The sequence below is a fragment of the Dipteris shenzhenensis genome, chromosome 22, assembly GCF_047967505.1.
Source record: "Dipteris shenzhenensis isolate YYH24624 ecotype China chromosome 22, Dip_SZ_1.0, whole genome shotgun sequence".
Lineage (NCBI taxonomy): Eukaryota > Viridiplantae > Streptophyta > Polypodiopsida > Gleicheniales > Dipteridaceae > Dipteris > Dipteris shenzhenensis.
Genome location: NC_141617.1, coordinates 43600962 through 43673050, shown reverse-complemented (window position 1 = coordinate 43673050; position 72089 = coordinate 43600962). Strand labels below are relative to the sequence as shown.

At 40.5% G+C, this 72089-nt stretch overlaps 1 protein-coding gene and 1 long non-coding RNA gene across 5 annotated transcripts; both read right to left on the bottom strand.

Moving 5' to 3' along the window:
• Positions 1-43388: 43388 nt before the first annotated feature.
• LOC147888145 (uncharacterized) lies at positions 43389-53301 on the bottom strand. Its single transcript, XR_015543160.1, has 4 exons — positions 52829-53301; positions 52662-52695; positions 52313-52389; positions 43389-44180 (listed from the first exon to the last, which is right to left on the bottom strand). It is a non-coding gene; the product is annotated as an uncharacterized LOC147888145 (long non-coding RNA).
• Positions 53302-53442: 141 nt separating this feature from the next.
• LOC147888144 (glycine-rich RNA-binding protein RZ1A-like) lies at positions 53443-60464 on the bottom strand. 4 transcript variants are annotated; one of them, XM_087393905.1, is made up of 3 exons: positions 60317-60464; positions 59619-59751; positions 53443-54184 (listed from the first exon to the last, which is right to left on the bottom strand). In XM_087393905.1, exons 2-3 carry the CDS (start codon positions 59727-59729, stop codon positions 53552-53554), a joined length of 744 nt encoding a protein of 247 aa, XP_087250031.1. In that variant the 5' UTR covers positions 59730-59751; positions 60317-60464; the 3' UTR covers positions 53443-53551. The 4 variants fall into 4 exon arrangements, with proteins under 4 accessions (XP_087250031.1, XP_087250030.1, XP_087250033.1 ...); XM_087393904.1 differs by having other exon boundaries at positions 59619-59745; positions 60317-60463; XM_087393907.1 differs by having other exon boundaries at positions 60327-60441.
• Positions 60465-72089: the final 11625 nt, after the last annotated feature.

Genomic DNA, 72089 nt, shown 5'->3' with positions numbered 1-72089 from the left:
AGGTGCTCAACACGTAGAGCGCGAGATGGCGATCATTTTTTCTTTTTGGATCACCTCCAAATTCCCCCTAGATCAAAAGTTATCGCTCTCGAAAGGATGGCCAAAGTTTGATTGAGCATGGATGTTTGGAGCTGCTTGAGCTCGTTGAAGCAGCTTTTGTGGAGTGCATGAGTAGCGGTTGGGGACCGCGTTGAGCTTCAGTTTTGAGCATGGACATTGCTGAAACATCAAGTCGTTGTAGGTCCCAAGGGAGTCTACATTGCAGCTCGAGGCATTCGTAGAAATCGAGCAGCTAGTTGTGAAGGGAAGCTGAGCGCAGTTCGTTGTAAGGTAGATGCGGCTTGCAGGAGCATAGGAAGTGGACGAATGGACGTGGAAGACGTTGATATTGCTAGCATTGGATGCAGACTATGGATCTTGGGTCATAAGCATTTGGATCTTCCAAGCTACACATGGTGCTACAGCGACGGCCTCTCTACGATAACCTCGGTCTATGTGAGGAAACCGGTTGTTCAAGAGCTGCGGTTGGAGCCTTCGTTGGAGGCTACAAGCTTGGTACTAGGAGAGCCAGTCATTGGCTTTGGAGTGGTGGTCGTAGTTGGGGTCGCTCTTCCATCAGTAGTAGAGGAAGGGTTGCTTGGAGAGGTTGTAGAGCTATGTATTTAGAGTCAGTGTTGTGAGCGTGGAGAAGGATTTGCAGAGCACTCAACTAAGAAGGATGATACCTTACACCTCATGAACTTTCTCTCCAAGGAAACTCAGAATTTCTCTCAAGAATGCAAAGAAGAAACACTAAAATGAAGATAAGTGTAGCTCCAGATATCTGAAACGAGAGCTTTCTGTCTCAAATCATAGATCAAGAAGGGCTCTATAAGATGAACTAGATGAGAGATGAAGATGCCTCATGAAGGAGGGCTTGTTTCCTCGATTGAGCAAGGGCTTGCGTGCCTTAACAGAATAAGGGCTTACACTCTCTCTAACGGAAATCTCTCTCAATGGAAGATGCCTCACGGAAGGAGGGCTTGACACTCACGAAGGGAGTGGGAGCACCTGGTGCTCGGATACCATGATAGCGAAAGTGAGAGAGCGAGAGAGTGCACACGATATAGCTACCTGTACACTAAGTGTATTGAAAATGAACATGAAGATATACATGTGAACCCCTTAGGGTTAGGGTTAGGGTTAGGGTTATAAGGTTAGGGTTTGCCCCTATGCCCTATGTGGATAGTGCAATTTACACTATCTTTAACAGCCTATTTCTAGCCGCCCACCAATGGATGCTATTTAAGGGCTACAATTGAAGTGAGTGGAAAGGCCAAGCATGAGGAGTGGCCAGTTTCTATCCGCCCACCAGTGGATGCTATGCAATGGTCACAAGTTGATGCTTCATGGAGATCGCAATCTCATGCTCAGTTTTGCTTCCAAGGATGCCTCGTGGGATCCCACACTCAAGGAGGAGAAGGCTGCACTTGCTTGCTACAGGAGGATGGCAACCTTGTATATATAACTCCAAAAGCAAGGATGAGAATCACATGGTGTGATCCAGCATTAGCAGCAGGACAAGGGGTGAGTACAAGCTAGAGTTGGAGAATGGGCATGCAGTAATCCGAGGTCCCGAGGGTAGGATTTGGGCGATGGACAAGTTGATGGATAGGACAAGCAAGAGGAGCAGCCAATTTCTAGCTACTCATGATGACATCCACGTAGACATGGAAGATGACATCCCACCGATGCAATTGCTTGTGAGCCCCAAGGAGAAGAAGGCTACACTTGTAGGGAGATGGCAACCTTGTGCTCAGTTTTGCTTCCAACGATATCCTATGGGACTCTCATACCTAGGGAGGAGAAGGTTGCACATGCTTGTTGCAAAGAATGGCAACCTAGTGGTCTACAATTCCAAAGGCAAGGAGGAGAATCATGTGGTGTGATCCAGAAACAGCAGCGGCATGAGAGATGGGTACAAGCTAGAGCTAGAGAATGCACGTGTAGTGATTTGAGGTCCCAAGGGCACGATCTAGGCAAAGGATGAGTCGGTGGAAAGGCCAAGAGCGGGGCTAGTTTTGAGCCAGCCACCAGTGGATGCTATGCAAGGGCTATAAGTTGATGATGCGGGGATGACAAACTCCTGCTATGTTCTACTTTTAAAGATGCCTCATGGGAGTCCCACACCCAGGGAGGAGAAGGCTTCAATTGTGCACTGTAGGAGGATGGTAACCTAGTGATCTATAAGTTCAAAGGTAGGGATGAGAATAACGTGGTGTGGTCTAGCAACAATAGCAACACAATATTTGTGTACAACCTAGAGCTAGATAATGGGCGTGCAATGATCCAAGCTCCCAAGGGCATGATTTGGGTGATGGATGAGTCGATGGAGAGGCCAAACAGGAGGAGCAACCAATTTCTAGCCGCCCACCAATGGATGCCATGCAAGGGGTACAAGTTAATGATTGTGACAAGATGGCAACCTTGTGCTCAGTTCTGCTTCCAACAATGTTCTATGGGAGTCTCACACCTAGGGAGGAAAAGGTTGGATGTGCTTGCTGCACAAGGATGGTAACCTACTGATCTACAATTCCAAAGGCAGGGAGGAGAATCATGTGGTGTGGTCTAGCAACAGCAGTGGCACAAAACATGGGTACAAGCTGGAGCTGGAGAATGGGTTTGCAGTGATCAGAGGTCCCGAGAGGACATGATCTGGGTGATGGATGAGTCGATGGAAAGGCCAAGTCTGAGGAGCGCCTAGTTTCTAGCCGCCCACCAGTGGATGCTATGCAAGGGCCACAAGTTGATAATGTAGGGAGATGGAAACTTGGTGCTCAGTTCTACTTCCAATGATGCCTTGTGGGAGCCCCACACCCAAGGAGGAGAAGGCTACACTTGTGTGCTACATGGGGATGGAAACTTGGTGATCTACAACTCCAAAGGCAAGGACAAGAATCACGTAGTGTGGTCCCAGCAATAGCATCAACACAAGAGCTGTGTACAAGCTGGAGATGGAGAATGGGCGTGCAATGATCGACATTTCCAACGGCACAATTTGGGTGATGGATGAGTTGGAGGACAAGCCAAGTATGAAGAACAACCAAGTTCTAGTCACCCATCAGTGGATGTTATGCAAGGGCTACAAGTTGATCATGTAGGGTGATGGCAATCTGGAGCTGAACTTTTTTCAAAGGGTTAGCCACCACGAACCTTGTGCACATCTCACACACAGGGGGGAAAGGTTGCATCTGCACGTTGCAAGACGATGGCAATCTAGTGATCTACAACAATAGGGGGAGGGACGAGAATGATGTGGCCAATTTCTAGTCGCCCACCAATGGATGCTATGCAATGGCTACAAGCTCGTGCTACAAAGTGACGAAAACCTGCTGCTCAATTTTGTTGGCTTCCTTGTGGAGGAGAGAGCCTAGTGAGAATCCAGCATGCAAGCCAGTGAAGGCTACATTTGCACTTTGCACCACAATGGCAACCTTCTCATCTTTGATTGCAATGGCCCTTTTGTGTGGCACTACAACACTGCTAGGCCATGGAGCCTCACATCTCCATTTTCCTAGTGATGGAAACTTGTCCATAAGCAATCCTCGGGGCATCTGCATTTGGAAAACCCCCGCAAAACCTTAGTCTGGTAGAGAGAATGGGGGACTTTGGTTTCACTTTGGCATGTGTGGAGGTGATCCATGTGTGGTTGTGCATAGTTGAATGCAATGGTGAAGCGAATTAAGGTAAGTACCGATCTGTATTATCATTAAATAAATATATTTTCAATAAAATCATTTAAGTTTATTATGCACCAATTCTCTCTCTCTCTCTCTCTCTCTCTCTCTCTCTCTCTCTCTCTCTCTCTCACTCTCGCTCTCTTTTCTATTTAATTTGCATTCCCTCTCTCTCCCCAACGAGCAAACCCTATCATCCAAAGGGGGGGTTAGCAACAAGATTTGGGAGGAGTTATAGTTGGAGACTTTGGGAGCCTGTGCTTGCACATGAGAACTACAACACCATAACAAGCGTATCTATAATTCCTTTAAAGACGAACACCAATGCATGTTGGTTTGAGACTTGTCTTCCTATTTAACTCCCTCCGTTGGAAACAAACAAACCTAAGAACACATTTAGACTGGCTTAGCTATAACTCCCAAGCACCTTTATCCAAGCCTACTTGCAATGTCCTCTTGGTTTCAAACCTGTCTCCTTGTCTATCTTAGCTGGAGATAAACACCTCTTAACCTCCTTCATCTAGGCCCATGCACAATGCCTTCTAACTTTGGTTGTGATTTAAAATTACACATATGCTTTCCCTTTTTGAAGGAAGAGAATAGTTCTAACTCACCTTGCTTCTTAGATGACAACTCCATCCAAGCCTATGTGTAGCACACTTTGTCTTCATTCTAGTCACTTTTTTGCAAGCTTCGTTTCTTGTTTTAGGCTTCTAATACCTAAGGCTTCAGACTTCTAATACCTAAGGCTTTAGACTTTGGCATGGGCATGATTTTTGCAAGCTATTGCTAACATGGGTGTAAAAAAACGCCCATGTATTAGGACTAAAAGTGAAAATTCAGCAAGGGAATGATCATGAGTGCCAAGTACCCTTGTTCGCTGCCACAAGCAGTCCAATATCCAAGGCACATGCACACTTTTACTTCCCACTTGAGTAGTAACGAACAGCCATGACCATGAGTGCCAAGAACCCCTGTTTGTCACAAGCAGTCCAACATTTGAGGCACATGCACACTTTTACTTTTGCACTTGAGTAGTAAATGATAGCTTTCTGCACATTATGTGCATATCTTGATTAGAACCTACTCTTTTGTGGTAGCTGCCAACTACCATCTACAAAATCCAACCATCTGGGTATGCAACTGCCCTGCACAAATGCTAGATCACGACCTTGCACCTTTAACCAAGTGCATACAAAAGATGCCTTCCTTTGTTGGCTACTCGCTCTTATTTGGATGTAGACATGTCACAATGGTTGCATATCACATTAGGGTATGGTTTGAAACTTTAGATTATGACCTTGCACCTTTAAACCAAGTGCATGCAAAAGATGCCTTGGTTTGTTGGCTACTTCCTCTAATTACTTCACCATGAACTTTGGAAACACAACTTTTTCTTATTCAAAATTTTAACAAAATAATATATAAAGATTTCGACTATCTTAACTTGTGGTACATGTAGGCTCCACATCATCACATTGAATTGTGCAGGTAATAAGTACCCACTTCTCAATATTTGTGTTAAAGAAAAAATATAATTTGAATTAATCATGATTCCCCTTTCCTATACTTCTCATAGTGTACGTTGAACATGTACGTTGAACATCTATTTGTCTTCTCCAAGCGTTGGCCCTTAGGCCTTGATGAGATTGGCATAAGGTTCTTGCGGACATGATATCTCCCACACCTTGGCACTCTTTTGATATTCCTCCCCCTTGGCATTTTTTGTCATCTCCTCCACATCCTTCATCCCACCTCTAGTGGCATCAAGGGAAAAATTAGGGGCAAACATTTGCCAATTGGAGAATATTCACAATTACAAATTTTTGGTGGGAGAAAGGTATGCTTGATGATGTTTATTTTGAATTGCCCAAAATACCTATGAACTTGTCCCTCCCCTATCGTTGCTTCACTTATAGGTTTTTTGAGCTCTCTCCATGTTCAATTGCTCCCTCATTTCTCATGAAGATGCTTACTACCACTCTTTTAGCCCTCCACTCCCTATCATGACATGCTTTACAAGTAGACAGTTTGCCCCTCCTCCCTCTATAGAAGCACGTTTTCCACAATTGATGGTTGCCTACATACATAAGGTTAATTACTAGATCCTATTGCAACGTTGAAAGGCTGCACTACTATGTCACAATGTCACTACAGGGGGCTTCGGCATTCGATGCTCTTTAGTTTGCTTTATGTACACCTCTCAAGAAAGCTTGCAAAAAATAGGAAAGGAGTCCCTACAACCTCATCAAGTGAATTTTTTGTATATCCCAATGATGTCAACATTGTATTTGTAGACCTTAGTTCTGATCGTCTTCTCCAAATCATCCTCAACTTCTCTCCACATTCTCATTTACAAGGAGTTTTTGTAAGTATTGCTTTGCCAAAGGCATTCTGAGAACATTTTCATTTCAATCCATCACCAAGCCATAGAGTTAGGTTGATTATTTCTAATGCAATGCTAGATTGAGTGCTACACAGTCTCATAGAGTAGATGGCCTTGCTACACCTTTGGCCTTTACATGATGTTGGGCACCCTTGCAACCTCAATCTACTAGAGGTCTACTTAGATCAGGAGACTATGTTGCTACCTAGACTAGTGCTTCCTAGCTTAGAAGCTCATCCCCCTTAAGCAAGACTACCAAAGGTCTACTTAGATGGGTTGATTATTTTTTAGCATGGTCTTGCTGCATCTTTGGCTTTTACACGATGTTGGACATCCTTGCAACCTCAATCTACTAGAGGTCTTCTTAGATGATAAGACTACATGGCTGCCTAGACTAGTGCTTCCTAGATTAGAAGCTCAGTCACCTTAAGCAAGATGTGTGCTTTGAGGAAGTGTGCCATGGCTTCGCAAAGAATAGGAACAGTAAGGGTGAGCAGGTAGCCTTGTTTGACAGATCTCTTGAGAGGGGGTTGATCCTCCCATCCACCAATGATGACCTTTCCGCTTGCAAATATTTAGTGGTGTGTATGCTCTATCAACTACCCTTAGTTTTGCAATAATTATTTCTATCTTTTTTGTTTTTTATTTAGGAGAGACTAAAACAAAATAGCCTAGATGAAGAGTATTGGGACTATGGTTTGATTAGCCTTCTTCCCCTGGGGGATTCAGAAGGGGAAACTTATGATATCATGTGAGTGTACAATAGGGGGGTTTTTTGAGATGAGGCATAAGCTTATACATTAGGGGCGGGCCCTTTTTAGTTTTTCTCAATCTTGAATTTAAGTTAGGGGGGGGGGCTTGACATCTATGGGGAGCAAGAGGAGGGGTGTAGGGAAATACAAGTCTTTACCCCCTAAACATAAAAAGTACACACATGTACACATTCTCTACACATTTGACTAGTGACAATTGGTCATGCACAAGTGTGCATGAACTAACCCTAACCTATGGCATAGTTTTAGGCCAAGGTAAGGAAAAAAATAATATTACCCATTGGTGAATATTTGAAGATGGTCTAATCAATATCAAATAAATTTTCTTATGGTCTAATCTAACTAATTGAGAAAGAACATAGATTTAAGGAAAGGGGGGACATAGTTCACTTATCCTTATAAGCTTAAATAGGGGTGTTTTATTATGCTACATGGACCATATATAGGGGGTTTTCTTGAAATTCATACATGCAAGTGGCGTCCCCCTTGTACTAAGAGTGAATCCCTTGGGCTTCTTCCTAAGTGCTATGTTTCATTATGGCTGAGTCTGCCCTACATCTTTGTTGGTAAAGACTTTCCTGAGGAAAGTGTCCATTAAGTGTAATCCAATGCTGGTGGTCTGACATCATTTTCAAGGATTTTCCATCCTTTACATTCTTTAAGTTGTTTAGCATGGTCCTGGAGATTGCCTTTGACTATGAAATCAAACGTCCATCTAGTTGCTCTAGTGTTGCTTGAACCTACCAGAACTTTGTGGTTCCTCTCGTGTTAGGAAAGAAAGCCTTGTCTTCTTCAAGACAACCTGAACTTTTGCTAGCAATCTCAAAGCCTTGACTCCACATCTCTACTAATCTGAGCTTTGGGAAATAAATCTAAAAGGTCCTTTTTCCTCCATGCCTTCTCCATTTCTTATTTAGAATCCTCTAACTTGGAAACTCCTCTTACTTCAAAGGATCTCATAGACTCTCTTCACATGAAGGAGGCCAAAACTATGGATGAACATGGGCTAAGTTTTAAATTCTATAGAGCCTTTTGGAGTATCATATGTAGCTCTCCATCGATGCATTATCACCACGCCACCCAATGTTAAAAGTTTTGTGAAACACATTTTGAAGATTTTGTTCAGGAATATTTTGAGAATGTGCATGGGGTTTCACATAAAAAAGATAAAATATTGTATACAATATAATTTATTATTAATACAAAAAAATCGTATGGAGATGCTCTCTCTCTCTCTCACACATGTGCACACAAGCATGCATGCATGTGCATGCGGACACACACATGCATGCATGCACGGGCATACGTGCACACAACTTTTTGTTTCGTAGGGATAACAATCTAATTAAGACATTTATTCAAGACTTTAAGAAACTTTAAAGAGATGCATTTAGCCAAATTTTAGAGCGTCACTAGCCCATTCTGTATGTAAGATAGCATTAAAAAATAAATGAGCTCTGCGGGGGGGGGGGGGGGGGGGGGTCCACACATAAACATGTAAGCATAGCACATGAGTTTAATAGAAGGAGTTTTTTAAATCCACATTCTTACACATTTTCACATACAAAAGAATACCATATAAAGGGGTTATTAATAGACTACATAGAAGAAGGGTGTTTTTAATTCATAATCAATTTCTTGATAAGGAGTTTTACAAATAGGCCTTGAACGCATGTGATATATAGGATTTATACACAGTGTCCCCCGCCCCCTTCCCCCCCTCCTCGAGTAAGTTAGCAACCTTGCTACAAAATCTTCATTTGTATAATTATTTGCCAGGATAAATACTTTGTCTTCTTATAGGCTACATGAAGGGAAGCCTTTTGATTCTATCAACATGAACTTTAATCTTAGCTATGATGAAAAAAATTAGAACTATTAATTTGTAGTCTAAAAATAATGAAGCTTGCTATTTTTATACAAACAATACACAAAAGCACACGCGTGCATGCACACACACACATGTGCACATGCGTGCACATGCACACATGCACACACACACATACACAACAAATATAGTTCACATATATAGACTGTAGTACACAGTGCACATGCCACACATATAAAAAGATGAAAAGTACATATATATACAAAAAAATACATATATATATACAAAGAAACAAAAAACTAACCCACTCACCCCAAAAAAGCAACCCATGTGTGTATATATACTGGGGACAAATTCACTCCGATATGACTGGCTTTCATCAAAGGATGGATATGGTGGTGGTTGATTGGGACATGGTTCCCTAATTGCTTCTGACATCGATGGTTGGACTGACACATGAGTTTCTGTTGGCACCCCATTCCTAGAGTAAACAGATTTAGCATGTCTATTGGTCCTCTTAGTCCAATACTATCCATAAAATTAGAAAATTTTTGCCTTGATTTAGCTATTGTAGATGCACTAAGGCTCTAACATTGGAAGGCTCTCCCATGTCTGTGTCTAGCTCATGGACACTTCTGAGTTAGACAAGTCACCTTGTGGTGGTTTGTGTAAGACGTAAGAACCGACTTTCAAGCATGTTGACAGTAAGGATGTAGAACTAAGTGCATAGGTTGACAAGAGGGTGATTTAGCCACTTTCCTCAAGATAAAGGTTAGCTCCTAAGACTCTTCCTAATCTCAAGCGCATGTGTTGGTCAGCGCGGTTAAGGCCCCAATTTTAAGTGGATTTTGCTTTGATGCGAGGTCAAGGGGCAACAACCCCTTGTGGCTTCCCTATGCCACAACAAGGCAGGGTTCAAGGTCCAAAGCATGCAAATTTCATTATTTTTGTCTAAATTTGTAGCTAACTTTTTGTCGTTGAGTTAATGCTAATGTGGCAAGTTGCTAATGCAGCGGGTCAGATATAACATCCACTTGGATAACGCACCGGATTCATAACACAGCAACTTGATTAATGCAATAACTTGATAAATGCACTGACTTGATTAAACATGATGGGTTGGGAGTCTCTACTTTAGCACTAATGTAGCAAGTTGACTTTTTTATCTAGTAACTTTCAATGCATTTAATGGCATGTGGTAGCTGCTAGGTGATCTATCAGTGGTAGATGGTGTCAGCATTTAATGCAATGGATTATTGCATTAATAACACAACAACTATTATGTTATTATAACAGCGACTCATTGCATTAAGCTTAATGTAGCAACACACAGATTCACCAACTGCTTTTTGGGAATTTCCTTGAATTTTGGAGTTTTTGATCAAGATTTTTTGTGTGTGGGGGGTGCTAATCTACCTATTCTACTACTCAATGCAAAAAACAATAAAGATTAACTTATGAAGGACAAATGGGAAGTTTTACAAAAGTGATCTTTTTTTTCTTTCAAACCACTATAAAACTCACTCCTAGCATCATTTCTTAGTGTTTTTGTTGGCATTTTCTATCACACACCTTAGCAATCACCTAATCTATCTTTTTACATACTTTAACACTAAAAAATACCAAAATGACTTCAAAATCACTCCAAATGGATTTCCACACCTCTCTGTCACTCACACCTTCCCATACTCTAGAAACCGATAGCCTTTCTCTAAATATTTAGCATTGGGCAATGGGTGGGTAACAAGAGAATCAAATGCATTGCAAACGTGCACTTGGAGCTCCCCAAAAATGGTGCCAATTTTGTGTATTCTAATGGTGACTCACGTGTTGTGGGGATGTTGCAAGAACACCAATTTAGTACTCCTCCAAGCTACTCTAGGTTGAGAGCAATGCTTGCAAATGCATCCACTAGTGTCACTCTAGCAACTCTCATATTGTTGCAATCATGAATCCATAAGGAGAATAAGAGGAAGAGGAGAAGGAATTGGAGAAGGCAAAGGAGGAAAAGAAGAAGAGAAGGGGAGAATAGAACATGGCACTCACAAAAGGCACTATGAGGAAACAAGAGACACCTCCCAAGAGGAGGAGGACAGCTTGAATGCCAACTTGTGCAACCAACAAGTGAAGATCAAATTCAACCATTTGGCCTTTTATACATGCCACCTTTTAAGGGAGGGCCAACCCTATTCTCTTTATATCACTCTCTTTGCTTTTTCTTTTACAATCATCTTGGGCCCCATCTTGGGCCCATTTAGATTTAAGGCACAATCCTAGCTCTACGGACTTGCCATCATCCCCATCAAATGACATTGCCAACGAATGTAGTTAATACTCATGTGAGAGAGATCCTCATCTATTAGTCCATTGTGATTGTGGGATTTCTGTGTATGCATCTCACCCACGGCATAATGCACCATGTTCAATTGAATAATGGTGGATACCTATGGCTGAGGCTCTGATGGATAGGAAATGGTGGGTGCATTTGGGATTTGGTAGAGGGTAGTGGCATACTAGCTCCAATGTGTTTGGGGAGGTGATTCGTGTGTGTGAAAGGAGCTCCTAACAAAAAGTCCATGCCTCTTTACAATGAGAGAGAGAGAGAGAGACAAAGAGATAGAGAGAGAATAATGTGTGTGGTATGTAAAGTCTGTAGTGTGTTGGTGATGGCAATGTGTCAGTTACTGTAGGTGAAAAGCAGGTAAAAAATGTAGGGAAGAAATGTGCTTTGGGTTAAAGCATGGATAGGTGGTTGAAAAAGTAGTGTCATTGACATTACTGTGTCAAGTGCTAACTAGTGGCAAAAGGTAGTGTCATTGACATTACTTTGTCAAGTGCTAACAAGTCATGGCAAAAGGTAAGAACTGCAAGTAAGAAAGAATGGGTAAAGGTAGTAACGTGCAAGTAAAAAGAACCAATAGTAGTTTGTCAATGGAAAGAATGAGTAGTTGTTTGTTAGAATATGGCTTTATGCTGGTGAGCCTTTATTTTTGTTTCTTTCATCCACATTGTGTCATGGGTCTCTCTCTCTCTCTCTCTCTCTCTCTCTCTCTCTCTCTCTCTCTCTCTCTCTCTCTCTCTCTCTCTCCCCCTATGCTCGTACTGCACATTGTGGTGCTAGAACATTTTTTTCGATCAACCTCTTCCATCAATTCCTCCTTGAGATTCCATGCCTCCTTCAACTTCTTCTACTCTTTCCACTCTTGTTGTAATTTCTTGTCTTCAATAGCTCCTCCCTTAAGTCACATTGTTATCTTTAAGGATGCTCCATTTTTGTCATCCCCTATCAATAACCTCTCCATTTTTGCAACCCTCTGTAGGGAGGATTTTGAAGACAAAGAACAGTTGAAGGATTCTAAAGGCAAAGAGTGGCACATGTGAAATAGAGTCTCCCAAACTTTAGAGAATACATCACCCCCGTTCTTTCGCAACTCTAATCTACTTCTTCATCTCCATCAAATGTGGCTAGCGAGGGTTGTAGTACGTCATCAGCTCTCTCTCTCTCTCTCTCTACACATACAAAAAGTGTGTTTTCCCTCCACTTATCTCCTTGCATGTTTTTTGGTTGAAGGAGCTTGTAAAGTATGGATGGTCATGCAATGGGATAAGATCAATTTTGGCACAGTGCAAAACCACAAGCAAATGGAGGCATGGTTGTTCTTGCTCAAGAAGAAACAGAGTTTATTAGGAAAATTTGGGCTTCAAAGCAGAAGGAAATTCGACAAAAAGTGAAGGAGAAGCAAAGTGCTGAAGAGAATAGGTCCATTGATGAGAAGGAAAAGAATGTAGAATCATAGCTAACTCCTAGTATGAGTAGACAAAGGGCCTTAACAAAGATATTCAGAAGCAAGTATTTCTAGAACTCCTCCTCCATACCACTTTCAAGTATGTTTGACCTGAAGAAATGGGCTACAAACAAATTGTGTTGGCCAACATTCGCAACACTTTGACATAAGTCAAAGTACCCCAATCAAAAGATGAACTTTTCTTGAAGAGGTCGTCTCTAATGACGATACTTAATGGTAATGGTTTCATTTCTATATTTCAAATGACAAGGCACATGACATCCTCTTTTTGCAACATTGCTTTCTTTTACATGACTAGTGGCTTGAAAATTAGGGTCTTGCACTAAAACATCACTACGTGTAGTCGGACGGATGTGCAACCCAGCTCAAAGTGAAGTGCTATTTCTTGCTAGGCACTTTAGCCTAAGTGGCCTAAAAATGTTATACAACTTTCTAGCCTCAAGCCATGGGAAAGGAGAAAATGATGGAGCTAGATGTCATAAAGAGAGAGCTTACACATGAGCAATTGAAACCAAATGAATGGACTTTGAAGTGTGCAGTTGATGTCATGACTTTTGTAAGGGCCAATTTTTGTGCCACTGAGGTGAACAGAGTCTTTTGGGAAATCAAAGAGGATAAAGTTCTGAGAGATAATCAATGGGAATTCAAGTGCATAGTAGGCTCACGGTCTATGCTTTTCATTAACAGATCCTCAGCTCCACAGATAAATGTGCCCGCTTTTGTGATCCATGTATAAAGGCAAAATAGAGATGATGCAAGAATAAGGCATACGTAGAAAGTTGGGAGTATTGTAATATTTTCCCCATGGGCTATGTTGAAGGATCAAATGATAAGTGTAGTGATGAAGAGGAAGTTGATACCCCCATGTATGCTAGTCACCCAGATACCTTGAGTGATGCATTGTGTCTGGGATACAACTTTGCAAAGATTTTTAACTTCTTAAAAGTAAACACTTTCTAAACCACTTTATAAAGCACATAAAGTACTTTATGAAGCTTATACATCTTAGACCACTTTGCAAAGCCCATAAAGTACTTTAAAGTAATTGGAAAGCTCCTCAAGAGTACTAAAAATACTTTACATGAAGATAAATATTTTGAAGTACTTAATAGAACATCACAATACTATAAAAGTTATGTACAAGTACTATCAAGCTTACAAAGTACTTACAGGCACACACTTTAAGTACTTCATAGCCCCGCAAGTAGTTCAAAGTACCGTTAAGTACTCAATCCACCTTTCACATTATATTGTAAAGTATTAGGAACTTCATAGCCCCACAAGTAGTTCAAAGTACCATTAAGTACTTAATCCGCCTTTCACATTATATTGTGAAGTATTAGGAAAGTACTTAACAGTACTCATTGAGAACATCAAACTATGCATGAGAGAACATGGTGACCAAGTAGCTTATACATTAAAGGACATTAATGTCAGTAACTTCTTGCATTTATCCCATCAAAATTCTCCAATTTACATTATAAAGAGGGGTCCCCCTGTTTGCATTATCAAGGCAACATATCCAAAACTGTATAGGAGGGGTACATAAATTCCACATGTTTACATTGTCAAGGCAACATATATAAAAATGTCTAAGGAGTGGTACATGAATTTCCCATATTTACATTATAAAGGCAATTTATACGACAATGTACCTCACCTTTTACCATTCATTATATAAGGTGGAATTCTTCCTCCTTGGAGCAGAGACCCTATAGAAGCAAAATAGAAGAAGTATGACCTTTTGATTTGGAATAGTATCTATACAATTATTTTACTCAAATGAATACATATTTATATACATACTTTTATTAGTAAGATAATATTTCCGATAGGCATTTTAAACCCACCTAATCTCATGCCATATTGTGCCTGGCTCTTTAACTAAGCAAAAGAGATAGTATATGCAAAATTAAAGAAGGAAAAATCTTTGGATTTCTTAAGCAATCATAAGGGTCTAAAAGAAAGAGGGATTCGTGTGTCACGGGCAAAGTCAATGCAGGTCGGCAAACATAAATCCATGCCAGTAGAAAGTGGTAGAATTCAATGTGCACCTACAGCATGACATGCATGCCTTGCAAATTTGACACATGGTGATTGGCGAATGAAGACACCCGGCGATCAACTGGAGCTTGTAGATGGTATAGGCTGACGAACATCAATCCATGCCAGCAGACATCGATAGGAGTCAATGTGTGCCTACATCACGATGTGCATGCCATGCAAATTTGACACGTGGTGGTTGGTGGATGAAAACACACGGCGATCAACCGAAGCTTGCAGATGGTGAGTATAAATGGGTGCAACATGCATCGCATAGATAGAAGACGTGGCAATCAGTGGAGGCTATGGGATAGAGGGGGAGAGAGAGAGAGAGAGAGAGAGAGAGGACACACATAAACACACACACTCACACACAAAAGAAGAAGGGGACACACACACACACACACACACACACACACACACACAGAGGATAGACACAAACACACACACACACACACACAAAAGAAGAAGGGGAGAGAGAGAGAGAGAGAGAGAGAGAATGTGAGAAAGAGAGAGACGAAAAGAGAGACAGAGACAGAGACAAAGATAGAGAGATAGAGAGGGGGTGAGGGAGAGTCACACACACACAGAGGCCAAGATTCACCCTACATCCCCAGAAGAAGTGTTTAAGAGCTAGGCACCAATGTGGGGAAAATGTGGTGGCTAGGGTTACATAGTACAAATCACACACATGAACAAAGATCAACACTTGGGTCTCAAGCATTGCATGACAGAGGGACCAGGAGAGAGAGAGAGAGAGAGAGAGAGAGAGAGAGAGAGAGAGAGAGAGAGAGAGAGAGAGAGAGAGAGCTACTACCTTGAAAGAAGTATTTAAGAGCCAATCCATTGATGTGGGCAAAACTATGGCTAGGTTACATAGCACAGTCTCAAACTACACACATGAACAAAGATCAACACCTAGGTTTCAAACATCGCATGTAATTTTTGATCTTGATATATTGCGAGTGAGTATGCTCTAAATAGAGACAAGGGCTTTCATCCCTTCTCTCTATAGAATCAAAAAGGTCTTTCATCATCACAATTGTGAACAAAAGGTAGCTACTCTATTACTCAAAGAACTCGACCCCACATCCACCAATCTTTCCATGCCGATTCCATGAGGAAAAGTAGGTTGTGGATGATGTGGTTTCAAAAACTTGAGTTCCATTAAGTTTGGGTTGTAATGTGTGATTCTAGGTGTTAATTTTGTGACATTCCTTATAAATTGTATTATGTAGCAATACTCATTGTCTTCAAGTTGATGCCAATGGAGATGGGATTGAAAATCTTCAGGCTTCTTCTATCTTTTAACAAATCTTACATGTGTCATGACTCCTATTGAAGAAACTAAAATATTCTCTTCCATCCATTTGTGTCAAAGAAATCAACATATAAGACTGATGGAAACTTAAATAATGTCATTAGAGAGGTCTTGAGGGTGTAGATCCATAGCTTGCTGATCAGCATGACGTTGCTGTAGGGGCTAAGCCATAAGAGTCTATTGAAATTTGCAAGACGAAGAAATGACACTACCTACATGAATGGCTTCTCCAAGTGTGTATTAGCAAGGTTTGCCCTCAGCCTTGATCTCTTTGATATTGTCTTCTACAAGATCCTTAACTTTGTTGATTCCAAGCCTTAAACTTGCGGCCTCAATCTTAGCCATGAATGGTCCCCTTAACGAGTATGCTATCCTTGATAGGTCTCAAGGTGATGTTCAACACCATGAATTGCCAAAGAAGTATCCAATCAGATGCATGTCAACCGAAAGGATTAGAGACAATCCTACAACTGGCAGTGCTAATTGATGTTTTTGGGCAAACTCCATCAAAGGTTGGGAACACAATATCAATGGATATCTCATATGATCCCCACTCTTGTTATAACTATGGACGCAATGGCTGCCTCCAACATGGTTGCCTTAGCTTTTGCCCATCTCATAAACATTACATAGTGATGCCCACACACATTCTCCTTACCAGCAAACGTTGTCTCTTCTTAGGCCCCCCCCTTGCACTCTTGGAATCATTTTATCATGATTTCCTTCGATGGATTATAGCTTTCTTGAACCTCAACTTGATTGTAACACATTGGGATTTCTTTATCTTGATTCCTGTGTGATTTTGACCCCAAATTGGCTTATTCATGTAGTACATGTTTGCTTTGTTGTCAATTTTCGTGGACCCTTATTTGATTTGAACAATGTAGCTTGTTATTTTGGAGTGTTAATGTGCTTCTTTGAAATTTTGTGATTCTTAAGAATTCAAGAATTGCTTTTGCACCCTAAGAATTGGAAAGGATTTGATTGTCTTGACCAGCCCTTATTGATTATTGTAGCCTTTTGAATTTTAGCCTATAAATCAAAACATTTGTTTTTTTATCGGATCTCCAACCATTGTTGCATAATTTGCATTATAGAATATTATAATGTTGAATGTGTTTCCCCAATGGTATCTTTGAATGAATTTTGGAAGCTCTATTGCAAGATTTGGAACATGTAGTAAGAATGTGTGGTTTTCTTGCATTGCAATAGTTGTGTCTTCAAGTTGATGGTCACTCGCACAGCTTAATCTTATTTTTTTTATCTTTGTCTCATTCTAAGGGACACATAATTATGTATCTCCCCTATACTAAGCAAGCTGTGTGTAAGACAGAATGCGTTCGACCAACATTCATGTTGAGGGTAGTGCCACGATGAAAATATTCTTTTAAGAGCTATAACAAGCACTCGAGAAACATTCAGGTCATGAGAATTGAATAAAGATGGAATTCAAAACGTTCCTTTTAGAAAGATAAGAAAACATGTATTCCACACCTCTATATTTATATAAATGTATCTACATACATACATATGTATGGAGTATGTATGCACATACATATGTATGTGTGTATGTATGCACATACATATATGTATTACATTTTAGAGCCTATGTATTCATCCTCATTTAGTTTTGGCTCCAAAATCGGTTCCTTCATAAGAAAAACAACAAACCTCTACTGCCTCACAAAAGGGTAAATTCAACTCCTCCTCTTTGGGTAATCTGAGCAGTTGCATGCCACTTTCTTTGGTCTCAGTAGAATGGGCATCCTCAAAGTGAAGGAATGCATTAGAGTCACCATTAATTTCAGACCACTAAGGTCTAGATCCAAATTCTCTACCAATGCACACATATGAAATCAACATTGTAAAGGCTTGATCACAATCATAAAACCTCAAACAAAATGCTTTTAACTTTCAAAGGTCAAGAAGCTTGGAGGCAAATTAATAACCCATTGATACTTTTTTGGCATTCTCAACACCATTAGATATTTGGAAAATTATAACACACATGTTCTATGGAAAAATAATGGTTTTTCCTAACATTAAGGTTTATCAACATAGATGTGATCAAATGCAAGTGCGGTAGCCTAAGAGGTTTGTCTTTTCCTAATGGATTCCATGAGACCTTTAGAAAAGGGATCAATCTGCATGGTATGTTGACAGAGGTACAATTGTTTGGAGTGAGTACAATATGCAAATCATCATATTCATTTGGTAATATGTTGAAAGATATATTAACAGGCCATGTAGGATTTGATTCGGTAAGCATGGTTAGACTCCATGACCTTTTTGAGACACTCCATTCAACACAATGCAAAGGTGTGGGAAATTGAGAGAGCAACTCTAGGATGAGGAAGTTGATGAGAGGATGTGAGACTCTAAAGGAGCAACCATAATGAGAGTGGAGGGTAAGGTGGAACAAAGTTGAGTGGCCTAAGGGAGAATGCATGAGGAAGGGGAAGGAAGAGGCAAGTGAAAGTTAGGGGGGTGAAGAGACTAGCCCATGAGGAAAGAGGATGAGGAAGCAACTCTACCATGAGAAGAGGGAATGGAGAAGGTGGAGCAAAGGTGATGGGGAGTGGAGAAAAGGTGGGAATCTGAGAGAGTAGCCACACAAGCAAGGGTAGTGAGAGGTTGAAGGAGCCAACATGACGAGATGTTGGTGAGGAAGAAGCCACGAAGGTGAGGGTCTTAAGGAGTAGCCACCACAAGGAGAGGGGAGGTGAGGGAGAAGCCATGAGGAGAGTGGAGGTGAGGGGGCTGATGGATTAAATACAAGGAGAGGGAAGGATGAGTTGGAGGAAAGATGAGGGGGCCTAGGAGAGAAGTTGTGTTGCAGGGAGGTGGTGAAGGTCATGAAGGGAGATATTCTAGAGAGAGGGTACAAGGACCATGAGGCTATAAAATTTAGAGAGATGGAGAGAGGAGGGGGTGGTTAGATAGCTAGGATAGAGGAGAGAAAAAGTAGATAGGGGGAGACGAGCAAAAGTATCATTGTATTAATGGCAAAGCAAGACATCTCAGAGGTGCTCATCATGGATAGATATCAAGATTGCATCATATTTCATGAGCTTTAAGCATCCAGGAAAGGAGACATTATGTGTTCATGAGGCCATATCTTCACTGGGTGAGAAAAGCAAAGATGATAAGAAGCATGTTCACATGTAGCTTCAGTGGGTAAGAAAATAAAAGGTGATAAAAACATTTACCCATCTAAGAACCTTAATCATCAAAGATAGGTCATGCTATGGCTTTCTTGATAATAACAAAATCTAGGCATAACAAGCCCTTCTGTCTCCTCCCCTCTCTCTCGCCTTCTCTCTTTATTACCTTTTTTTGGACTTTCCCTTTATGATTGTCTTTTGCATCATTGTATATTTCTTCACAGTTGGTCATTTGATTTGAATCATCCCCTCAATGAATTAAAAAAATTTCTTGCAAGTTGTCCTTTAATTTTAAGGAATAACATTTTAGGTTTTATGGATCTCAATGTTTGAATTCTTTTTAGGAATTGTTGAATTAGATATTAGTTAAGCCTTAGCTTACCCCCATAAATCTATGGGGTGTCAAGGCATTAGGGGCCAATGCATAATGAAGTAAAATTGACACTTAATTATTGCATGCAATACCACATGTTCATAATGCAAGAAGATAGAGAGACTGCAAATGATAAGAGCACAAAAGAAAACTATATTTCATGTACTATAATAAGAATTATATCTTGAAGGAGATAGCATAGCATCCGAATAACAATGAGCCATGTTTGAAGGTCACCCCATAGAGATTCACGATCTAAAATCACCAAAGATGATGGCAAAATCAAAGGAGAGTCAGAGCCAAATCATCTTCCACGAATTGCACCACTAATTTTCAATCATCCCTCTATCCATACAAAGTATCCCTCATGCAATATGACACGTGGACTCTAGTTTTGCTACTCCCAACACACCTCTCAAACTAAAGATGGGTATTTCCAATATCTTTTGTGTGAAAGCTTGCTACCAACAAACTTACAAAATTTTAAAGAAAAGGACCTTGTATCCAAGATGACATACAAAAACCCAAACTGATGCTACATGTCTCTCACAAAACCAAGTGAGGACTTACAAAAGTATCTTGCTCATAAGTACACACATCAAGATCAAATTGAAAGGACAAACGTTGATCGATGACACTACGCAAGACTTGGGCAAAAAACTCAACACAACAATAGACTTGAATAGCCTCGACCGTATGGGGTATTTTTGGCTTTATTACAAAGTTCTATCACACAACTCGAAGGCAAATTCATCATAGTTGCAGTCATTGACTTCACATAACCCTGCAATGTAATGGTCCTCTACTACATGAGCTTGTTCCTTCACCTTGGTTGCTTGCCGGTTGTGCTTCTCAGTGTCTTCACATTTTCCATAGCAGAACTCTTCCTAATGACCAGAATTGCCACAATATCCACACTTTATTTCATAATTATTGTCTTGTGTCTGCTAGTATTAGTGTTCAATGTGTACGCATGCTCCACACCATACTCATAATTAGATCTTCATCAAGAAGAGTGGTTGTCATCTCTGAGAGTGAAAGATCAAGCACTCAACTCCTCCGAGAACTTTTGATTTGCATAGGTGACAATTACTAGTGTCACCAATGATGGTAACATAGATAAATGCAATGTCTTTGGAAAGCCCACATTATGAGACAATAAATGTTATGAGATGGAACATTTTAGTATGTGGATAGCCCACAATATGAGCCAATAAATATTATGAGATGGTACATTTGTGTGTGTGTGCATGCATGTGTGCATGTGTGCGTGCATGCATGCACATGCACATGTGCGTGTGCATGCATGCATGCACATGCACATGCGTGTGCATGTGCGTGTGCGTGTGCGTGTGCATGTGGATGTGCGTGTGCATGTGTGTGTGCGTGTTACCCACTAAAACAGTAAAATCTATTTCTCCCTTATTACACCCTCTTGGCTCCCATGTATTAAACTAACCTTAACATCCAATGCATCCTCATTCCCATGCTACTAATGTATCCTATGGTGCAGTATATTTTTAGAGTGTTGCACCCTACATCTACTTCCATGGACATATAATATTAGATTAAGACTGTCATGTTCAAGCTCCATATCACTATATGATAGTGCAGAATTCAAACGCTGTTTTATCCCCCCATAGATTTTTCTAACCATAATTTCCAATTTGTCCAAAACAAGGTATAACAAAGAGCACCCAATATTTATGTCTAGCTTGCATAAGATCCACATTACATCAAATGGTCTGCTATCCTTGATCAAGTATTGCTTGTATGGAGCCTCCAAAAGATGTCAAAAGGTGTCAAAACCCTCTTGGGGGTAAAATAAAAGGCTTTCTTGTAATAAACATTCCCGAATTGAGGAACATTGTATATTCATCAAAGTTGCTAGTAGGTATATCACTATCCTCCCTCCTTCTTTTAACCAAAAATCTGAGTTAGGTAGCTCAACTCACATGCATCCATCCACCAAAAGGACATCTTACAACAAAATTCGTTAAGCATGCAACTGCTGGCTTTAAGGCCCAACTACGATTGTTATCCCTATCCATCTCACTGATTAATCAACAAGAAGGGGGTTGTTGCCATTAATCTAATCCTCAAGGACTTTGTAGAAGATTATTACAACCTTCCTTCCAAAAAAACTTTTGAAAATTTCCTTATTTTCCATATATGATTTTTCCAACAAGAATGACCTTCATGGAATCAGGAAGTCACTTAGGAAATGACTCATAAAATGAGTGCACCCTCTTTTTTAGAATAGTATAGCAACAGTTGGAGGATCTTTTTATTATAGAATAATACTACGCAAAAGTGGTGCAACAAATGTGTTACAATCCCATTGCAAAACATAATCCTCATGGGCATCATAAAAATGGTTAAAAATGACCCAGTGGCCAATGCATTATTCCCAGTAGAGAGATGCCAAACACCTAGTTTTTTACTACACTATGGGGAGGGTAAGAGGTTTCTCATGTATCAACAAATATCCAACTTCTATTCCCATGCATATATGAATCTATACAGAGAAGGAGGGCTTCAGGTAGTCACCAAATAGAAGGGGTAGAAGAGCCATTTTTTTAGAGGGTATAAAGGAATTAAACCAAAAATAGACTGCGAAAACTCAGACTTGTGCCTAGTAGAATGAAGTAGACCCATCAAGCTCCTCTTATGAGACTTCCATTAAGGCTTTTCTTTCCAAACTACTTTTGCAACCAAGTCCATAAGGGTTCTCAGTCAATCGAGTATCACTTTTAGCTTGGAGACATAGAGCTAAAACCACATACATGCTAAAGATCAATACCCAGGGTTAATTGGGTAGTCCCATCGCTATCCATAACGACCCCAGTAAGGCTTCTCATATATGTGATCACAAGTTTGCATCCTCTAGGGAATGAGTTTTATTTGGGAAGAGTCCCTTCAAGGGTATAGTCCGATTGCTGCGCTCACTTATAAAACCTTCAAGGTGTATAATGTCTGTGCATGTGGGTTTTCAAATGTGAAACCACTCATGTATATATGGGCAAGTAATAGTTCAATAACTATTTACATGCATCTATAAAACATGCTAGGTTAATGGTTTTTAACCTAGGATATGTCCTTGTCAATTATGTGTCCATGTATTCATGGATGCATATATATCCATATCCTTATTCACGATTGTGGGGGTTAAAGGTCACTGTGCCTTTACCTCGGTTATGTACTATACTCAAACACATATATAAATGAATGAAAAAGAAGATTAGGGTGTTCTGCACCCACCAAAAACTTGTGTGGCTCTCTGTTTCTCTCTCTCTCCCTCTTCCGTTCTTGCTTCTGTTGAGAGCACTCTCAACTGGTATCAGAGCCCGGGTGATCTAGCTGAGCGTGCGTGAATGCTTGAAGCTCAGTAGCTTTGTAGCAGGAAGGAGAAGCTCTGTGGGAAGCTTTGTGGGTGACTTTACTTGCATCCCAGTATGTAGAGACCTTGCAAGAACCTTTGGAAAAGCCACTTTGGTTTTACGAAGTGGTTTTGAGATCCTGTTAAGTGTTTTCAAAGAAAAAGTCATTTTTTGAGCTTTTCCCTGTTTCATTCGATGACAGAGACTCCATATTGACTTGTAGAGGCAACTATTGCTTGCTTTTGGTGTCCACTTCACTTCAGGAGCTTGGAAACACCTTCATTCTCGAATCTGGGATCATTTCATTGGATTTCTGACTCACTGTGTCAGTTTCTGCGTTTTTTTGCCTGGGTGTTGGAACTCAAGTTTGGAGCAACCATTTGTAGATCTGTCAGTTCTGGTGGACTCAGAAGGTCCTAAAACTTCTATGTTGCTCATCATTTGCACTCCAGTGGAGTTTACAAACAGCTCTATTTCCAAAAACGTTTTTCAGTCCGTGTGTTGGACCTAGTGATTGAGACCACGGTTTCCAAAACCGTCTATCCCATTTCGTTCCCGACGCACAAAAACCCCTACCTGTCAGTTCTTACACAATTCGGTAGAGGATTTTCAGAGTTATAGATCTCTGTGTATTCAATTTCGTCTCTCTGTTATGCATTTTTCATTCTAAGGTTTTGAAACCTTAGATTTATGCCACATGGCAGTGGATAAGTGTTGACTCCCATTTCTCTCATCGGTTGGGATTTTGGAGTTCCGACAAAAGAGAGATATTTGCTGATTTTCTTGCTGAGTCCGATTATGCAATGGCGCCCATGTTTTTGAGGCATCTCACATTCTATTTTCAGTAGCGGTCATTATCGTGGGACTATGATTTCTTGATCATACCTCATGCAAATCCCTCTGGTTGCAATTTGAGTAGTGTGCGCTCATTCGTGGTATGCATTAGGTTGTAGTGGATGATTTATAGGCCATTTGGATGCATTGCGGTCCTTATTGGATGCGCTGATAGGCCCAAATTGCCTTGTGGGGATGCTATTTTTATCGAATGCTTTGCACATGGATGCTATTTTATGCGGTGTTTATGCTTGAGTCATTTGGCACTTATTGGCATTTTGGATTGCCAGTGCAGTTGGCATTTTCTTTTGGGCCAGATTTTCTCATATGGATGCATAGAATATGCACATGAGTCAGATGCTTTGAGACATGAGTTTTGCTGATATTTCACTCTATTGTGGCATACACATTTGGGTGCACCTGGTATTTGGTGTTATTCTCTCTTGTAGGCACTAGCATTTGGGATTTTTGCTTCATTTGCATCATGGCATCCTCTTCCATGTCTGAAAAGGAGATTTTTAGCATTAAAAAGTTTGATGGGACAATTTTTTCTTTGTGCAAAGAACAAATAAGGGATGTGCTTATTCAAAAGAAGCAGATCAAACCCTTGGCAGTATTGAAGCTAAGCCTGTAAATATGTCTGAGGATGATTGGAATGAGTTGGATGCATTAGCAAAGTCTACTATTAGACTTCATCTTGCAGAGTCAGTTTATTTCACAGTAGTAAATGATCAGACTACGGAAGATTTGTGGAAGAAATCGTGTGCCACTTATGAGAAGGAAACTACCTCTAATAAAGTTTACCTCATGAAGAGGTTGTTTGAGCTGTAGATGAAGGAAGGGGTCTCCATTGCTTCTCACTTGAATGAATTCAATATTATTTTCAGCCAGCTTCACGCTCAGAAGATGAATTTTCATGCGAAGACTAAGGCAATATTTCTCTTATGTTCATTGCCATCCTCATGGGATACCTTCTGTACAGGTGTCAGTAACTCTGCACTTGGTGGAGTACTGAAATTTGATGATGTTGTGGGTAGCTTGTTGGCCGAGGAGATTAGACAGAAGTCTATGGATGGCAACAAGCAGGATGCAGCCTTAAATGTGCAAAGGGGCAGATCACAATTCAGGGGGAAGTCCCAAGAAAGATGGAAGTCTTGTAGCAAATCCAGGGCACGGAACATTGAGTGTTACCACTGTGGCAAGAAGGGCCATATGAAAAAGGATTGCTACAAGCTGAAAAGAGAGCAAAAGGATAAGAAAAAGAATGCAAATTGGGGTGCAAATCAAAAGGAAGAGAGTCCAAGGGAGGACAAAGGAAAAGTGAAGATCGAGGAGATCAATGCAGTCACACATGATAGTGACAATGACGTTCCCTTCATGTCTAGTTTATCTGCAGAGTTGCTTACCACTTCAGATGATGCATATTCCTAGGATTGGATTTTGGATTCTAGTTGCTTAATTCCATGTTACTCCCCATAAGGAATGGTTCTCCACTTATGACAGTGGAAAGACAGGTTGTGTGCATCTTGGAAATGACTATGCATGTGACATAGTGGGAGTAGGTGACATAAAGTTTTCTTTTGCAAATGGGTCTGCATTTGTTTTGAAACATTTGAGACATGTGCCTAAGTTGACCAAGAGTCTTATTTCAGTGGGTCAGCTAGATGATGCTGGTTTTCACACCACTTTTGGCTTTTAGGGTTGGAAAATTCAGAAGGGCTCTATGCTTTTGACTAGGGGTGCCAAGTGTGGGACTTTGTATCCCTTACATGTATCAGGGGTATTTGATCATGTGATTGCAATAATCGAGTAGCCAAGCACTTCTTTGTGGCATTGCAAGTTGGGGCACATGAGCCAGAATGGAATGAAACTCTTATGCCATTTGGGTTATGTACCGCATTTGAGTTTCTCTGATTTTGAATTTTGTGAGCATTGTCTCTATGGGAAGCAGACTAAATCAGCCCATAAAAGAAGGGGAAAGAAAGAGTTTGAAAAGCCAAATTTAGTGCATTCAGACGTATGTGGTCCCATGCTTACACGATCATTAGGCGGGGCTAAATACTATGTGACATTCATTGATGATGCAACTAGGAAAGTGTGGGCTTATGCTATAGCTCGGAAGAGTGATGTGTTCCACGTATTTCAGAAATGGCTGGCCTTGGTTGAGAATCAGTCAGGTAGAACGCTTAAATGCCTACAGACTAACAATGGTGGAGAGTATCTCTCTCATGACTTTTAGCATTTCTGTGATACACATGGGATTAAGAGGGAGCTCACATCCCCTCGTACTCCAGAGCCAAATCTAGTTGCAGAAAAGATGAACCATACCATTCAAGAAAGGTTGCAATGCATGCTTTCCAATGCAAGTCTTTCTGGTGGTTTTTGGGCTAAGGGAATGAAGAATGCAGTGCATGTGATCAATAAATCTCCTAGTAAGAGTTTGGATGGTGGTATTCCTGAAGAGGCATGGAGTGGCAAGAAGCCCTCTTACTCTCATTTGCGTATATTTTGGGTGTGAGGCATATACACATGTGCCAAAAGAGCTTCGAAAGAAGCTAGATCCTAAGTCTAGGAAATGCATCTTTCTCGGTTATGGTGAAAGTGGAGAGATGGGCTATTGTCTCTGGGATCCAGAAGCAAAGAAGATCATACGCAGCCATGATGTAGTCTTCAATGAGAAGAAGATGCATAAGGCACCCATGAGGGATGTGGAAATGAGGAGAATCACTTTCCAGGATGTGAATCCACCTGCATATGTTGATAGACAGCAAGTTGTCCATGCACCAAATGTGCAAGAAATGGTACCATCAACTACTCCCACAGGTATACAATCAAGGGTAGATAATGGATCATCTATTAGTGGAAATGATGAGCCAAATGTGGCTGATATGCAGGTGGGACAGCAAGCTGAAATGCCCTTGAGAAGATGATCTAGAGTGTGTAGATTGCCTGATAGGTTTGTTCCAGGGGTAGACTATGTGATGCTTACTGATTGCGGGGAGCCTTCTTACTACAGAGAGGCTATGATGCGCGAGGATCAACACAAGTGGGAGTATGCTATGCAATCAGATATGAGTTCACTTATGAAGAATAAGACTTGGGACTTGGTTTCTTTGCCAGATGGAAAGAAAGCATTGCCATGTAAATGGGTCTACAAAATGAAGGTCACAGGTGATGATGTGCCTAGGTACAAGGCCCGTTTGGTTGCTAAAGGGTTCAAGCAAGAGAAGGGTGTGGACTTTGATGAGATATTCTCTCCGGTTTTGAAGATGACCACACTTAGATGCATGCTTGGACTAGTGGCATCAGAGGATATGGAGCTTATGCAGATGAATGTTAAGACAGCATTCTTGCATGGGGATTTGCATGAGGAAATTTACATGGTGCAACCGGAAGGCTTTGAAGAAAAGGGCAAAAAGCATTTAGTTTGCAAGCTAGAGAAGAGTCTCTATGGTCTTAGGCAAGCGCCTAGAGAATGGTATCAAAAGTTTCATGCCTTCATTCGGTCCCAAGGTTTTAGAAGGAGTGAAATTGATCACTGCTTCTACACTAAAAGGGCTAAGGATAATAGCCTGATAATCCTGGCACTATAGGTGGATGATATGCTATTGGCTAGCAAGAATACTTACGAGCTAGATGCATTAAAGGCCAAGTTGCATGAGGCCTGATATGAAGGATTTGGGACTTGTAGGTCATATTCTTGGTATGCGCATCACGCATGATCGGAGTAGGAAACTCCTTTGGCTTTCACAAAAAGAGTATGTTACAAAAGATTGCAGCATTTCAATATGGAGGGGGGGAAGCAGTGAGTACTCCATTGACTCCATATGTGAAACTGAGTCACACAGATAGTCCCAAATCAGATGAGAGGGCCATGATGGCCAAGGTTCCTTATGCGTCAGTAGTTGGGAGTTTTATGTATGCTATGATAGCTACTAGACCAGACATTGCATTTGCAGTGGGAGTTGTTAGCCGGTATATGGCTAATCCAGGAAAGAGGCATTGGGAGGCAGTTAAGTGCATCATGAGGTACATGAAGGGTACCAAGGAGATGTGCATCTGCTTTGGTAGAGGAGACATGTGTGTACTTGGGTACACAGATTCAGACTATGTAGGGCATGTGGATAGTAGGAGATCCACTTGTGGTTATGTGTTCACTTTTTTAGGTGGTGCAGTGTCGTGGATGTCTCGTGCACAGAAGTGCATTGCTTTGTCTACCACAGAGGCTGAGTATGTTGCAGCCACAGAGGGTTGCAAGGAGGCTATATGGCTTGATCAGCTAGTGGGATATTTGGGGATTCATACAGGTGTACCGACATTGCATAGTGATTCCATGAGTGCTATTCAGCTAGCACGGAACCCGGTCTTTCATGCAAAGAGCAAACACATTGAGGCTAGGTACCATTTCATCAGGGAGGTACTTGAGGACAAGCGCATAGAGCTTGTCAAGGTTCATACAGATGATAACCGTGTAGATATGCTGACGAAGAGTCTACCTAGTCAGTGGTTTGAGTATTGTCATGTATTGATGGGCATTGGATAGTATGCTCACTGGTTGTTCTCCCTTAAAGGCACATTGTCCTTTAAGTGGGAGGTTGTGGGGGTTAAAGGTCACTATGCCTTTACCCTGGTTATGTACAATACTCAAACACATATATAAATGAATGAAAAAGAAGATTAGGGTGTTCTGCACCCAACAAAACTTGTGTGGCTCTCTGTTTCTCTCTCTCTCCCTCTTCCATTCTTGTTTCCGTTGAGAGCACTCTTAATGATCACTAGCTATGTCCATGCATCCATATTGGTGTTTGGCCAAAGGTTCTTCAACCTTAGAAATGTCTATTTTGGGGTCTTATGCCCATGTGGTTACGGATGCTTATTCTTCCATATCCTCATACATACATAGGAATATAATCATGTATGTGAATAATACAATGATGTTATACCTGAATTGCCATGTCTATATTTATATATAGTTCCATATACATGCACATCCTAGATGTATACCAATACCCTGTCCTTTTTCTCTCTTACTCTAGTCCATGTAATGAGGGATTTCATGTTTCATATCCTACTTGATTATATGTTCTAATTCCATAGGGTATTGTCCGTTAGGGAAAGTGACCAAATGTGTGTGCTTGTCACTACCATGTGAGTATATCCTCCTTCTGCATTTTCCTATGATTTGTGCCTTCATGTAATAAATGTCTATTAATTTGTGGAGGAGGTGGGACTAATCTTGAAAAGTTATATCCATTGTATCCATTCCTTCTTGGGGAGCCTTCTCCAAATGTGCACCATTCTTTTCAAAAGTGCACTAATCCAATGGGGTCCCCTCCTTAGGTCCTTGATCATAGGTATGTCTCTAGTCCCACTCAATGCTAGGGTGGATGTGTATCCTTGCAATGGGTCTTGTCCCTCTAGGGGCAAGCGTTTGTGTGTGTGTGATAAATCAAATGCTCATGATCAATCAAGGTATGGTACATTAAAATTCACCTCAGGGTCCACCTTTAGGGGTCCCTGGTTCCCAGCTTTTCCTATGTCAAAAGCAAATGGAGGAAAGTGTGTGTGTGCATTTCAAGACAAACATTATCCATCTTAGACTTAAGAATCAAGACAATACGTGACAAGATAATTTCTACATGGAGGGATTGAAAATATATTCAATTTGCTAAATTATAAATATTGAATGATATTGAAGGATCTCCACTCACTTGCATCCATCCACAACAAGGACAAGTCAGAACAAGAACCTTAGATTGTGGGACTGCAGGCTTCAAAGCACAACTCCACTTGTTATCGATGTCACAACACCATAAGATATTTATAATAGGAAATCTTATCGACCTTGGATGGCAGTGCATCGTGTAGCACCCCAATGATTGAGTCACAGGTATCCAAATGCTCCATGTATTTCTCTTTCCAGAACTAGCGTTATACAAATTCCCCATTATGGGGTCATGAGAAAATTCCTTTCATAATTTACAAGGTATCCTCATCAGAAGAAAAAATTGTCAATTAGTCAATACACCAATATATAAAGACTATGATCATCATAATATAGGGTTATATCCCTTCGTAGAAGCCATTGTTGCCCTTTTTAAAAAATGCTTCTTTTAACTAAGGTATTTGTTGCTTTTCCTTCTCATATAGTGAAGGTAAGAAAGAGAGACCTATGAGAGTCATTCTCATTTCCTATCACACACAGAGATTCAGAAAAACAATATACTGGGAGTAATTACATGGCCCAGGTGTTTTATAGCCAATCATATATAGGATGGAAAGATAGACAAGCCTTGGTGAAGATAGAGCCATCTCGATGAGTTGATAACCGGTGTATAAAGACACCATGCATATATATGTGACTATATAAGTAGTCATTTTTTTGTATATGCACTTCTCTTACATACAAGAGGCAGTGAGTGATGGTGCCAATCATGTTAATGAATAAAACTTATAGAGCTAAGCATACTTTCAAATATACTGATCAAGAAACGTCATGAGCCACCTCAGTAAACATCGAGCTATGTATATGGAGCCAAAAAAGAGATACGTAAAAAAGGAACTTTCATCTTAGATACCTACCATGGCTTTACGAGGTGTCGACCAGCAAGTATGTGGTCATGGAGTCTCTCAATGGCTCTTGTATGTACCAAAGATCCGTATGCTTCCGAGCTTTAGTAGTATCAACACTCTGCTCTGTAGAGGTAGGCCATCCTTTGCACAAATCATAGTCACAATCAAAAGGTAAATAATCATGGCGTGGGTATATTGAATGAGGTTTTTACCTCTTACCTCAACGTCTTTGATCAGTACAGTTGTATGCACTCTAATACTAGTCTTGGCTTGAGCCTTTTGTTTGTCTCACCATCTCTTATGAGTTAGACTAGTAGTGGAAGATTTGAGCTTGGCTGAACGTAACTTTCTAATCACAGGACTGTTTTTCTAGGCTGTCACCATCCATAAATCCCTTGAGGAGTTCTAGCCATACTTCACACATGGTCTACTGTCTTCCTTACCAATAGTAATACATCCCAACAACTAACATTCCCACCATCACATATGGGAGTGGCTATGATCAGTGTGTTTCTTACATTAAAAATCTATCATTCAGTCTAGTACCTTATCAAAGTAGGGACTGCCTACACAATGATCATCTACGGGAGGCAGCAATGGCAAGGGAGGCTTTAAATGAAGTGTGGTAGTGGCTACTTAGCTCACAAGGCCTACTTGACACTCAAGTATGGGAGGCTGCAATGGCCAAGGAGGCAGACTAACGTGCAAACAAGATGGCACTATGAGCAAGAGGCGCATTAATCTGATGAGAAGCTCCAAAGCTACGGAAGCTTTTTATAGCCATCATAGAAGCTCAGCCTACTTAGTCATTTCATTTCCCATGATATTTAGTTCCTTCGTGAGCATTTTCATGTAAATCACATATTTTTTGACTTTGCATATTTTAGACTTTGTAATTTTTGGGATGCACACAACACCTTTATATTGACATAGGATGCCATAGGCTCCATCACATATAAGCCATATAAAACTTGTCCAAACCTATATAATTCATTGGCAATGTACACCCATGTTTAGCTTGGAAGAGATTTGGAATCAATTCTCTACCAGATGTATTATCAAGGTCTAGCAAAGATAAGCTTGCCAACCAAATCAAGTATACACAGGCATAAGTGTGTGTGTGTGTGTGTGTGCACGTGCACGCGTGCGCGTGCACCTAACCATCCTCCCACATAATCAAAAACCCACACCGTACGAGGGTCACCATGTCCCTTCATAGGGAGGGGATCATGGTGCCCACCTTTAGAAATGAATGAAATTTGAACAAGCTTAACTAGATCACGAATGTTGATCAATCTTACAGAATAAACTATTTATGAGAAAGTCAATTATAATGCCCATTGTTATCAATTTTGATGAATCTTGATCCTTTTCAAAGGGAGAATTTATACAAATTTTATTAGATCCTCAGTTTTGAACAAAGCTCCAGGGAAATCACCCTTGAGAAAGTTGCACACAACCCTTTTGAGTCTCAAGCCATTGCATCCATTATCAGAACAGTTTATGGATAAAATACCTAGCATGCTTAGGGTTGTTACAATTGTAAATGATAGGCATAATTTGAGAGCATATAGCCATATAGCATAGCTTCGATGGTCTATTGCTGTCTACTTTGATGAATCTTGACACCTTAAAAGGGAGGGAATCCTTCTTATCATATTTGAGGATAATGAACATTCCATAATGTACGGATGTGATAATGATCTCTATGTTAAGAAATTTAGCACTGGTTCCAATTATGCAGCCATTCTCCAACTGGCAAAATGTTGTGGTGTCAACTATAATCTCCACAAAATCTAAAGGGTAAATACAATATTCACCATGGGAGAAAAACCTCATAGGGTTAGGTATATTGACCAAGCAAATGTCATCGATATATCTAAAGGGATATTGAAACCATTTCAGAATATCCCATCTGCCTTGTCTAGCCAAGTTAATGCAAAATTTGTACTCAAAGTAAAATAGGTATAAATTGCACCAAATGGGTGAGCACAATAGGCCCATAGGAATTCCCATCTTTAGTCTCCAAGTCAAGTTGTCTAGTTGTATGTACATGTTCAAGATAAGCCATGAATTAATTTTAGTGACAGTTTCCATATCATAGTTCACCATCTATCGTGGTCCAAATTCCATCAATGTGAGAATGGGGCATATTTCAAAAAGGGATGAATTTGAAGTTACTATCCTTGAACACCATAGTGATTATTTCCCTTATGATGTTAACTACACCATTTTCACCTTCTAGAGGAATGTTTTCATAGCACTGTGCTATGTCAGTGGAAAAAATACTTAATATTTTGTCGGGAAGATTTAGAGTGTAGTCGTAAAGGGATTCAATCCCCCACCAACAAGAACATTTATCTCCACTTCTGAGAAAGATCTCATACTGAGTTTTAGCACATTTATTTTTGAGTTGTGAGATGCATGTTTTTAGTAAGCACGTATTGATAAGTCCAATTTCATCATATGTACACCCAGTAGCATTGGTAATCCACCTAAAAGTGTTTTTATGGGCTTTGTATATTCCCATAATAAATGGTAATTTGGTGGATATAGGTGTCATAAAAAATGAATGGAATTTAGCTTCTATTTTAATTTCTAAATTTAATGTGTAACCTGTCTCCTACCATGTCCTGAGTTGCCACCACCTCTAGAACTTCTAGGTTGCCTTTCATCCATAACCCTAGCATGTTTTGGGTTGAGAGACCTAACCAAAAATTTAATCCCTTTGCCATTAAGTCCTTGAAATGGATCAATGTCTAGATCGTTTACTGTAGCTTTTACACCCTCATTGACCATCTCCAGGTAACAGGAGAAAATCATAGCTTGCTTAACAAAGAACTGAAGAAAAGATGAGCACCACTGTATGAAGGCATACATTTTGACTATAAGGGTGTTGCCATACATAAATATGTGTACATGATTCAGTATGTACCATATAGCATGATCAAACCACATTACCTTGTTTGGGCATTGTAACCCTACATTGATATAATTGCATTTTAAGTAGGGTCGCATATAATTCCAAACATCTAGTAACTTTTTTGCAGGTAGTAACATTTTATAACTGTAAAAAATCCCTTGCTTTGATGTGCAAAAAGACTCTTCCAACTCATTTAGTGCATAGAGTTCTGGTAAGATGATGTTATCAGTATGTGCCAATCTCCCCTCAATAGCCATGTTCCTATATTATTTTTTTTAATGGTATCAACATTCTCAGTGATCCCTGCCAAAACTACCCACATTTCAAATGTGATAAGTGTTGTAACGCTCAAGTCATTGAGCGACCACAACTTATGGTCAATCCGGTGTGCAAATGTTCCTTCCAGTATTCTTCTTGGGATAAGGGGATTAACTAAAATATCCTTGATATTCAGAGCCAAAGTGTCTAGTGCAGGAAAGTCCTGTGTAAGGACATTTCTCTCTTCCTTAGATAAAGTATCAAATGGAATAAGAGAGTGTAGTTTTTTGAAAAAAGGTGTAATAGTGGTGTTATGCTTTCTTCCTCCACTACTATCCAAAAGATATTTCGCATGTGGTAGCACTAAAAAGCTTTGATCACCCCATCAAATTTTCTCTTATACTCCTCGTATTGTGACTCGTCATTGGAAATTATCCTTCCAGTAACTTTTGATAGCTTTTGAATAGTGGCAAGGGCATTGTCAGAAGATTTTGCAAAAAGTTCCCAAATGCGGCACCAATCAAAAATACTTAATTGGATCAATAGTAGCTGCTGGTTTTCTAGATCCATAGAAAGTAGACCACTGTCATGCTATTGGATGAACTTATGGATTTCCTTGCTGGAAATGATGGATAAAAAACCTTGGATTCCAATGGAAGGAGCTGGAAGGGGATCAATATATCCCATTTTTAGTAGATCACCGTGCCAAGCATAGTCCTATTTCAATTGGACAAGAAAAAGATTGGATAAATGTTATGGATGGTAATAGACGAGGGTTATCCTCCCTTCTCCATCCCCCCAAGTGTGTGCGCATTTCAAGACAACACAAATCAAGTATACACAGGTGTAAGAGTGTGTGTGTGTGTGTGTGTGTGTGTGTGTGTGTGTGCACGCGTGCGTGTGTGTGTGTGTGTGTGTGTGTCCCACCAAGACATAATCCCATAGAGCGGTCCATACCTCACAATCCATGCGTGGGCAGTTGTCCACCCATCCTCATAGACTAGGTTGGACTGTTGCCCCACATAGGGTTTGAATCAATGTATATCTTATGAGGTACTAGAGGTAGAAGGTGCTTACTCATCCATTGAGTCATTGTTTGTACATTCAAGGAGTTGCCTAGGAAGTCATTTTTTAGGAATTCGAGTATCAACCCCTGGCTCCTCCTTCTATTAAACCCATTCCCTTCAAATTTCTTCATCAGCTTCTCAATCTGTACAAAGGCATTAAAATTACAACTCTCCGTGTAAAGTATAGGAATTATTTGTGATAAAATCACCTTCTCCGCAAAGGATTTTGGCATGTTCCCATCCTGCCAGGTGTATTGGCATACTTTATAATCGAGTTTGTCGAGTTTATCAAATTTGCTTGTAACTGCTATCCCATTTTTGGGGTGCACCACTGTAATGGCCATATTCAAAAAGGAAACTTTTGTCCCCCAGGGCTCATTTTGTGTATCGATGGAATATGACTTCGTTGTTTCCTTGATCTCCATGAAATCCAAAGGGTAAATCCAATATGGGTTGTTGGGTCTTTGGGTGCAGATGGATCTAGGAACCGTCTTGGGTTAGGTACATTAATCAAAAGGTTGTCATCCATGTACCTTGCTAAGTACTTAAAATTTCTCAAGGTTTCCCCCTGTCTAAGGTTCCACAGTCTTATGTGAAGTTAAATTTGAGCCAAAAAATGTAGAGATTGCACTAGAGGTTCCATAGTCTTATGGTGAAGTTGTATTCGAACCAAAAAAGGTAGAGATTGCACCAGAGGGGGGAGCATGCAAAGCCCATGGGGATGTCGGAGACCTGTCTGTAGGTCACCCCTCCCAGAGAGAGGTGCATATTGCAAAGAAGCCAAGTATTCATTTTGATCAAGATGTTGAGGGGGTATGCCATGGTCTCTTTTCTTGACACTCTGCCTCCTTCCGTTTTCGGGGAACAATGAACTCTTTTTCCAAACAAGAGAAAGCAAGTGAAATCACTTGTTCCATAATATGAATGAGGCCCATCTCCCCTTGTAGAGGGATGTTCTCAAAGCACTTGCCAATATCCGCTGTGAAGACACATGTTATCGAGTCCGGCAAGTTTATCCTTATGTCATAAAGTGACTTGACTATCCAAAAGGCTTTTGATGGGACCCCTAAGTCATCCATGATTGATTCCTGTAGTCTTCCACTAGCAATCATAAGGGGTTCCTACTATCTCCGAGAAAACACACATATGGGCATTTGTTATCCACCTAAAGTAGCTCTTATGTTCTTTGTATGTGCACATTATGCAAGGTATTGAATGCTTCTCAATAAATGGATATATATGAAAGGATAAAATGCCCTTGGCTAGTTAGTCAAGGGACTCCCCGTGTTCAACCCGAAAGAAGTCCGGGCTATGTAGTCTCTCATATGCAAGGGAGAAGGCAATCTCTATGCATATAAATGGTGGCATGGATGTTGATTTGTCCATGAAGGTAACTAGGATAGTGGATACAATCTAGTCTCTCTCCTTTTTCACCTCATAAGAGTAAGAGAAGGTTAAAGGTTCCCCTCTTGCAGGGATCTTAGAATCGATCAAGTGTTTCAAGAAGTCCCTTGCAAAAGCTTCAAAGGGTTTTGTTAACTTTCGGAGGTGGTCTCCTTCATGTTCATCTACCAAGCCTGCATTAATGTATGGAGTGTGCCCTCTAATGGCATCCCCTCCCTTGGGATATGGTTCAAACCTTTCCACACCTCATTACGAAGTTGTTCATTCTGAATTAGTGCAATATCCAATGTTACTACATGGTTCCAGGTTTTCTTAAGAAACCTAGCCATGTTGGGCTCAAGGTAGTGACAAGACACTTTCGCTTCATCCCTAAAAAATAGCCATGGTTTCATTAACTTTGCTCCCAAGTTCTCCTTGAACAACCAACTAATAGAAGCTTCCTTTATAAATGCACTTGCCATTGGTAAATTATGATCCAAACAAAATCCATAAAGCAGTTTCCTTATAGAGAAATAATCGAGAAGGGGATTATCAAAATCCAAAGTTATAAATCCTTTGCTACTATTCAAGTGATGAGTGGTTAAGGTAAACTCTCCGTGAGGGAGGTAGACAAAGCTCTTTGAGGGGAGGCGGCATACCTGCAAAATATCAATCTTTCTCGTCATAAAGAAGGTGCTTACCTGGTAGTTTTGCATTGACACCTTGCGTAAAGGACATGCCACCTCTCAGAATCTTCGAAGGCCTTACCTGAGATTCACCCGATCCAAGTGAATTGAGCTTTCTGCACTATTTTGCCATTCAATTAGCTTCAGGGTGTGTGATTGGGCTCGTTGTAAAATCCTAGTTCTCCCATATCCTACTGCACCTCGTGACTGAAATCTACCCCGCTTTGAAGAGCTTACTCCTCTATGGCTACTGCTAGTATCATGTCCTCTTACAATTCTTTCCCCATACAAACAAATCGCTAGGGATGGTTGCGGGAGCAATGGCAAAGGGGCTTTTTTCTAAATTTTGTACTGCTGTAAGCATCAATTCTCTCATGTACATGAAGGTAATGGAGGCTCTTCCAAACAATACCATATCAGGGGTCTTCATAAATAGAAGGAATAAGTTAAATGGTGCTTTCATAGGTCTCCCAAGAAAGAAGGTAACCAAATTATTAGCAATAAACCAGATGGCATGGTCAAACCAAAGCGGTTGAGCTTTACAATCCATTCTTTCCTCATTGCATTTGCTCCCCACATAAAAAAAATCATTGACATATTTCGAGGTTCTCCTTTCTAATTCATTAATCCTGCTTTTACATCTGCCGAAGACCCCCACAAGGGATGGGCGGACGCAAACATAGCCATAGGAAAGAAACTCCTGGCCAGCACATGGCTATATACAACTAGGATATCAAAATTCTGAGCTGCTTGTTCTGCTTCCAATTTCATACTCTTACTAGACTGCGTAAGATCAGTAAGAAACAACCAATTGTCAATGTGGAATAGAGCCAAGAGATTCATATCATGTAAATCCCAGACTTATTATGTGCCATAAGTTCTGCCTCCAAAACTCTGGGTGGGAAGAATAGATTCGTATAAGTGGGGCATGAGCTTTTCTAGCATTTGTCGCAGAGATCACCATCAAATCTGAGAGAAGATTTTCTCTTGGTCATTCTGAGATAATCCCTTCATATTGCAAAAACTGTGTTGGGAGGCAGAATGCAAATTTTGTGGAGGAATAAAACATTTTAAACCCGTATTTTCTGCAGAAACTGGACTGACCCAGGGGGTCAAATTGAAGTTAAGGGAAAAGTTCCTCATAGTATTTGGACATGATTCCACAAAGTCCAAGAGAGCTTTGTTGTCTTCATGAATGATCAAGTCCAATGATTCATGGAGTTACTTGATGAGAGTTACTGCCTCATGCACCTTGCCTTTGCTGAGAACCGAGACTTTGCACCCAGCCATTGAAAGATAGTTGCATTATTAGTGGTCTTCCTAAATCCGAGAGTTCTTTTAATTCTTGTGAGTCCAAACGAATTACGGTTTCATGGACTCTTTGAGGGAACATGGTCATGACTACTTGGCATACTTGAGAAGGGGCTGGTAGCGGATCCTCATAACCAACCTTGGTGAGGTCTCCAAACCAAGTAGGCGCATGGGGGAGAGAGAAACAAACCCATCAAGTTAGGATCTTTGTCATCCCGCTAAGCTTGTTACAGTGTGTGTTACCTACTAAAACAGTAAAATCTATTTCTCCCTTATTACACCCTCTTGGCTCCCATGTATTAAGCTGCCCTTAACATCCAATGCATCCTCATTCCTATGCTACTAATGAATCCTATGGTGCAGGTTGATGCTTCGATATACTTCCATGGACATACAATATTAGATTACTGTCATGTTCAAGTTGCATATCATTTATAAAGTGCAAAATTCAAACACTCTTTTTCCCCCCATAGATTTTTCTAACCATAATTTCCAGTTTGTCCAAAACAAGGTACAACAAAGAGCATCCAATATTTATGTCTTGCTTGCATAACATTCACATTGCAGTAAACAGTCCGCTATCCGATTAAATATTGCTTGTATGGAGCCTCCCAAACGACGTCAAAAGGTATCGAAACCCTCGGGGATGAAATAAAAGGCTTTCTTGTAATAAACATTCCCAAATTCAGGAACATTGTATGGTGATCAGAGTTGCCAGTAGGTATATCACTATCCTCCCTCCTTCTTTTAACCAAAAAGATGAGATAAGTAGCTGGACTCACCTGCATCCATCCCCCAAAACGACGTGTTACAACAGAATTCCTTAAGGGTGGGACTGCTGATTTTTCCAAAAAGAATGACCTTCATGGAATCAGGAAGTAACTCAGGAAATGACTCATAAAATGAATGCACCCTCTATTTTAGAATAGTATAGCAATAATTGGAGGAATTTTTTTATTATAGAATAATACTATGCAAAAGTAGTGCAACAAGTGTGTTACAATCCCATTGGAGAACATAATCCTCAAGGGCGTCATAAAAATGGTTAAAAACGACTCAGTGGTCAATGCATTATGATTCCCAGTAGAGAGATGCAAAATACCTAGTTTTCAACTGTACTATGGGGAGGGTAAGAGGTTTCTCGTGTCTCGACAAACATCCAGCTTCTATTCCCATGCATATATGAATCTATACGGAGGAGGAGGGCTTCAAGTAGTCACCACATAGAAGGGGTAGAAGAGCCATTTTTCATTATAAAATGAAAGGCATGTTGTGCAAATTAGAGGGTATAGAGGAATGAAACAAAAAGCAGACTACGAAAACTCAAACTTGTGCCCAATAGCATGAAGTAGACCCATCGAGAAGCTCTTACGACTACCATTAAGGCTTTTCTTTCCAAACTACTTTTGCGACCAAGTCCATAAGGGTTCTCAATCAATCGAGTATCAATTTCGGCTTGGGGACATAGAGCTAAAACCACGTACATGTTGAAGATCAATATCCATAAAGCGGGGCAAATTATGAAGCAACGTTACATTGTTTGTCCTAATGTCGATGTGGATGTGGGCTGCAACAAGCTAACCGACGGAAAGTGAGTAATGAGGTCTCCGCAGTTTGTCTCTCACCAACGGAAGTATCCACTCGAGGCTCTGTAAGTTCCTTTTTCGACTATCACTGTGCTCTCTATGGAGCACTCAACCATAGAGGTGGGATTGCAAGAGGCCTGGTAACAATTCGAGATATTTTTGTTTGTGTAACCTTGTCCCTACTACCTCAAAGCCCAAGGGATTCAAAGCATGTGTCCTCAAGCTCTAGGTCAAGGGGACGGCTATCGTTCTTGTTTGGCTGGGCTTCCTAGCATTGCCCATGTCACTGAACCTGCTAGAACTCCACCCCGACATGAAGCTATGGAGTTGACATTATAACAGTATGGCTATTCAAAAGGGAGCAAGTGCATGAACTCATAGACCACAGGATAGACCACGCTTACTGGGGGTGGTGAATACGTATATGCACACCAATACGAGCACGCCAATGATAGGAAAGAAGATCACTATGAATACATAGAAGGGCTTGATCAAGTGAGTGATCATGTGAGCTTTCTCCACGAAAGCGAGTATGCGAGAGCGAGATGACGCGTCTAACTACCGTAGCGTGTTTCTGTTCATGGAGATGGTCCACGCCCCTGGAAATCCCTGTGCTCTTATTGAGCACTCATCCATGCAAGTGCGCTTCATGACATTTAGCTGGGAGTTGATGTCGCGATCGAAAGGGTGAGGAATGGAAACCGTGAAGGGGGAGGATGGCATTCTCGTAATATCACTTGTGTGTTCTCCATCATGTGCGGGCTGATGCGTGTCACAGTAGCTGTGCAGAGTTTGTCATGCTTGGCTGACAAGGTGACTGTGGGTAGCTCACCAACCGCTTGTCCTCCGTCCCCTTGCCCTAGGTGATGCACAACTTCTTTTGATTCTAATCTCTTGTTTACACTGTTTTCTCGTAAGGCGGGAGGAGGAGGATGGATTGAATTGTCTATTCCCTTGTTCCGTGCTCTGGAGGGGCACCAAAGTTTGCCTTCATTACATTCAGTGTGTCTTGCAATACGCAATAGTGGGGGTTCATGTCCATGAAAGCTCTCCAACTAAAAACGAGGTTTTAGGGGCCCTTTGGCATTAAGCTAAGTTAATTGGGTAGTCCCGTCACTATCCACGACCCCCTTCTCTCTGTATACTATGCCCATATTTCGAGATAATGGATGGCATTAGGTAACGGTAATAGCAAGAATGATCATTATCTATATACCCCTACCAAATAGACCCCAGTAAGGCTTCTCATATATGTCATCACAAGGTTGCTATCCTCTAGTGAATGACTTTTATTCAGGAAGAGTTCCTTCGAGGGTATAGTCCAACTGTTGCTTGCTTTAAAAACCTTTGTGTATAATGTCCATGTGTGCAAGTATTTGAATGTGAAACCACTCATGTAAATATGGGCAAGTAGTTCAATAACTATTTCCATGCATACATAAACATGCTAGGTTAATGGTTTTTGGCTTGCCATAATAGCCTAGTGAAGAATGTGTTTTTAAGATAGGAAAAATAAAATCATTGTTATTATTTATGCTCTCTTAGGTGCTAATTTGGGTTGGTGCACTTGTAGTGTGTTTATGATTTGGGGTCCCTTTGTATGACTTTTGGGCCATTCTCATTTAGTCGTCTTTGCACACTCTTAATCTCCTTCCCTAGAGCCACCAATTTTATGCTCTCTCTTGGGCATTTTACCCATAGTATCATCCAAGGGCAAGCCTAATGAATAATACGCATATGTCATTCACCTTGTTAACCTAGGATATGTCCTTGTCGAAATAATGTGTCCACCATGTATTCATGGACGTGTATATAATTCATGGTCACTAACTATGTTCATTCATCCATATTGGTGTTTGGCCAAAGGTTTTTCAACCTTACAAATAAATGTCTCTTGGGGTCATATGTCCATTCTTAGGAATATAATCATGTATGTGAATAATACAGTGCTGGTATAGCTGAATTGCCATGTCTGTATTTATATATACATGCCCATCCCAAATGTAGACCAATACCCAAGTAAATACATCTCGACAATTGCAATGTCTTCTAACCTAAGTAAATACATCTCAACATCCCAAAACAACTTAATCCATAAATTACTCAGGGTGAGAGGCTCCCCACCATCGGTTACCTTTCCCATACAAGGAAGTTCCTCAACTTCTATTCAATTCTTGCATAAGGTTTCACTCTTCCTTGCCGACTAGAAATATCTTTGATAGGGGACATCTATCAAATTAGTTTAGAACATCTCACATCGTCAAGCTATCCTCTAAACCTTTTGGGCTTCTTTCACATTTACTACCACCTAGAACAACTCTACATCGCTACAAGAATGAACCTAGCCTCATCCTTAGAACTCTCTCCTACCTCAAGCTCCCACGTCTATGTAGCTCTTTGGTAATGAGCACTTGCACTTCTCTTCCTTAGCAAATAATTATTATCTCGATGACCCAATCATACAACACTTTGACTAGCTTTAATGAAGCACATCCAAACTGGAACGGATATCCACTCGTCCATCGCTTTTATGATGACACTTACTAAATTATAGATGCCTCCAACATTGATGCAAATCGCATCCTTGAACAACACGACCCACCGTATATGCCTAGATGAATCCAAGAACAATCCCAAACTCATCATCTAAAAACACAACATAGTGCAGATTCAATCACTCATAAAGTAAAACTGCAAACTCCATGCATAGCAAGGACTAGCTACTACTGACATCCCCTCCGATGTCATCATCGCCCAACTGTGGGTGTAGACCATAGTATAAAAATATGCTCACACAAATTCACAACCCCACACATACTTGAGCATCCACTCATACAAAATCTTCGGACTGAGTTTATGTCGGCACTCCAAAGGTGAAGGGCAGTCTCAGCCATGACAAAGCCACGAATCATCGTATGCTTAATGGCTTTAGATGCTCTAATTTAAGATGCAACTCCACATCCAAGCAAATGATGTTTATTCCACCCCACCATTTATGATTTTCTTTCAATGATAGTGTTCCTAATTTCAACGAAGGTGACTTTTATTACACTGCTATGCTCTGGATAATCTTAGACCCCCTCTACTTTACTCCTTACTATTCTTCTGCGAAGGGGGGAAGAATTTGGGGGGAAGAATTTCCCCTATCTTTGCCCTTCCTACTTTGCTCCTTGCTATTCTTTGTCTGCTGAAGGGGGGACCCCTTCTCCATGGCAATGGCCTCTTTGTTCATAGAACTCGGTTGGGTTAGAATTAAAATTACTCTAGTTATAAAACAGCATCATTCCATCGGACAGCTAGCTAATCCCAAATAATTAAGTTCAATAAAAAGGACAACGTGAAGCAATGTTACCAAATCCAAGTAATCTTTTCCCAAGAGCAGCTGTTTCAGACTGTAGACTTCGGAGATATCAGACTTAATGACGTTCGAAGGAATCGGAGGTGAAGATCTGGCCCAAACCTGGAATGCACTAAAACAGCCTACATGTGACTTGTTGGCAGAAATTTTCTTGCGGAAACACAGGCGGATTTTCCTTGCGGAAACACAGGCAGATTCAAGATGCAAGCCAAAATTTAAGATCCAAGGTGCCAACATTTCCCTTTAATGGGAATTCGAGCAAAGCTTGGCAATTCAGATCAACTCTGCTTTCATTTCACACAGCAGAACTACAGCATTAACACAATTGCCATATTGCTAGACAATGATAGAAACACCATCAGAGAAACAGGAGGCTGAGCTCACAAAATAAATGCAAGTCCAAACAAAATGCACGCAACCAGAAACACTCACAGATATAATATTGGACGATAGAGAAAGCAGTTGACAAAAACGAATTCCCTACTGTACCCGGTGGCCAAGTTAGCTTCAGTACAAGCTTCTATTTTTCTAAGAAAAACCCTCTTCCCACTGGGCCAAAATTTTGGCTTAAACAGAATATACAAGCATCAAAAAGATGAGGTTCTTCTAAAAGCAACCGTACAAAGGAATACGATGTGACTGCACAATTAAGGTGTGAGAGTCGCTGAGAGTCACCTCAAAACCACCCTTGAAGACAACTGATTTTAACAAAATATCAAGATACTGCTTCCACAAATGCACAAAATTAACAAACATTCCATTAAATGTATTTGAGCATATATGAAGATTACAACAAGATCCACCAAAACACAACTTCAATGACAATTGTATTGACATTAGTTTATTCCTCACTCCCACCAAATTTAAGGTAAGCTGTGGTTGCCCTGATGATCATACACCAATTTTACCTTTATCTCAGCTAATCCACAGGTTTACTTTGTTCATCCAAGTGCTTAAAGGATCAATTACCAGTTTCACCAATCAGAGTCCTGTGTTCATCAAGTCCCAACAGCAAACTGCTTTGACTTCTAGCATGGAAGCCCGTCTCCACACAATTTGATAATCACCACCAAGAGTGACTTGCAAAGGATGTCTACAAACTCCCCACCCATTTTCATTCTTGTCCCAAGCATTCACGTTCAATCTTCTCAGCCTATGAAGTTGAACACTTTAATCTGCAGATCTCTTCCCGTGCAAAGACATTCCATACCCTCCTCCGGGCAAAACAGGCAAGGAAAAGCTCTGATATCTGAAAATGTACCAGCCCACTCTCTATGCATTATTGTCCCTCCAAAGTGCAGATTTCCAGTAGTGTGAGATGAACCACTAAAATCAACTGTGTCATTTGAAAGCAGCCAATCAAGCTGACTGATTCCCAAACTTGGCAATGGAACGTAGATACAACAAGTATCTACAAAAATCAATTTCTCAGCAAATATAGACTGGGCTGAGTGGTGCTTCAACGATCAAGGCCGTAAGTTGTGCTCTAAGCATAAAATCAATATGCAAGACCCCTTTCTTTTCAATGTGTCAGTGGCACAGTACACAAGGAACCAAGTATGTGTTCAGCATACGAGGATGTTTCCTCTGATTCTAAGGGAAAATTCGATAGACAAAGCACCGTAAGGATAGAGTCACAACTATTATAATGAAACAAATTGTAAAATTTATATATACATCGCTCTCAGCGTGCGTGGGTGCATGCGTGTGCACACACGTGTGTGGGGGTGTGCATGCATGGGTGCACGTGCACGCGTATATCTATACCTTTTGTATCTATATCTATGCCTATATCTATAAATATGTATGTATATGAACATGTACATGTACATACACACACACACACTCTTTTATATATATACATACATACGTACATATATACACATACATACGTACATATATACACATACATAGTAAAGATACATGCAGGCATTGGGTGACCCAGAGAGTGCCTTGGGATGTTCGCTCCAAGTTGTGGACACGGTTGTGGCCTAGCTTGCGGCCGAGGAAGATTTCATACTTCTTCTGGCTGGCCGCCCACGGAGGCTTGCCCACCAGATAGTGGTTGGAGCATATGCGAGCGGAGGGGCAGTGCCATTGTTTCTCCAATGGTGTCATGGAGACTATCCCGCACTGCATGTGGAGCTGTCGTAGCACAGCAAGGATCTGGATGGGAGCCCTCGATCATGACACGTATGCTGAGTCTTCGTAGAGACTACACCAAGGGGATGGTGGCTTGGTTGACAGAGGGAGAGCACGCGTTTCAGATTGATGAGATCTCCCCAACCTACAAGATAAAGGGTCACAGCATCCAGAGGATTGCACTCCACGAGGCAGTCCCTCCTGACAGCCTAGCTCCTCCTAGGGAGGACAATGTTTGGGAGGTGGTAGCCAGCATCACGGCTTGGAATATTTGGGTGGCGCACTGCAGTCTTGTGATGGGTGAGCACCCGGTTCCATCCTCAGCTACCCTAGTTGCCATCTGGCAAGATATCATTTACACTCTATGGTCCACCTGGAAGCATGGGACTCCAAGCTCCAAGGCGACCATCGAGAGGCGTGCTGGTTTCTGCAAGGCTTGGCCTGCAGGAGTTTTCAACATCTTCACACCGCGAGGGATTCGCTGACTGTATAGCCCCCCCACTTGGCTGTTAGCCCCAGTTCCAAAGATCCCCTAGGCAGTGGCAGTGAGCTGGGTTTCTCTAGAACAGACCAGTTTCTTTCTTTCAGCCTTTTCCAGTTTTTTCCATACTCAGCACAATCTTCAAGCATTACTAGAAGGTTCCTTTCTTTGAAACAAAAAAAAAAAGTAAAGATACACGCGTATATATGTACACACACACACACAACACACACACACGACTCCTCTCTCTCCCTTGGAGTAGGGGGGCAATAATTGTACAAGGCTTGGAGATGGGAGCCATCCACTCTTAGAGCAAGCATCCATTTGCTCGTACAAGGCATTCTCCACACAACATGCCTCCAGAGTCCCATTCATCAGTCCTTAAAGGATGGCATCTCCTCTATGGAAACCCAATAAAAAATACATGTGGAGACCACGCTGCATCTTGAGTTGTTGCAAATAGGAAACCCCAAACTACGTGAGACACCCAACAAGCCACTCTTCCAAGCAAATGCAAATCATTGTAGTTTGTAGCCTGTGGGGATAGTTGGTTGGAATATTCATGTAGTCTCAAGGCCCAACTCTTCAAAGTCCCCATAGAGTAGCTGAGTTGAAAGGGGATAGGGTGGAGAGGGAGACGAGGGAAGAACAAGTGACAAATTTAGGGTAACCGAAGAAAGTGGGAAGAATTGTGCATAGGAGAAAGCCCCTCCCGATCCCAAAGCTAGGTGCATGTTGAGGGAAGGCTCTGAGCTAGGATGGCCTTTTGGTTGCCTACTACAAGCTCTCTGCGACTCCCTAACTTGCCTGCTCTTGAGAGGGGCCCATCTCCATATGTATATCCGATTCCTTATTGCATGTCACTTGCTCCAAAGAGATAAAAGAGAATGGGTCTGTAATCTCCAATTGAATCTTCGACACACCATTGTCTATAAGGACCAAGGCTTACTGTACTTGGGATCTCCAATACGACATTAAACAATATACATACACTTTAGGATCCTTGATACGCGTTCGTGCGTGCGTGTACAAAGATCTCAAACATAGGTGGAACATGCCATAGCACAACTTTGGCTTATAGAGAATGCCTACAAACAAGGTCGCTAGGCCCTTTGAGCAGCAGATGCCACTAAAAGGAGTGGTGCAGAGTTGCAAGCTTAGGCCTTGAGACGCAAACAATCATTTCAAGAGGAGGAGAGGGAACCCAGGGGACGTTTGGTTTTCTTCGATAGGTCGAGTAGAACCCACTAGGAAAGTCTATAGGCATGCTATGTGGATCGCATGTGCCACCGAGATGGTTGCATCAGTCTTCTCTAAAGTGCTTCCGTCTACTGAGACAATGCACAAGTCACTTCTTTTGAGACTAGACAAATCCATCCACATGCAAGGGTTTGGGACAGTTGCCTTGAAAAGCCAAACATAACTAGTTACCTTAACGCTCCCAAAAGGTGTAGAAGACCAGAGGAGACCTCCAACCTTGTGTTGGGAGGGCATCGAGGGCCTTGAGCAACTCTTCATTGTAAAAGGATCTTTAATTGTATCTATCATACGCGAGGAGACCTCTCTCATTGGGGGCTGCCTATGAATCTTTGGAGCTATGGTCATGCTGTCCTTCAAAATGTAGGTGTCCACATTTTGAAGGACAGCAAAAAGTGGGTGTGTAGTATGAAAGAAGCCTCCTATCATCTTATCCCCTTGTTAGACCCAATGGGTGCGAGAGGAATGGTACGAGTACTTTGTCCGTCTCGCCTTGATCTCTTTAAGATCAATTAGGCATAATTCTATTAGCTGTTCGCAATAGGGAATGTGGCTTTTGCTCTCTACGAGTACTTTGTCTGTCTCGCCTTGATCTCTTTAAGATCAATTAGGCATAATTCTGTTAGCCTGTTCGCAATAGGGAATGTGGCTTCTGCTCTCTTAACCTAATGTTGAAAAACAACTCTCTCTTGGGGTCCCTCTCCTTCTCTTGGAGTACTTGCTTACGTAGGGCCCAAGCTTGCAATGTTGCACTACTCCTTTAAATGGCATCTATTGTCCAAAGGGCCAACCATCTATAAGCGAGTTTTACCCGTTCTCTGACGTGTTGCACCTCCTCTTGTTAAAAAGAGAGCGTTCGGGATCTTGACAACTCACTCTCTTTAGTAGGGGACATAATTGTACAAGGCTTGGGGATGGGAACTATCCACTCTTAGAGCAATAAGTCATTTTCTCGTACCACACATATTGGGGGAGGTGGTCAATTCGTACAAAGCATGTCATGGGAGAAGGTTAGTTCACACCTAGCCTTGTCTGCAAGGGGGTAAGAGCAACTCCCAATCTAGTAAATCTCTCTCAATGGATTGGCGAGTTGAGAGCTAGAGTTAAAAGCCAGGAGACAAAGACCCAATGGATGATGGATCCTAGGGATCACTAGATTGGCACGAGATAAACATTGGTTGGGTGATTGCCGAGGAGATGGGACATTGGTCCCAAACATGATAAAGATCTATATACCTTTGTAAGACTAGAATAAGTCCAATCATACAAATTTAGATTTTTTTGTTGTTCTAAAGATCAAAAATCTACACAGAAAATAAAAGAGAAAATAATAGAGAAGAAAAAAAGAGGTAAACAAAAACTTTTATGAAAAACAAAAGCAAGACATACTTAGCAAGCAAAGCAACACGTATGTCGTCATCAGTGCCCAAGCATAAGCAACTAAACTGGGTTTCTAAAGACCCACGAAGTCTCTTGTGCATACCCAGTGCTTACTAAAATACGTCAAATAAACAAAAGAGAAAGAAAACAAGAAATAAAGAAGAAAGGAAGCAGATGACTAAGCAAAAATAAACAATCAAGTCAAGAAACAAAATCTTCCAAAAATTTGGAATAACGCTCTCACTCTGACTCTTATTTAAAAGATAAAAAGCTAAATGGCCCTTTACACTTACGTATCGTTTGCTATAAAGAGGCAAAATTACAATTCTAACTTAGAAAGCACAAGCATACTCAAACAAACTCTTTTGAAACTAAAAGAATTTTCAGCTTATGTTCAATCATTCTAAACATACCTAAGGCCGATACACCATAGATAAAAGACTTCCTATCTAAGATTGTGCATACTTTTTTCATAATTTTCCTTGGATTATACCTCTTGTGTAATAGTAAAGTGATCAAATTACTACATTGAGTAATTAAAGACTCCTTAGTTGTACAAAGGCGAGAAAATATATGGAATTGGGAGGAAATGACTCCATATTTTGCCAAATCAGAAATGTTTAAGTCAATGTGAGGCATTTTTAAAATGTGTAAACCACTATATTCAGGTTGTTCACGAAATTCGTATATATCAACCTCTAATCCTATGGTAGATTGAGAAAGTCTACGATCTAAGAAAACACAAGAATCCCCTCTTGAAGTGCAATTCAGTTCACAAGAGTCACGAGGATAGATTCCTTCTCCAAAAGCACTAGCGTCTTTGTACATAAAGTCTTGAAAGTTAGGAACATCTGGTACAAATAAGTCATCTATAAAACGCCTAAATTGGCTAAGCTTATGTAAAATGATAGGGCAGATATTGATAGAAATAAGACGTTGCATAAACTCAAAATCATAAGTGAAAAGATAAAAGTTTGCTAAAAAGACGGTAATGCCCATGGGGATTCCTATAATTTGTTGAAACAAAGAATCACCTATTGTGATGTAAAGATTATCTAAAAGAAAATCTATCCAAGAGTAAACATCTTCCACACTTACTACCTTAGTGTATCTTTTCTTTTTAGAACCTATGTCATGATCTTTATTTTTTAGCCACAAAAAGTCAAAGCATAAGGCTGTTTTCTCAACTTTTAGCACTTTGCATCTATCTTTCTCAAATCTCAGCTTGAAAACTTCAGCCACTAGCTTTTTTATTCTAAACTTCAGGTCTTCCAGCTCGATCTTTGTGTAAAGAGTAGTAAAATCTTAGGTTTGAAGGAGAATAGGAGACTCTTTTGCCTGAATGCTTCGAGAGGAATTAAACATTTTACAACAGAAATCACTCCTACAGAGTCATTTAAAATCCAGCTTGAGTGCGAGGGGACATATACCTCTTTTAATAAGTCCTTCCAAAGTTCATGGACACTAGGCAACATGGCTTTGAGGCAATAGCTTAGCCATTTAGAGACATCCATCACAGTGGTCTCACAAGCAGCTGCAATAAATCTTGGCTTTTTTGGAGTTTTGTGAAACTTCCAAGCAACACAAAGAAAAGGTATACTTGGATTGCAAACAAACCCCGAAGACTTGCAAAAACTCTGTTGTTTTGAGATCAAATCCTTTTGAGAAACTAAGGCAAGGGCGTAAGTTTTGGCAGACGAGTTCACTTCTCTCAAAAGACGTTCTAAGTATAACTTTTTGCAAATAAAAACAAAGTTATTGGAACATTTGTCCATATAAGAAATGACTAAATTCCTATGGAATTTTCGAAGAAGACTTTCATCTTCTTTAGAAATATGGTTACTTTGCTTTGAAAAATTAACTGAAGGGACTTCTTCTAGTTTCAAAGCAACTTTCTTCAAAATCTTCCCTTTCCATTCTGATAAGATATTTTGAACTCCTAAACATTCTTCTAACTGCAAAACAAACTTTGAGATTCCCTTATCAATAGCTTTTAAAAGGCAAGACTCTTTAAAAGAGTACAATCTTGGTGCCTTTCATGAAAATACTAGAAAGCAAAATTGAGGTATTAGCTGTGACTACATGTCCTAAATCAGCATCAATAAAGCTTTGAAATCTCTTACTTTTACAACAACAAGGTTCTCTAAGGATAGAAGATTTTGAATGCTCTGAAAGCCTTTTGTCCTAAAGTTTTTACATACTTCCAAGCTACTACTGGATGCTTCCAAATTCTTCTCACAAAACGAGGGAGAGAAACCATTACTTCAAGAGACTTCAAAATTGAGTTTAAGCCTATCTTGTCAAGTGAAGGAGAAGTAAAAATACAAATCAAGAGTTCCTTATTTAGATAGACTTCTTTGCTTTGAAAGGAAGCTTTTACTTTTAAGAAGTGATCCAATGAAGTTTTAAGTTGTATATAATGGAGAAGTTTTCCAAGGTGTATTGAAGTTTAAAAAGAACTTTGACATTATATTTTTCAAAAAATTTTATTGAAAAAAGACCCAGAGACATTAATCTATCTAGGTAGACTAGTCTTCTTTTATAGTCTCGAGAAGCAAAAACTCTTGGAACTGAGGTAGTTAAAGGAACTAAAGGAGGAGGAAGTGGAGGAAGAGGAAGTGACGGAGGCAACTCACGAACATGTGAGATTGCAAGAGAGCTAGGACAACCCCGTAACATAACTTTAGGTTTCCATACGATGTTAGGTGCATGACTATGTTGGTAATGAGGAATGTTAAAGGGCTTGCTATGAATTCTCACTCAATAGCATTTATGACAGGGGGAAGGTTGACCGCCCTAGAAGGTACATTGGGATTGGAAGACTCAAAGAAGATAGAGGAGTTGGCGTTCTTTTTGTACACCACACGCACTAGCAGACAACTGCAATTGGATGCCTTGTCTTGGAGCCCTCATGAGAGTGTCATTGGTTGGACTAGCAAGAGCCCTTGAGGTCATTATCAGATTTTAGTGCCATCTCTAGACTAGAGCAGACGAGAGGAGATGGGACTCTTGATTGTTGTGCAGCGTAAAACTCGAAGGAGATAGCACACTGCCTGTGAAACTGCCCTTCAGCCAGTCGTCTGAGTTCTCTGGGGATTGTTGCAAGGGTGACAAATGGGTATCATTGACAGAGGTAAGGCATGCCTTCTCCATCAAGATGATCTCCCGATAGATGGTGATCTGATCATCGGCCACGATATTCAGTCTCCTATCTGCCTTCGTTGGCACCCGTCATTGTTTGGGAAACAATTGCTAGCATCACAGCCTGGAATATATAGGTGGCACAATGCAATCTCTTGATGGGGGCCCCACATTGTACCTGCAGCTGCCCTTGTCAATATTAATAAGAAATCATTTCCACCCTGTGAGAGCCGAACCGCAAAGAGCATTTTTGCAAGGCATGGCCTGTATATTATATCTTCACTGATCGGGGCATCCCCTGGTTGTATAATGCTCGAGTCAACAGCTTCAAGGGTGCCCTAGGCATGAGCTGGGATCCTAAAAGGCTGTATTGTTTTCAAGTCTCCTATTAGATGGTACATTTTCTGGAGAAAACAAAGATGTGTTCTTATCAAATGCAAAACGGCCGGAGTTAGGTCAAATGTTCATCAACCCTCGTACGGACATCCTTTCATAACATCAGATGCAAAACGGCCGGAGTTAGGTCAAATGTTCATCAACCCTCGTACGGACATCCTTTCATGACATCAGCAACTATAAGCTTGAAAAATGAAACCTTGGGTTGACAATGTGTCCTAGTTGGATCCAAAACAGCAGAAGCTAGGCCAAATATTATTGAAAGCTATATAAGGAAATCCTTTCATTAAGTTCGAATATCAAACATCACGAACAAGAATCTTGAAAAGCCAACCGTGAGATGACTTTAAAAGGTTTGTGAATACATTCCCCCAGATATCACGATGTTACCCATCAAAACTTCAGCAATCAAGGTTATTAATGCTTTCAAGAGAGAGAGCATTAAGTCAACTATGACATAAGTTCCCTACGAAATAACCCTCCAACTACATACTTTCTCTGGGGTCCAAAACTGACCCAAAAAGGTGGGCTCTTCTGAAACATTGGAAAGAAGAGAGTACACAGAGTACATTAAAACAGGCCTGATTGTCAACTCCTCAAGACAATTGAATCGAAGCAGCAATGCAGGAAATCAGAATATATGACGCAGCCTATAACTGAATGACGCCATCACAAGCAAACAACCAAGTGGAAAAAGCTGAATCCAAACAAAGAGAGACAATTAGGCTTTTTGAACTTTCACTTGCCTGCTTCAAAACAAGCACTGCCTGGAAACCCCTCTTAACCTGCATTGCTGCATCAAAATCCCTGGTGTCTACCTTCCCTAGTGGCCCACAAAAATATGAGACTCCTGATAACAACTGCTTCAATTCTGCACCCTGAGCTAACTGAGATGTCTTCCGAATTCCCTCATTTAACGATACAGATCAATTATTCAATGCTCCTTTTCATCCTTGCACACTGGCAATTCCTTCATGCAGCATTGACTGAATGTAAACACAAGAGGACCACAATCCAGCCTGGCATTGAGGGGGGGCTGACCAAAAGGTACCGTACAACACATGATGCCTTGAAGCTTATAGAAAATTTGCTTACCCAACTGCAAGTCTGAAGCATTGTCAACCGGTAGCTGCAATCACAAACTGACTTTACTGGAATTGCAAGCTCTGATTAGTGTAAAACTGGAGAAAAGTTTCACAGAAATACCACGAAAACTGAAATGAATCTTGTTCTAAATCAAGTGTTGATGGGCATAGCATTACCATGATGGACACAGATACTGAGGCTAATTGTGTTCAAGAAATTTTCTTTGTTGCCCTTAGCCTGCTCCCGTTAACTTGCAGCTGCCTGTCCTCCAGTCTGCCATCTGTGATTTAACGATGTATACTGATCCAAGCAAGATTAAAAAAAGGACCAGCAGCCAGAAACCGACGACTGTGATATTGCACTTATTTATATGTATAGCAGAGCCTGACATATAACCTTCAAACTCACATTCAATCAAAAGCTGAAACAACAATCTGTTATAAAACACTGTCGATTGTTGTCAAGCAGCTGCTCTCCTGAAACAAGTGCGTGTGCTCCTAGAATTCATATAAAGTCCCTTACATTCATCTAAAGCTCAAAAGACTGTTGAAGCTGCCCGAAGAAGCACACACACATGCTGTACAATTGTCAACAAATGACTGTAATAGTGCAACAATGATGTGAGCAAAAGCAGTTCAGACCCAAATTCTCTGGCAGTTCACTGACCAGCCTCGAGCCGAATTGATCATGGTGTGCAAAGACGATCACATTTGCCAACAAGTATCCTCATAGCATTCAAAACATTCAGTTCCAAACACACTAGATATAATCCGAGGACTAACTGCAAACATCAGGTGCAATTTCTGGCTAAGTAATTATCGTTTTACAAAGTGTCGAGAATGCTGTCTTTGATGAAGTGACTTAACCAGTCAGCATAGCAAAAAAAGGAGCTGTCCATGTCAATAGCGATCCTCATAATGGGATCGTGGTCGGTCATAAGGCCCTGAACGTTCTTTGTAACTTCCCCCATAACGAGTTGGCCCTCCACTACCATATCGATCACTGCCACGGCCAGAATCACGGTCTCCATAGCCACCTGAGCGCCCGTCCTTTCCGTAGCCATCACCATACCTGTCAGACCCTCGGTCACGACCATACCGTTCCTTGTCACGATCCCCACCACTGTTACGTCCATTGTAACGAGCACCATAACCAGAGCCACCACTTCCATACCGATCACTACGACCACTACTATACCTATCACGAGATGAGAACCTGCCGCCACCTCCTCCAGAAGGGCATTCCCTGGCCCAATGACCTGGTTGACCACACTTAAAGCAATCCTCTCGCCCACCACCACCACCACGGCCACCATATCCACCTCTTGGCCCACCACCATTACTATAGCCACCTCTATCATCATAGTCTTCACCGCCACCCCCACTTTTGGGTTGCGCTTTGGTCACAGAGATGACCCTGCCGAATAGCTCCTTGTCATGCAACTTGTCAATAGCTTCTTCCATGCCGCTCTTATCAGAAAAAGTAACAAATCCAAAGCCGCGAGGACGACCAGTAACCCTATCTAGCATTACCTGCCAGAAATACATGTGTGTTAATGGGGGTATGGGGCACAGAGGGGAAAATAAAAAGTGAAACAACGTGAAAAACCTGTACCTGCCGTACAAAACAAATGTATAAATCAGTCATTTCAAATTTAGGCAAAGGCAGAACTGTTTAAAAACGAAGCATAGCAAAAAACACTAAGTTACCAGCGCTGACCAAACAAATACAAATATTAATTAGCTTTTAACAGGACCCTTAAAGAGATCAAAGATAGCAACCAATTCCACGCAAATAAAAAATGGCACCCTGAAGATCTAAATGTGGAATAGAGTAAATGCATGTATATTTCCATTTCTTCACCACTACGATTTCCAAGAATCTAACACTTGACAATTAAGAATCCATTGTGTGTGGGAGGAGCTTGTCCAAAAAGCGTCTTGCTACACGAGAAGACAGCAACTGCATATACAAAGAAAGACATGTCGAGAGGGGACATGAGACTTGTCCAAACAGAGTCTTGCTGCACAAGAAGAAGCAGCCGCATACAAAGGCCAACAAGACAAGTGGAGAGAACTGTCACGTCAAATAACAATCCAAACAAGAGCCAACACCTACCTCGCAATGGGTCTTGTTAGTGTGCTTACTAAAGCTCCCAAAAGAAATGTGATATAAGAATCCTGACCACGGCCAAGTACAGCAAAAAGTTGCCTCTCATATAAGATCGCTGGAATTTTTTTTTTAAACAAACATATTTGCCTAGCCCAAACTGAAATGCCTGGAGCTAAAACAAGAAGCATTTGTTGAAATAACCCAGAGATGAAAGAAAGTAATACAAGAAAAATGGATAAGATAGGTGAACAGGTTAGCAATCTGTGTCCCCCCATCTTTGGGGACATCTTTGACAAATAGTGGAATCTGCAGAACTGCATAGCGATGAAAAAAACTTTCTTAAGGCATGTTAAAAAGCCAGCCAGTTAGAGAAGAGGGAAGAGGAGAGATTGAATGATCTCACAGTAATTCGAATGATCGGATAGACCCCCTGGCGTTTTATAGATCCAGACCAGGGTGTAAAATTATCAATGAGTGCCATGTGGATAATGCCTCCTGGGTCTTACCGGTATAACTAAAGCTCTGGTGCTTAGATTAACATGATTAAACACGCCTGATCTATTTTACCCCCCTCCGCCTCCTCTTCGCCACACCACCTCCCTCGCCTGACCTCCTCTACGCCTCTCCGTCTTTTGCACTCCCTTGCATCGTGTCTCCCCTTCCTCCGTGCATTAGCTCCACCTACATTCCCACCCTTCCCACGTTCTCCTTCAACACCCAGCTTGACTAAACCAAGCATAAGTCACTTCCATTGTCCGTAGTGCCTATCTACTCCTTTCCCAAAAACCCTACGCTGTCCAACTAGCCCGCACTCACCTGACTGGAAGACCCGCCATTGCAAAGTCTTGCTCTGACGGCTCAGCCTCCGCCAGTGACCCTTGCGCCACCCGCTCGGATTGCAGGTTCAAGTATAGCCAACGGGATCACACCTACCTTGCACCACCCACTTGGATTGCAGGTTCAAGTATAGCCAACGGGATCACCTAGGTGTGCTCAGCCCGCTCGGGAAGGGAAGGAGCCACGTGCTCCCTTTCCTTTGTGAGGGGAGGCCCAAGCCGCTATGCGACCAGCTGCAATACAAGGCGCGGCCCTCCCTTAGTCCTTTCGTGAGAAGTGGTAGTAGAGGGTGGCTCACAGCCCCCTTCTTGCTGCCTATCCAGCTGCAATTTCGACGAGAGGTTCCCAATGAGGCCATTCATCGTGGCAGCCTTGAGACAGGCTCCTGACCTCCATCCAACAAATCATCAACCCTAGGGATGGAAAATATGTTTTTAATAGTCATTAATTCAGCCCTCTATAGTCAATGCACAATCTCAAAGTGCCATCGTTGTTCTTTATCAACAAAATAGCGGAAGCAAATGATGTTCTCGCATCAATTATTGCTAATCTCTCTTTATCATAGTGGCAAATGTCAACAATGCTTAAGCCAATACTCCACACTATCAACCAAAAAGGTAAACTTGGATGCCTTAGAAGAAAGCTTGTGATTAGTCTCCAATACTTAATGCTCCTCTGTGGTCTTGCTATAGATTAATATTTCATTACAAAATACCAAGGCTGATTTGAACAAGGCAGAAGGAAAGACACTGAGACCTCCACTGTGTGGATGGTCCAACTGGACCTACCGTGGTATAGTTCCTGAAGTAAGAATCTCATGCTGTGTGGCCACAATCTGACCATGTACAGCTTCATCCTAAATCTATTCCTGTCAATCCTTGTTCCAATTTTTATGACCTCTTTGACTTCCCATTTTTGAGTGAAACAGCACTACTAGGACAGAAATTGATGCAACAATCAAATCAACATCCTTGTAGCAATTTTTTGAGAAAAATGTCATGCAATGCCCTAGTGTTGCTGCAGTAAAAATAGGTCAAACACTCAACAATTGAGCTTTTTCTATCAAAAACTACTTGCAGATCTTCACCTCAGATAACATGAAAGAAGGCTGTTGAAGCAGTCTGCAGTGATTCTAATAGAGAATTGGGCATTTGCCCAAATTTTGCAGAACATTACTTCCAGAATTTTGAAATTGAAGTGATTTCAAGTTCAAAATCATGATAAAACTTGGTGAGAATACATATAAACAAGCCTCTAATATATACTACATCCAAAATTTGCAGCTGAACCGACAAAATTGTCTAGTAGCCTGAACTGCCAGTATTGAACCAAAAGCGATTACAATTGACCCAAACATTAGATATTACCAAAGGAACATACAGTGGCAACCTCGAACAATTTGGTTACAGAATTTTGCATTTCTCATTAAGCAGTACAAATCGCTGGAACCAGTAACTCAATGAATATGAATGAAAGTGATGTAGCGTGCCAAATCTGGTTCTGATCTAAGCAGCACAATAGAAGGTCGCTGAAAGTTCCAGCAATGTCGTAAAATCAAAATTCTGAAAACCTCCCAAAAAAATCTCCCGAGCGGCAGCAATCAATTGGAGCCACTTCTGGCAACCAATTTTTGCACACAGCAGGGTGTATACCAGAGAGTTATTGGCCCATATTTCATGTAGAAATGTGCAATGAAATGAAACGAATAGACGCATTTTTAAACTAAACTAGAGCAGAAATGGGACCAAAACTGGACTGTAAAGAACGGAAATGAATGGCAAGGCTCTATCAAGCTGATAGACCTCTACTAAGCTTAACCAAGAGTGAAGATCAGCAGCTGGAATAGAGAGCAGGCCACTTACCATTCACCATGCCCAAGAAGTATCTCTAATGTCACTTGCAACAAAAAGCCAGACACTTAGAGAAGACGGACCAGGGGAGAGATGAAGGCCAAAGGAAAAGGAGAAGGATCCTTGTTGGATTAAATGATCTCATATAATGCAAATAATGGCATGTTATTCCAACATGGTTACAGAACGGACACCTTGGACATTTTATAATTCAAACTGATGTGTAAATAATCAACGTATATGGGATTATTCAATGAGTGCTACATGGCTTTCCAAATTCCCACATTCATATACCTTTGTAAGAATATAATATATCCAATCGCACAGATTCAGATTTTTGTAGTTCGAAAGACCAAAAACACACTCTCTTGAGAGATTTTAGCTGTTTGGGGCTTCTGCACCCCCGTAAGATATTTCGATAAAGTTGAACAGCTGATCACCACTTGGACCCCAAAATTCCATGTCCACTAAGGTGATTAAAAAATATACCTTTGTAAGACTAGAATATATCCAATCGTACAAATTCAGATTTTTGTTGTTCAAAAAAAAAAAACACGCACACACCCTATTGAGAATTTTTAATTCGTGGGGCTTCTGCACCCTTGTAAGGTATTTCGATAAAGTTGAAAAGCTGATCACCACTTGAACGAAAATTCCAAGAATTTGCATATACCTAGATGAATCCAGGAACATTCCCAAACTCATCCTCTAAAAACACAACATAGTGCAGTTTCAATCTCATGATAGTCACTCACAAGGTTGAAAACCATAAACTCCATCATGCATAGCAAGGACTAGCTACTATGACATCCCCACTGACGTCATCAGCGCCCAACAGTGGGTGTAGACCATAGTATAAAAATATGCTCTCACACATACAAATCCACACACCCACACATACTTGAGCATACATTTATACAAAGTCTTCGTACTGAGTTTCTGTCGGCACTCCGGAGGTGAAGGGCAGACTCAGCCATGATGAAGGCTAGCACTAAAGGAGAAGGCTAATCAAAAGGTAGTCCAAAATCTCTTCTTTCAAGCTACAACTGCTTGTGAAGTCTAAACATTTTCATTTTAGTCTCTCCCCAATGAGTATCTAAATCTAAATCTAGCTGATAGGGCAACGCACCATTAAAGATAGAAAGAATTATCACAATATCAGCAGGCCGCAACTTGGACGAAAACTTCACGAGGTAATAGAAAATAATAGACTTGTATATATCCATAGTACAAATTCAGATTTTTGTTGTTTTGAAAAACAAAAAAACACACTATCAAGAATTTTAGCTTTTGGAGATTTTGCAACCCCATAAGATTTTTCGATAAAGTTAAAAAGCTCATCAGCATTTAAACGAAAATTCAAAAAATTTGCATGTCCACTAAGGTGATAGAAAAATATACCTTTGTAAGACTAGAATATATCCAATCGAACAAATTCAGATTTTCGTTGTTCTAAAGACCCAAAAAACACGCACACACTATTGGAAATTTTTAGCTGTTGGAGCTTTTAAACCCGCGTAAGATATTTCGATAAAGTTGAAAAGATGATCACCACTTGGACGAAAATTCAAAGAATTTGCATGTCACCTAAGGTGATAGAAAATAATACCTTTGTAAGACTAGAATATATACAATCATAAAAATTCCCACATTTATATACAATTATAATCTGCTGACGTCCTACAACAGCCTACACTAAAATGCTCATAACTAAAGCGCCACTAGAGCCATTTACAAGTATAAGTGTTACTACGTCTATGTGTATATCTATAACTTCTATGGATCAGCTGAGAAAGCTCAAGCTCAAGTTGCTATCAACTCCTCATAGAAACCATTTAACTTAACAAGAATGAGGCAGAACAAGTAAAGTGATTTAAAACGGTAAGTTCCAAGCAGCTGGCCCAAGATCTTTTACGACGTGACACTAAATATCCTACAGAACAAGTATAACTGTTCGAAATAGCAGCTTCGGACACCAGGCCCAAGAAGTTAAAAGCAAAAATCGGACAAACAGAGAAATTCTTCTTTAAGAGAGCCGCAAAACTTTAAGCGGCCTTGTATATTTCAACTGCAGAGGCTGTAGAATACAAGGAGTATGGGTTCAAGCACAGCACCCCAGAAAGAAGGACTTGGCCAAACCGCATAGTTATTGTATAAGAAAGGCTACCTTCGCCTCCACAACCTTCCCAAAACGTCGGAACGCATTCTCTAAGGTTCTGTCCGTGGTATCCCAAGTCAAACCTCCTACAAAGACCCGAAATTCCTCGTAATCTGCCATGAAATTGAGCTCGAACCTGTAACTTTGAGAAAGGAACTACTTTAGTCGAGGTGATCAGTTTGACATAAGCCGTCTGCTGAAGCCACGAAATAACCCCGACGGAACAATACTACATCGAAACAACACTTGAATCCGTGTATGCGTGTGAGAGCAGACAAACGCGGTTACGATCACAAGAGAACGGCAAGACTCACAGATTGATTTCTTTCCCGAGGTAGAGCTCTCCCCTTCCCTCCCCCTCCTCGATGGTGTCCTTACAAACAAATCTTGACGAATGCCCCACCAAACTCAAAGAAACTGATACGGTTACAAGCGTAACAGAAGATACTGCTCAAACAAAACCAAACCCAATCTTCTTCACCAGCCGGTTCGTCTTCCCCTCGCAATCCCTCCGCCCCAGGCCTCTCCGTTTTTCCCCTCTTGAACTGCGGAATCAGATCCCATAAAGCTCGCTTCCTCTCACAATTAGCACACTCCAATTTCCCTTCTCTGACGGAAAAACCAAATTTCTCGAGACATATCCTGTTACTGAGACAAGTACGTGGGATACAAGGAAACAAAACTGCGAAGGAAGCAAGAACACTTACGGGAAAGCACCCCAAAGCGATGGAAAGGGAATCAAGGAAGCTAGCTAAGATCAACAGGCAGAGCAGATGAAAGATCTTTCTTGAGTGCTCAACCCTAAAACAAACATTTTGCCTTTAGGGCAGCAACTTTGTTTAGACCCAACACTAACTACATCTTCTTCCTAGTGAATCAACCTTAATTTGGTTGTTAGACCTCCAAATTTTTAATTATTGCTCCACTCACGCTGAGTTTTTTGAGCTCTCCTTTAGTCACTTGTCACACAATCATGGTCATTGATTTCAAGCAACTCTAACGGTGTGAAAAGCAAGGTGCAAACTAGCGTGCGGTAGGCCGCCTAAGGGGAAAGGTGGAATGAATTACGAAATTTATAATAAGTTGATTTAAATTAACAATGTTTTATATTGAAATGAAAAATATAAGTTGAGAATATCAAAATTGTATGCTTTTTGCCTTTTTGCTTTTAAAAAGCAAAGATACGCTTTCACCCATGAGTTTTTACGCTATTTGAATAAAACCTTCATGATTTACATTAATTAAAATCAATCTAAGGGCTCATATTCGTAAGGGCTAAAATCAATCTAGGGGCTCATATTCATTACACCTGACTCAAGGAGATAAAAGAAAATCAAAAACTATGATTTCTGTAAGTTTTCAAAGTCAAGAAAGGGAAATACGTGACTATAAACTAAGCAGACAATAATCGGTCCGAGCAAATGTCGTGTGTGTTTAAGCGTTCCCTTCTTGTGAGTACCTCAATAGAGAAATATATAATAATTTAGAATATGCAAAAGCAAAAGTCAACAAACAAGTTGAAATTCAAACATATATATATATACATATATATATATATAGTATACTTTATATAAACACACACAGTGTGGGTGAGGAGGCAGCGCGCTTCCTTTCCCAAAGAGTTATAATCTGAGGGAACGGGCCCTTCCCCGTGCGTCGAGATTGGAATCACTGAAAATATTAGCGTCAAGATTAAGTATCGCGAATATGTAAGAGACTGACACATTACCTAAATCTCAATGGACATGTTTGTATTCCAAGTTAAGCATCCAAATTCGTGTACACACCAAGTATGTACGTCTACTTCACTTTCTGGAAAAATGCAAAAAACACGTCTGAAATGGAAACAATATTAAAATACGGTATTACTGAACAACAAATCATTAGTATTGTAAGGATAGATTACAAGCAAGTGAGAGTTACCACAAGGACGGCTTTGCCATGTTGCATTTACCGTTTCCTCTAGAGAGAGCTTGCAAGTAGTGGTCATGTTAGAAAAGCACGAGCCGTCGCTAGCTTCATGACCTGATTGATGGATTGCATCATGTGAGGATTCTCAGAAGCTCCCAGGCCCGGATCAATAAGTGTAGAAAATGTGCCTGATGTCCACCTTGAAATACAGAGCGTGGCCAGATTGCTTTCTGCCTCCTCTTCTCCCATTGCAAGAGGCTTAAGGGAAGTTATCAACTCAAGCAAGATGATATCGAAATAGTAAACAACACTCTTATCAGTCAACCGGAATGTCTGCACGTATTTTGGGTCTAAGTATCCCAAGTTGCCGTGTAATACGGTGGATATCTAGGTCCGACCCATTGGCAAAAGGCGTGATAAGCCAAAATCAGAAACTTTAAGCATCAGTTCTTTATCCAGAAGGATGTTGGACGATTTGATGTCCCTGTGAAAGATTGGTGTAGACACACTTAAATGAAGGTATGCCAAGGCCTGAGAACTTTCAAGGGCGATTACCAGGCGAGTTTCCCAACTGAGAAATCGCCCATCTTTTGCTTGTAAATGCTCCAAGAGTGTCCTGTTTGAGACATACTCATAGACAAGCAGAGGAACAGGGATCTCAAAGCAGCAACCAAGCAACTTCACAATGTTGCGATGGTTGATTTGGGACAAGATGATCACTTCATTGAGGAACCGATCAATTTCATGCTGCTCAGTGTGGTGAGATTTGTTGATAGCCACGACCTAGGCGTCTGCAAGGATGCCCTTGTACACGGTTCCATAGCCTCCACTTCCAAGTTGAAGATGTTGTGCGAAGTCCTAGGTGGCTTTTTGGTGCTCAACCTTGGAGTACAGACTCAGTGTGTCACTCGCTTTTCTTGCAGCGATGTATTCTTGTGGTCTAATGCCTCCATTCATCTCGAAATTTTTTGCTTTCCTCATTCTAGATGTTTGCGATCTATAGACCCACCGAAGTAAGAGGCCTGCAAAGGTTATCACAGTCGTAGTTGACAACATTGTAAATGAACACAGGTCCTTGCGAAGAGCTTCCAATGCCTCGTGGTTGAGTTCTTCAAACGAATTGAAAATGATTGAGGTGGTTTCACCTAGCCTTGAGTAAGCGTTTAGAAAGACATTAAACATGAAATCATTAGGGTCGTAACATTGAAGGAACGTATTCAATTCGTGAAGCTTTAGAGGCAATGCTCCGGGGACCTAAGTGATGATATTGGAAGGGCCTAAAACAGAACAACGGAAATTTAGTTAGCATCAAAGTGACACTAACTAATCAACAGAACACAACGAAGGAGAAAGGCGTGATCGCTACCTTATGGGGGACGGTGTCGGCTACTCTTCCTTTGACTAGTATGCAATCAATCTCACATGGAGGGTTCCCTTATCAGATCCATCCCAGAACTGTTCCACAATTCAAAGCATGCCTTCATACGATTGTTCACCCGTCACTAACTGCATGGATGTGGTCACTGACCTTGATCCCGTATACACTTGTGGCTGCAACCACTCCAGCTACCAAGACGATGGCTATCTAAATGGTACGGGATGCCAAAGTATGCTCCTATGATGCTGCACAACTCTCTTGCACTTTGGATCCTTCGGTAAAGCCTTGCTTGGTTTTTCGCATACTACTAGCTAGACGTTGTTATCGTGTGCCTGCAGAGATTGACCAATGCCTCGAAAGAATAGACAACTGCGTCAAGCCTCCTAGCAATGCTAACCACCAACCAAGCACCATTATAGCAGGTACATGGTAGATACCCAAAAGCTAGCAGCTCAAGGTTTCACTATCACCTTCGTCATTCAATACCCGACACACCCAACAAATCCTCAATCGAACCACTCTAGCTCTGTTAGACTGCATCACAGTGTAGAGCTCTTAAGAGCAAGGATGGACGAACCACTGGACAAGATAGCATCATGGAGATTTCAAAAGCGTGGGAGCACACAAAGGAAGGATTGGGACAGTTGATTGAGAAGCTATTGCAGAAGGACCCGCCAGCCTACATGTATTGTTTTCGATCTGTACGGTGCTTTCACATAGAACATTGCAACCAAGTTCGGGTTGCCCAAGTTGGCTTTCTGGACTGCTTCTGTGCAATGATCTTTGCCTTACATTTATCTAGAGAAAGTCCATGAAAGAGTTGAAGCTTTTAATTTTTAAAGCTTGATGCTTTAGCCCAAGAAAGCTAGCACCTCTAATTTTACATAAAACAATGTTACACCATTGGATCTTTTTATTAAAATCCACATCTCCAATTGTGACACTTGGCTCTAGGAGGACTCAAAGATCCAAAACATGCCTCTAGGCTGCCTACCGTAAAGATTAGTTAAGCTTTTTATCAAAAGGATGGGAGAATAATATAGAAGTGCTTTTGTCATAAATCTATATAATTCATAACAAGCACATGATTGTCAGCATTGTATGTGTCGTCAAGCAACAGTGAAGAGGTCTGGTTGCTTTGAGTGTCTTCGACCAAGATTCTGAGGTTCCCAGTCTTAATGGGCATTCGTTTTTTTTTTTTAAAGATTTGAGGTTGCGAGACAATTGAAAGATTAGAGCTATGGGAATGATGCTAATCAATATATCTGCCTATCTATCACTCTACGCGTCATGTTAGCTACAGTGGAGACACTATGGCAAGGTTCGGACTGCCTCTAGGATTTGGTGTTAAGCAACTGCAAGCAGGCAAGATGGATTTGTGTTTAAGCATGTGCTAGCACATAAGCTTAGCGAGGGCCTTGAAGAGATAAATGCCAGCGTGGCATAGCCTTGGCATGTGAAGCTTTGGAGAGCCTCGCGATGACCTTATGCTCGCATGTGAAGCTTTGGAGAGCCTTGTGATGACCTTATGCTCTACTCTCACAAGCCTAAAAGCTCAACTTACGGTTACTTGCTTCATGGCCGCTTAAGTGGAGTAAGAGAACTGATGTCTTGGATTGAATATCCAAGGCACCTTCAAACTTTCGCTAATGATAGTTGCCTTTTTGTACTATCCATACTCTACTGAACGATCTAAGAATGTTGGAATCATCCCACTCAAGGACACACACATAGCCTCTCAGGCTCACATTGGCAAGTTTTTGGGATATTGTCTCTAAGATCAAAGAAATCGCCAAAGGACGATGAGAATTTGAATTTTGACTATTGCGCAACTCGTAGTGATTTTATCGGCATTCAACTACGATTACAACTATTGACATTCAGATAATATGCCAGTTTTTTATCCATTCCGAGACCTATCCTTGGCGCTAATATTCTTGGCGTTATCTCGGCACCTAGGGAAGGGTCCATTCCTTCGGATTATAACTCTTTGGGGAAGGAAGCACATTGCCTCCCTACCCATATTATAAATTATCATATAAGTATTTTCAATTACTCGTCCATTAAAAAATTATTGTTTTCAATCTGAATTCTTACAATGTTCCTCTCGTTTAATGCATGTTATTGATACGAGGCAACAAGGAAATTCAAGATGGATGAAAGATTGAAGGATGACTACATCTTTATTCATATGGTTATAGTCCATGTGAAAATATTGTATAAGCTGCAATGAGGATCAGTTATTGTATCGCCTTACTCATGTATTTGTTGGACTTCAGCTTCCAAAATATGGACATCACAAAATCAATAATAAATCACCACCCTTGACATTTCCAGGGAGGATCACTAGGATTCAACTTCAATTTTGAGTTAGTAGTTATGCGATCCACGATGGGAAGGCTACCTGCCACAAATCTTGTTTCTTCAAACTGAAATAAATTTAACCTTAGATGTGCTGGAGCTAGTTAGTCCTGGGTAGTCCCCCTCGTTGGCATCGTTGGGTGAGTTAGCTAGGATCCCATACGATGGCAGTAAAGGACCTTGACAACAAGACAAGGAAAACTTGCTCGAGGGTAAAGGCCTACCACCTCTTAGAACTATGATAAGCTAGGTGGTATAGCACTCAATCATGAAATGGCTTCCATTTGTTTGAGTGTGATAATAGACACCCTCTGGATACCTAGACGGATTGCTTATTGCACCCATCCAAACGCATGCTAAGGATTAGAGCACCCGTTCAGAACTTTAACCGATACTTTCTTTTTATGATATGCTAAGGATCAGAGCACTTGTAAGAACTCTCTTTGTTGGAGCCAGATGTACCTTGAAGACCTAGTTCTTGGAATACATTTACCTTTATTGCCCCTCTAACATCTTCCATGGAACCAAAGATATTTCCTTTCTTCAACTACACAGGCCCGGATACCAAAGTTTGCCAACTCCAAATATCATCCGCTCGAAGAGCATGCTACTCTCTCTCTCTCTCTCTCTCTCTCTCCCCCCCCCCCCTAATTTCCAATATTATAGATCTATTTTCCTTAAGCTGCAAAATATATATTTATAGGTTTCGTAAAATTCATGGCATCTTCTACAGTTGATTTACTTGTCTAGAATCTAGACTCTATTGTGCTTTGGCAAACCCCACAAGCTTGCAATTTTGTAGCTACTATTCTTACTATTTTTCTCCCTCCCTTCTTGCTATGACCATGGGTATCTCATCCTCATGATTGCCCGTAATAATAATAATAATAAAACAAGCCAAATGTATTATAAGAAATGGTCAATCCCAAGGAAAAAGGCCAAATACAAAACGCGGTTGATGTTTTTGGTTGGTAACCCTAGGCTAGTGCTTAATTGCATGAACCATCAAGAGGACCCATGGAGTCTAGCTTATATGTCAATTGAAAGCAAATTAATGTATAGAATATAGTGTATCAATGCTTCTTCAATAAACTATATAGTATATACTAATTTGGTTGTGAGACAACAACCTACGCTACTCCTGATTTACACTCTTAGACACTTTTCACTTGTTCTCATAAAACTCCAGCCAGCATCCTCTGGGCCTCTCTATATCAAATATAATGTTGAATGGACTCAAAGGTAAATGGCATGTTTGAGCATTTGAGCATGCTGCAAAATACTGTCTCCATGTATTTGGTCGACAGTTTGCCGAGTCAAAAGAACATGGAAATTTGCCTCTTCGGTAGAAAATCCAAAATTATCTCCAAAAGTGGCTCTATAGAAGCAAAGTGACAAAAGAGAGAAGCATGAATCCAATGGCAGATTCTAAATGTTAATGTCTTGCAAAGGCTTGCTACAATTTCATGCTTCCACCCATGATTCATGTCTGAATTATTGGTAAAAGCTAGATTTTGTAACTCCTTTGTCAAAATTGAGTTAGATTTTGCAAAATTGAAGTATTGGTAAAAGCTATATTTTGCAACTCCTCTATCAAAATTGAGTTTTAACATTGTTTAAGAATATGGATAGCATCTTTTAATATGTTTTCCATTTTGATTGTGTTTTTCCATATTTGTAGACATAAAAGAGATATGTGGTACTGGTGCATGGAAGATATTGATTTCTCGAGTTGTAATATGAATATGACTATTGATGTTCAGGTAATGTGTTAGTATCTTATCCATTCATGAGATTCAAACACGATGTACTCGATGCTAGTATTCTTGATGCACAAGGAAGGGCCCATTCCCTTGGATTATGTGCTTCCTCCCTGCCCACACTATGTGTGGCTATATATTATTATTAAGATTTCCATGTATTTATTGAGCTTCTAATCTCGAATAGAATAACTTTTTACACATTGCCAAGTCAATAATAAAATATCATCCCTGACATTTGCAGGGAGGATCGGGTCCTAATGGACCTTGTGGTGTGTCCATATTTTTACTCATGCTTTTTTTTACTTTAAGAATATCTCATTAAACGATAGGATTCCAATGTAATTTCAAGTCACTAGCCTAGTAAAAATAGAACCCTAAAGTATAGGGAGCAAGCAATAAATGAATGAATAAATGAATGCAAAGGATTTTGAAATATAGAGGGTAATCAATGAATGAATGAATGCCAAGGACATGATGGTAAGCAAGTTTACTTTGTGACCGTCTCTCTTGACATTGTCCTACTCAAAAAGCCATTTAGAGTACCATAATCTTCCAACACTATATTTTGATGTGATTATGTTATTGTCTTTTTTTTCTAGTCTTTATGCTTTCTTTCTTGTTGTCTTGTCTTCTACTATAGTCTAGAGGCTGCCTACCCAAACCTAGTTACTTTACATAAGAATAAATATATTTGCATGGATAAGGATAATAGCATGAATGTGTGGGTAGACACTTTTCTCCCAAATGTATAAAATTGATCTTCCTTGGGTGTTCAAACATTTAGCATTCAACATTCAAACATTTACGATTAGCAATGAGAATTTGCCTTTTCTCTAATAAATAGTCCATGTTGATTGAAGGATTCCCTCAATGTCAAATTAATTGATCAAAAAATCTCATATTCATAAATGCAAACAAAGAAACGAATTATGTGTATCCATTAATGCAATATTTATGAAATTTGTATTATGATTTCATTTGATTGATAACTTGCTTAGATGAAAAAATTAACAATCTTGAAATGACAAATTTGCTTGACCCTATTAAAATTATCTACCTAGCTTGATTCTTATCATCAAAATAGTTTAGGCCATTTCTCCAATGTTGGTCAAATTGCTAACAATGCTTGCTAATTTTTGAAAAACCTTTGTTTTATAATCTTGCGTAACATACCTATACTTTTAAAATCTCCTTCAACTCTTATAAGCTTGTAGAATTGCACATCGAAGTAGGCAAATTCAATGTTTCTTGATGGTTCTTTTCATGACCTTCTTGTCCTTTTGATGCATTCATGTTTACTCTAGACCTCACATCGATAATGCTACACTCCACCATTGAGCCGTCATCTTGGGTAGGCTTTTTGACATTTAATGTGGATTCCACAAGCTATTTGTCCGATCTTGTTAAAGATCCAAGAAAAGCCAAATCAAAGACCAATGTTCCATAAATTTGAGAAGTAACCCAACCTAAATTTGGGACGTGACTGTGTCCAAGACATAACCCCCACTTATATCTTAGTGAGCCCATCTCATGTATGAAATCACCCATCATACCAAATAGGTAGCAATCTCTAATTATAGGTTAGAGAAAGCCAATGTCTTCTGCTCAAACAAGACTTTCACATAAAAACTTTGCATCTTTAATAGCTTCTTTTATATTGACTCATGCCACTTTACCTAGTCAAAAATCAAAAAGTAGTTGCTCATTTCTTGAAGTAATCACATAGGCTTATAATAAAGGACAAATTAATTACATAATTTTGATAAAACAAACAAGAGATACTATCCAACCATGACTGCCTTATGCTTTGCTTTGTACAAAAAGAGATTGCAAGATGCATAGCATGTTGCTATGTGCATTTCCCCATAGTTGCTCACCCATAAGCTTGAGAGACAATTGTAAGATCAATCCTAGCAACATGCCAACTCCAAAAGTGCAAATTGGTGTTTTAGTGAATATTTTCCATACACTATAGACTACTAAAAAACACAAAGGGGTAAGGGATGGAAGCCCAAATCCTAGCTGTAACGGTCGATGTATATAACACCTTTTTTGCTCTTATTTAATAGATGTACATTGTAGGCCTGTGAAGTGTACTCTCTCCCTCTCTCCTCTCCACTTTAAAAGACATCTACTTAAAGCACCATAGCACTTGTGGGGAATATTAAGGTTGTAGCCACTACATTTTAGGGGCATTAGAATTCACATGAGAAAGTGTTGGATGGGCCATGGAACTTTATTTCAAGCTCTAATGAGCATCATTATGATATGTTTCTTATGTAAGACGATTTGATCATGGGACACTAGTAATCACAACAAGGCATGGAACAAAAATCCTGAGGAAGTGCTCATAGGAAATAAATATCAAGGCTGTTACATTTTAAGAACCTTGGAATTCACATGAGAAAGTGCTGGAATGTAATGGGCTTTAATTGCAAGCCAAGTGACAACCTAAAAAAGTGTTGGATAGGTCACAAGACTTTGATTGCAAGCCATGTGTGCACGTACACTTGTATGCATGCATGTTGGCCATTGTGTGTGTGTGCGCGCATGCGTTTGTGTGTGCATGCATGCATGTGTGTCTATGTATGTTTGTGTGTGTGCACGCATGTGTGTTTGCATGTGAACGCATCATGCATAAGTGTGCGTGCGTGCATGCATTTGTGTGTTTTACTTATAATGAGATTGGATTACCCCCAATCTTGATAGCACTAATCCCAAATCTTGATAGCATAAGCGTGTGTGCATGCATGCATTTGTGTGTTTTACTTATAATGAGATTTGATTACCCCCAATCTTGATAGCACTAATCCCAAAGCTTTTCTTTCCATTCAAACTATCATACAATAGGTAAGTCTTAAGCCATCTATCTTGGTAAGTAAAAAGGGAAGTCTCCTCATTAACAACATATTGAATTTAAAAGTAACATAATCTATTACCAATAAGGGATCCAAAAGTAGCTGAATCTTGTCCCTACCAAGTGTGACTTGATATGAGGAAAATGCAATCTCTATAGCAGATTTAGCAAAAATTACCATTGTGGTCCTAAAGGTTGAACCCCAGCCCAAAATGACTAAAAAGTGAACCCAAGTCTTGGGACCCAGAATACATAAACTCTAGGGTCGAGACCCAAGACACTTGGACATGGAAGAAGTAGAACTAGAACACATGAACTCTTGGTTAGAGACCCAAGACACCTGGACTCAGACCCAAAACATGTGGACCTAGGTCATAGAACTAGGGATTCAAAATCCAAAGCATAGATTTATCTAAACCTGGAATCAAAGGATCCATGAAGATTTCTATAAAGTAGATCCTTTCTTCAAGTTAATTTAGGAAGGGTAAGGGCATTAGTAGCATATCATAAATTCATACTTATCCATCATCATCTAGATACTAAAGATAGACCAACTCACCTACCACCATCCCACAATGTATTAGGCTAGGGCTTAAGATGTTATTGGGGGGATGATAGACTTCAACATTGGTCTACAGTTGTTATCTAGTTTGTCAACATCGGTCTACAATTGTTATCCATTTCATCAAAATTTCAATGATAACTTTAATAACATTGATAAACTCCTAAAAAATAATAACCAACATTCTATAAGCTCTATTGAATAGTGCAAAACCTATAAGCTCTATTGGAGAGGAGTTTTAAAAAGTATGACTGGTATAAGTCCCATCAAATTATTCAAAATCCAACTTAAATATACAGGAACATTAGCCTCTCTCAATAAGTTATCCAAAGTTCATGGGCAGTTGGTAATGGAATGTGGGCTCTCATCTATTGTGGGATCTCCTTGTATCCCCCTTGAGAACTAGAATAATCAAATGGAGGCCTTCTTGGATCCAATGCCTAAGTTCAGTTGACGTCCAGTTGCAATAGGTCCACATTTGAGAGGCCATCCTCCACTATTGTGGTTACTTTTTAGAGGTGGTCTACTTGCACATGCTTTGAGCCCTTGTGAATAGCTACATTGAAGTCAAATTCTGAGAGTATCAACAACCACCATGTGATTTTTCCTATCATGCACGGTTCATTGACAAGATATAAGGTTGGGGGGGTCGCTAAAAATTGTATGATATCACAGGCATGCACAAGAGACCCTTTTTTATGTAGGCTATTTATAGGTTTACATTTAGAGGAGGCATCCAATGTATTATGCTTGAAATAATATATTGAGACCTATTTTTTAATACCCCTAAACACATGAGATATGGGGCTTCTCTTAAGAGTGAGGCCTCTGTGCAGAGCTTGATGGTCTGCAAAGAACGTGAATTTACTAGCTAATAGGTAATGATAGAGCTTATGCATCGCATACACAATGGCCAAGTCTTCATGCTCACTGCTTACATAGTTTACTTTGGCCTTGTTTAGTTTACCCACCACATACACCATACCAAGTCTTTACCTCAATAGGTGGTACAATTTAGTTGTTCATTATTTAGTTGGCGACTTCAGATGTAATTGGCTAATCCAATTATGCTCTCCTATGAAATTTTATGCATTTATGTGCACATAAATGATTACATCCCAAGTGCAAGTCCAAAGTATGGGTGGTATCATTAGGGTTGTTTCAACTTGTCTATGAGTATTGGCACTCCTTTGGCCACTAAAAAATCAGTAATCGGTAGTATTGTAGTCATGCCAACTTGGCATAATCCAATTTGAATCTCCTATAGTATCCTATATGTCCCATGAATTTCCTATAGTATCCTATATGTCCCATGAATTGTTGGACACATTTATAGCTTTTTTTTGGGGGGTGGGTAAAATTTATAGTTTGTTCTCGATGGAATAGATAAATCCTATGTGAATGAGCTTTTATAACTCTCCTTTAATAATAGCAATGCACTTGGATTCATTGCATAAGGACATCATTGTGCCAACATATTTTGTATGAAGGGGATAGTGTGTTTCACCACTGCTGCTGACACACCCCTTGGGACAAAGAGGTTGCCACTCATGGGATGGGGCTTCCAAGTTGTCAGGTCTAATTTAATGAATTCCTCTCCCTTTCTTAGATAGATTTAGTTTGAGCACAAATCGTGTACAAGAGTTGG

What these genes read in the sequence shown, in the direction of transcription:
- LOC147888144 (XM_087393905.1), bottom strand. Translation starts at nt 59,729, where the DNA reads ATGGCAGATTACGAGGAATTTCGGGTCTTTGTAGGAGGTTTGACTTGG. An exon ending in GGAAGGTTGTGGAGGCGAAG is followed by an intron (nt 54,185 to 59,618) that starts GTAGCCTTTCTT and finishes TATTTCTGGCAG; the next exon opens with GTAATGCTAGATAGGGTTAC.